Below are 72,089 nucleotides of genomic sequence, written 5' to 3'. Positions count from 1 at the left end.
TATATTAAACATTATCTTATTTTAAAAATTTAAACATTTAAAAAATTAAACAAATTCAAAACTTCAAAAAACTAGTTGATTTTTTTTGGAACAATTATATATATACATATATGTATATATATACATATATACATATATATGTACATATACATATACATATGTATATATGTACATATACATATATACATATATACATATACATATACATATATACATATGTATGAACATATATATACATGTATATATGTACATATACATTTATACATATACATGTATATATGTATATGTACATATATATACATGTATACATATATGTATATATATACATATGTATACATGTATATATAAATAATCATATAATGTTAATGGGTCCTTGGTCTATGGTGAAGCTGAACGACTCACAGAGAGCTCACCAGGGATGAGGTCGAGATTGTGCCCAAGTGATTTTGACAACATACCGCATTCTTAAATCTTCAAATGGTAGTAGCTTGTAGGTCTAAACCCTCCATCAAAAAAACAAAACTATATAATATACTTAAATAAAACCTTGGTTTTGAGTAATCTTTTTTTCATAAACTCCTCAAATTTAAAATCTTTTATTATTTTAAATTGTTTTTAGAAGTGGTCATTTATAAAAATGAGCAATGGGACATAATGCAACGATTTGATGGTCATGGACATACCCAGCCATGTCGAACGAACTGGCTGCGTAGCCATTGCACACATGCCATAACTGGCTGGGTAGCAGTTGCCACTAATGATTGCTCTATAGACAAAGGTTGTAAAAAATGATTGTCCTATAGATTTTCTTGTTGAGTGATACGAGTTAAATTTGTGTTGTCGAGATGTGATATGCTTTAATGAAGGTCTGTGCACTCTGAGTTTTACTCTTCATCTTCTTTGGCACTTGAGTTCATGGCGTCTTCCTCCTCATCGCACCAAGAAAAAAAGAGATGTGGTCCTTTTGGTGAATTTGCAAGGAAAGCATTCCCTGCATCTAGAAAATTGTTTGAAGCATTCATCAATCACCGCGGCCCTAACGTGAAAGAAACAGTGGCTGCAGCACTCCATAAATCTCTCAAGGACAAGGAGTGTCGGGCATTTCTTGATGATCGAGAGTTTGAAATCGGAGATCCAATTATCTCTACGATAGAAAATGCCATATTATCTTCACGAGTTCAAATAGCCATCTTCTCGCCGCGATATGCGGAGTCCTCCTGGTGTTTAGATGAGCTGGTCCTCATGTTAAACACCAAGGCTCGTTCTATTCCTATATTTTGTGATGTGGAGCCTTTTGAACTTCGCTACCCTAACAAGGCAGCTTATGCAAACGCATTCAAAAAGCATGAAGAAAGCGGCAGATTCAGTGAAGAGAGGATTCGCCAGTGGAAAGAGGCACTGAAGTGTTGGTCACTCATCTTAGGCCACAGACACAACACATCTCATGAGTACGTAGGCTATTTGTTTTCCACATGGTATTTCTTTGTTTATTTCGATTGTTTGCTTCGACTGGCTATAACTCAACTGTCATTTTTACCTCTTCACCCTCTTCATATTTATATTGAAGTTAACTTGTAGACCTTGAAATTGCCAGTGATGTCCAGAGGCTGTGTACAAAGATTGTAGACAAAGGAACGCCTAATCTAAGGAATCGAATGGGAAGAGCTGGAAATAGTTTCCTTATTGTTCTCGATGATGTTGATCATCCGAAGCAGCTGGATGCTCTCTTGGTCAGAAGGAAAGATGGTCTTGTCATTGTCACAACGCGCGATGAAAGGGTGTTTGGAACTGCTAGTATTAGTAACTGTTACAGATTAAAAGAGATGGATGAGGCTCACGAAAAATAGCTCTTTTGCTGGAACGCCTTCGATGTGCCAATAGCACCCCAACGGTGTGAAACATTAGTTAATAGCTTCGTGGACCTATGTGGAGGATTACCTCTCTCTATACAGGTCTCTGCTGGGAATCTTTATGGCGTTGAAGACATAGCTTTTTGGCAGTCAGAATTGGAGAAATTTAGGAGCACTCTGCATCTCGACGTAAAAGAGGGACTTAAATTGAGCTTCGACAGACTAGACAGAGAACAAAAACTGATTTTTATGGACATCGCATGTTTTTTTATTGGGACAGTCAACAGTATAGGCGTCAGGATATGGAAGGGATCAGGATTGAACGCGGAGCACACAGTTCAAATTCTCAAAGATAAATGTCTTATTGAAACAGAATGGAAGCGTTCAGAGGAATTATTGTACGATGATCAACTGGTTTTCAAAATGCACAATCACCTTCGTGATTTAGGAAGAGAAATGGCGGATCATCATACGTCTCCAATTAGCCTATGGCGACCACGAGATCTTAATTCTCTGGTTGACTCGTCTCTGCCCCAGCTCGTCATATTTGAAATTATAAGATCTATCCTAATCTTGGTTTTTTAAATCTTTTGTTAAGCTTATTCTCTCTTTTAAAACAATATCAAACTGAAGCAACATTTGATCTGGATCTTTATATGTAGGAAACTGATTCCCTGAAAGACATCATCACCAAAACGCAGAACAAAAGAATTAGATGTTTCTGTTCAATTTTTGACACATCCTTCGGTTGTCACAATAAATACTTCATAGGAGATTCGGATGATCATCGGCAGCCATTTTTTGAACTGTTATGGATTAAGGTTGACCTCATTCGGCATGCAGGTATACGCGTGGTACCTTCCAGAATAATCTGCGGATGTTTTCGGAGATTGTGGCATGAAGATATACAGGTATATTCTTCTTCTTCTTCACCGATAATTAAATCTATTTATACTCATATTGGAGAGCGCGTTCTAGATTATTACTTAATTTTAATATTTCTCGCCAGTGTAAAATAACTGTTCATCACAAATTTATTGTAAATTTCAGGTCCCGTCCCTGTTGAAAGCGCTGCAACTCAATGCAACCCCGTTCTTATATCTTCCAAAAGAATTGAGAATGTTAAATGAATTGGGAATGTTAAATAAGTTGGAGGACCTCGTAATTGTAGGTAATCTGCCGTTAAGAACGCCATATGATGGAGCATTCTTATCTGAATTGCTTACGAAACTCACTAATCTTACAAGATTGGTTCTAAGGAGTTTCAAATTGCGAGGAGAATTGACATTGAGCAGTTGTGGATACTCAGGAGGTAAGAATGTTGCAGTCGGATACATGAATAAGCTTCGAATTGTAGAAATCAACCATGTAAGCTTGGTATCTAAAGTAATAATCAGTGGAGAGTATTGTTCAAGCCTTGAGAAATTGGTTCTTTATAACATGCCAGATTTAATGAAGTCATCCTATTTTTCTAAAAATATCCACACACACACAGATATTGCAAGCAGGGTTCTGTAATGGTAATTATCCTCATGGGGCAACCTACATTTTAGAAGAAGGGTTAATGTCATTAGTCAATGTTTTGTATCTAAAAGAGATATTATTAATTGAAGTATTAATGGTCTATTCTTCTATCAAAATAGACTCATGATTAGGTCAAAATATAGGAAATGTATAGGCATGAGTCATAATGTTTTATCTTAAATAGAAATATAGATAGGAGGAAAAGTTGGTTTACTTTCAAAAGCATTCAATGAAATATTATGAACTTTTCCAATAAAACTGAAAATTGAATTAGCAACATAATATAAAACATCCATTCACAATATGCATAATGATCAAACAAAACACAAGTATAACATGTATCATTTTAAATAAAATAAAAATAACTAAAGATATTGTTTGAATATGAGAAATGAATGCTTCTCATTATAAGAATCTCATTAAAAAATAATTTAAAAAACTAAATTTTAGAGTCTATGCGAATGTAAGAAGAAGAAGTGTAAGTATTTGTGGTGTCTAACTAGTTGTGTAGATACGGTTATAACTACCATGGTATGCCTGGTTATAATTTAAATGGCTAGGTGATATATATTATTGTGTAGATGGTTGAGTTGAGATATGAGTTGACTTAGATTTTTGAATCAAATGTTAAGGCAATGTGATGTAAATGAGAAAGTGCAAAGGTGCGAGTGCGTGTGTTTGAAAAAGTTGTTACAATAGTTTACAAGAAGATATCATATCTTTTTATGTCATCTTATTAGTGAGTTAGCATGAAGACAATATCTCTTTTGCCAACTTGTGCAAACCTGCATTTGGGCTTCAAGAATCCTAACATTGGTGTCTCAACTGACAAGTTCTTTCAGCTGTAGTGCATTCCTTGGTTTGGTATAAAATATATAAAATTAGTTATTTATATTTTGAGTGTGGTTCTCACCTTTCTTTTTATTGATATTATATTTCCATGTAAAAATATTGTATTTACGTGTTTGTGTTTCCTTCTCCTTACCCTTACTCGTTTTCATTGTCTTCAATGCAATTTTCCTGTAATTAGATATATTATCTTGAGTATGAATTTTTATTTTCAATTTTCATTGTCTTCAACATAATTTTATGTAATTAGATATATTATCTTGAGTATGGATTTTTTAATCATTTTTTTAAGACTTTGTCCTTGACTTAAATGAGTTTATTTTAAACGAATCTTTTAGAATAGCCTTTAAATAAATCTAAGAATTTTATTGAAAAATGCACACTTCTTGAAATAAAATACTAAAATAGAAAAAAAATTATTATATTAAGTGAGGAACCAAAGAAAAAAAACTAAAACAAGCCCTCAACCATCTAAAACTATCAATTAAATCAAAAATAAATTAATTAAATAAACTAAAATTAACAGCTCGTAATACTTAAGAAACATTTTTTCACATAAAAACCGAACTAAGCCTCACGTGAAACTACAATGAAATAGAGTTGTACACATGGCAATGATAGAATGAAGGCTTGGAATTTGATGAATGATAATAAATAAGTTAAGCTTCGCTTTAAATATTTAAAATGATATATATGAATATTTCTAAATTTTAAATTTTAAAATAGTTTAGGATGAATTAGAAATTTAATATAATTTATTATTATTAGTGATCATCATTTAATATAAGTATTAATGTATATGTTTCTATTTTTTCATATATTACTAATCCAATGTAATGTTTCTATATTGTTTGTTTGTTATACATTTATATTAATCTAGATTTTTTAAAATAAAAAGTGCGGGTGATCGTCAAAATCTAGGTCCGATAGGATTGTATGATGACGCCATTGTTCTATTCTTACTTGTCGTTTCCTATAATCTTTCAAGAGTTCAAACCTTGTGTTTCAATTCAAGGAGAGTGGAGGGAAAAATAACAGGTTTTATTACATTGTCAATCATAATTAATAATCCACCATCACAGTGAACAAGCTGGTACATCTAGAAAAAAGTATTCAATATTAAAAAACCTCCTTTATAATCAGTTTTTTTTCCCCTTTGGCATAAGTTGTCCCATTTTGGTCTACGACATCGTAAGCTACTGTAAGGATGATGATTTACGTCGTGTAGTGCAATTTTCTATAAGGTCGATATTGATGGCAACAGCTACCCAGGCTAGAGGATCAACATGCCTGGGTATGTCGTGTATGCCCATGGCTATGCCCCTGCCTTGTACTATGCTATGCCATCCAACCGTGGAATACCATGCCTGCATGTCGGCCACGTTCATGCTGCGTTCGAGGATGTCAGATTTCGTTTTGCATTTAACTACCCTTTATTATTATGTTATAAAGCTTTATTATTATTATTATGATGTTATATAAAGGAATAGTAACATAAGAATTTCTTGTACTTAACTTTGTAATTGTCATTTTAAAAAAAAATACATTTAAATTTTGGTAGAGAAATTAGTTCATATAAAAAATTAAAGTTAAATATAAATAAGAAATATATAAATAAACTATATAAATAATTTATTTAATGTATATAGTTAAAATTTAATGTACATCTATATTATAATAATATTATTAATTTTGTTATTAATTTATCTTATCATATTAATTTAAATATTCTAAAATTTCATAACAATTGAAATTGCCATGTTAGTAAAAGATTTTTAAATGTATTTTTTTTTAATCATTTCTTTTTGATATTGTATTATGTTTTTTGTTTTGTATTTTTTTTGGTTAAAAATATAATTTGATTATAATTTATTTTTATATAAATAATAATTTAAAATTACATAAAATTTAGATAACAAAAAATTATTTAAAAAATAATTAAACATAATATTGTATTTATCTTGTTTAATATTTTTATAAAATCTTGTTTAATATTTGTATACAATCTTGTCATAGTAAATGTGTTGGTTGTTCCTCAAACTCGCCTAAACTATCCCCATGCCACCCATGCCCCCATACCCATCTGGGAGAAACTGTTATACATTTTTTGGTGCAAAATACTTGTTAGATTTGATTCGTATACGGATGCATCAGTGGAGCTTTTAATTAAATGGCAAAGGAATGCAACATGTAGCATTTTATCATTTATTTTATATTATATTATTTTATAAAGTGAATATTTTTCCTTATCTATTAAATATTAAAAAGTATTTAACTAAGAAAGAAAATGTTTTAGAATAAATAAAACAACTTATGTATTTCTCTTGATATATATTAGTCTACAAATTAATTTTGATAGAAGAATTATAAAATCAAATGAAAAAATATTATAAAATCAAATATAAAATGTGCTAATAAATGTGTTGGTTGTTCCTCAAACTTATCTAAACAAGAATAACTAAACCAACAAATTTATTAGCACAAAACAAGAATAACTAAACCAACAAATGTATTTCAGATGATAAGATCGGATAAATCTTCTAGAAGTCGGTCGAGAATAAAACAAAATTTGAGAACCAGCAGTATTCCGCGGCAACGGCTACCCATCCAGTTATTTCGACTGGCTGGGTATGCCCTGTCGTTTACCTCTGTTGCCATCTCCATCCGTCTACATTCCTGCTTCCTCTAACATGACCATCCTACGTCCGTTCAGAAATTGTACTCTGACGGATGAGTTCTGGCCCGCTCTGACAGAAATGTGCAGGCATGATAAATATTTAAAACGATTAACATTTTAAATAAAATTTATATTGACAAAGTAATTGTATTTCATTATAACATTAACATCAATGTAATTGTAACATTAAAGTAATTGTATTTCATTATAAATGTTTTTTTAACATAAATTACTTTGTCAATATAAATTTTATTTAAAATGTTAATCTTTTTAAATATTTATCCTATTTTAAATATTTGTAAGTTACTAATAATTAATTAAAATATTACATTGCAATTAGAAATGGATAGATCATAAAATATTTACCTACAACATTTGTAAGAATTTTACTTCTAGTTATTATTATATAAGTAATGTCTTAAACCCACAATCCTTAAGAAATAATAAGGATTATATCAACAAATAGACTGAGTTAGATATAAAATGATTTAAAAAATTTAAATATATTGAAAATGATATATTTTATTTATATTTTCTTTATCTTATTGTTTGATTAATATATACAAAAACGAACTTATATTCTCATCTAATACTCGGTAACAACCACATCTAACGTAGATACAAATTGTTTTTAAACTAAACATTCAAAATGTATTTTTACATTCTAATAAATTTTCGTTTATGTTTTTTTATTGGTAATTTTCATTTAAGATTTTACTATATTATAGTATTCTACCATTTAATTTAAAATTATATTAGAAAAAATAAAAAAAATATAGCAATTAATATAGTTAATGTTATTCTAATGTACAAATTATATATATATATATATATATATTATATACATTATTTGACAATATATATATTTTATATTAGTATAATTTTAAAATATATTTATTTAAAAAAATATTACATTTATACTTATAATTTTATTTTTTTAATCTCTAAGTCAAAGTAATTTTTATTTTATACTTATAATTATATATTTTTAATATATATATAGTTCCGCTTATAAATAGGTTGCCCAGTTAATAGATAGATGGCGTGCATTTGTAACGACGGGCTAAATGTCATGCTGGGCTCCTGATGGTTCCTTAAAGAACAAGAGCTCTTTGCGAGCAGGAGTCCCTGCCTTTTGGAGTTATAGTGGGGGTTGTAGTTATTAGTGACGGGTTTGATGCAACCTTCCCAAAGTTAATTCTAATAATAATTTTATTTTTTGGTGACCACAATAAAGCCAACTAAAGGTACACAATTGTCCTTAGAGTGAACAAATTCAATAATACTAATATAATTAAAACTTGATTAGTTGTATGAAGCCTCCACAACTTTGTTTATTGTATTCAAAAGAAATGTCTTAAACCCACAATCCTTAAGAAATATTAAGGATTATATCAACAAATAGACTGAGTTAGATATAAAATGATTTAATAAATTTAAATATATTGAAAATGATATATTTTATTTATAATTTTCTTTATCTTATTGTTTGATTAATATATACAAAAACGAACTTATATTCTCATCTAATACTCGGTAACATCCACATCTAACGTAGATACAAATTGTTTTTAAACTAAACATTCAAAATGTATTTTTACATTCTAATAAATTTTCGTTTATGTTTTTTTATTGGTAATTTTCATTTAAGATTTTACTATATTATAGTATTCTACCATTTAATTTAAAATTATATTAGAATTTTTTTTTAAAATATAGCAATTAATTTAGTAAATGCTAATCTAAGGTACAAATTAAATATATATATATATATATATATTACATACATTATTTGACAATATATATATTTTATATTAGTATAATTTTAAAATATATTTATTTATAAAAATATTACATTTATACTCATAATTTTATTTTTTTAATCTCTAAGTCAAAGTAATTTTTATTTTATACTTATAATTATATATTTTTAATATATATATATATAGTTCCGCTTATAAATAGGTTGCCTAGTTAATAGATAGCTGGCGTGCATTTGTAACGACGGGCTAAATGTCATGCTGGGCTCCTGATGGTTCCTTAAAGAACAAGAGCTCTTTGCGAGAAGGAGTCCCTGCCTTTTGGAGTTATAGTGGGGGTTGTAGTTATTAGTGACGGGTTTGATGCAACCTTCCCAAAGTTAATTCTAATAATAATTTTATTTTTTTGTGACCACAATAAAGCCAACTAAAGGTACACAATTGTCCTTAGAGTGAACAAATTCAATAATACTAATATAATTAAAACTTGATTAGTTGTATGAAGCCTCCACAACTTTGTTTATTGTATTCAAAAGAAAATAATAATTCAAATCTCTTTGCATAAGACAACAAGGTCATATACAACTAATAATAATAATAAACAAACATCAAATGCACTTAATTTATCAGATACATTTGATATTTATTAAACCTCAATACACTAATCTATAAATAAAATATTATAATTTTTTATTTAGCTATATCAAATTATTTAGAATTTGTCAAATTAATTGGCATTGAAAATGAAATAGGTAGAGGCCAAACATGTATAATGGAATGTAATTTTTTTTATAATAATTCTTGGTTTCTCAACAGTTTAGTTTTAAATGTATTTAGTTTTAAAAGTAATAAAATATATAACACTTTTGAAGCCACCAACTATTAAAAGTCAATAATTTGGAGATCATGTTCTGATACCCACAAGTTTGGGTTTGAGTCCCAGCAGCTTCACCTCCGAGTATCTTGACAGTTAGAAAAGCTGCATAATATGAAATAATAATAATAATAATAATACAAATATTGTTTAACTCAAAAAATTATTTATATATTTTAAAAATCGAAATCATCGAATCCAACCCGGGACAGAGAGTATTCCTTTCCTATTACAGTCAGTAAAGAACAGTAAAGGTAAGCAAAATATGACTACAGAAAGTCCATCTTTTATTCATTTTTATTACAATGAATGCAGAAAAACCATTATGTAAGTGTTGTTCATTAAAAGAGTGGAAATGAGCTAACAGGTGCATTCGCTACAAACAGCTTGCAGTGCCTTCTTTTAAACTATTTTGCATTTTACATATGCAATGAACATCATCAATTTTGAAGAGGCAGGATACAAAAAACACAACTCAGAAGTATATTCCTGTCCAATCCAAGCTGACGTAACACGTGAAGAAAACAAAAAAATAAATAAAGATAAACAAAGCTTTGGTCAGCAGACAAGATAGTTGAAAGGTTGAGTGTGAGCCAAACCACATGTGGCAAAAGTATGTAGAAAATTTTATAAATATTCTGACAACATATTAATTGCATTTATATGAGTACCAGCGCTGCATTGCATTTAATGTTTTGGCAGCCTTTTTTTACCTATTTCCAATCTCCAAAAATCTATTTTCTCCCCAGGAAATTAGCAACTAGCCAATCACAATTAAAAATTTTGTGTAGGAAAAATGAATTAAAAAATACTTGGATTTATGACTTTAGTCTTTTGGTACCTAAAGTCTAAAATGAAATGGCAGGGGGGCAAAAGAAAACATTAGTACCCTGCCTTATAAATAAGGCAGGGACTAATAATAAAAATTCAGACTTACGACACAACTTATTGAGATGTGACGCAATATACAGCTGTATCGTACCAGATTCCATGTTTGGCTTCCACGTTTACTCCCGCTGGTCCGTCATTTGGAAGATGTCAAGATGGAATCATAACAAACGACAAGGTACCTTGAAAAAGGATCTCCTTCACGTGCAGTCATGTCATGTTCATAATTATGACCCGCATGAACTACGCCACAAATGCCGTCCAGTCTGGTCCCACATGATCGAATTTTTCATTATTATCACACTAACTTCCACCGCGGGTCATGTAAATCAAATCACTCAATCAATCCCTGTTGTACTATATTCATTTTGGTAGTACATATAAATAATAAATAAATAATAGAATTTCTTCTCTTCAATAATAAATAAATAATAGAATAGAAAAATGAATTTATCAATTCTCAAATATGAAACATTATCTTATTTTATAAATTTTAACATTTAAAAAATTAAACCAAATTCAAAACTTCAAAAAACTAGTTGATTTCTTTTGGAACAATTATATATATACATATATGTATATATATACATATATACATATATATCTACATATACATATACATATGTATATATGTACATATACATATATACATATATACATATACATATACATATACATATATACATATATGTATATATATAAATATATACATATATATGAACATATATATACATATATGTATATATATACATATATACATATATGTATATATATACATATATGTATATATATACATATATACATATATACATGTATATGAACATATATATACATGTATATATGTACATATATACATGTTTATGTATATATGTATATGTACATTTATACACATATATATGTCGTGTACATTCTAATAAATTTTCGTTTATGGTATTTTATTGGTAATTTTCATTTAAGATTTTACTATATTATAGTATTCTACCATTTAATTTAAAATTATATTATAAATTTTTTTAAAAATATAGCAATTAATTTAGTAAATGCTAATCTAATGTACAAATTATATATATATTACATACATTATTTGACAATATATATATTTTATATTAGTATAATTTTAAAATATATTTATTTATAAAAATATTACATTTATACTCATAATTTTATTTTTTTAATCTCTAAGTCAAAGTAATTTATCAAAAATGACTTCCACCGCGGGTCATGTAAATCAAATCACTCAATCAATCCCTGTTGTACTATATTCGTTTTGGTAGTACATATAAATAATAAATAAATAATAGAATTTCTTCTCTTCAATAATAAATAAATAATAGAATAGCAAAATGAATTTATAAATTCTCATATATTAAACATTATCTTATTTTAAAAATTTAAACATTTAAAAAATTAAACAAATTCAAAACTTCAAAAAACTAGTTGATTTTTTTTGGAACAATTATATATATACATATATGTACATATATACATATATACATATATATGTACATATACATATACATATGTATATATGTACATATACATATATACATATATACATATACATATACATATATACATATATGTATATATATACATATATACATATATATGAACATATATATACATGTATACATTTATACATATACATGTATATATGTACATATATACATGTTTATGTATATATGTATATGTACATATATATACATGTATACATATATGTATATATATACATATATATACATGTATATATAAATAATCATATAATGTTAATGGTTCCTTGGTCTATGGTGAAGCTGAACGACTCACAGAGAGCTAACTAGGGATGAGGTCGAGATTGTGCCCAAGTGATTTTGACAGCATACCGCATTCTTAAATCTTCAAATGGTAGTAGCTTGTAGGTCTAAACCGTCCATCAAGAAAACAAAACTATATAATATACTTAAATAAAACCTTGGTTTTGAGTAATCTTTTTTTCATAAACTCCTCAAATTTAAAATCTTTTATTATTTTAAATTGTTTTTAGAAGTGGTCATTTATAAAAATGAGCAATGGGACATAATACAACGATTTGTATGGTCATGGGCATACCCAGCCATGTCGAAGGAACTGGCTGCGTAGCCATTGCACACATGCCATAACTGGCTGGGTAGCAGTTGCCACTAATGATTGCTCTATAGACAAAGGTTGTAAAAAATGATTGTCCTATAGATTTTCTTGTTGAGTGATACGAGTTAAAATTGTGTTGTCGAGATGTGATATGCTTTAATGAAGGTCTGTGCACTCTGAGTTTTACTCTTCATCTTCTTTGGCGCTTGAGTTCATGGCGTCTTCCTCCTCATCGCACCAAGAAAAAAAGAGATGTGGTCCTTTTGGTGAATTTGAAAGGAAAGCATTCCCTGCATCTAGAAAATTGTTTGAAGCATTCATCAATCGCCGCAACACTAACGTGAAAGAAACAGTGGCTGCAGCACTCCATAAATCTCTCAAGGACAAGGAGTGTCGGGCATTTCTTGATGATCGAGAGTTTGAAATTGGAGATCCAATTATCTCCACGATAGAAAATGCCATATTATCTTCACGAGTTCAAATAGCCATCTTCTCGCCGTGATATGCGGAGTCCTTCTGGTGTTTAGATGAGCTGGTCCTCATGTTAAACACCAAGGCTCGTTTTATTCCTATATTTTGTGATGTGGAGCCTTTTGAACATCGCTACCCTAACAAGGGAGCTTATGCAAACACATTCAAAAAGCATGAAGAAAGCGGCAGATTCAGTGAAGAGAGGATTCGCCAGTGGAAAGAGGCACTGAAGTGTTGGTCACTCATCTTAGGCCACAGACACAACACATCTCATGAGTACGTAGGCTATTTGTTTTCCACATGGTATTTCTTTGTTTATTTCGATTGTTTGCTTCGACTGGCTATAACTCAATTGTCATTTTTACCTCTTCACCCTCTTCATATTTATATTGAAGTTAACTTGTAGACCTTGAAATTGCCAGTGATGTCCAGAGGCTGTGTACAAAGATTGTTGAGGCTGTACAGAAAGAGGTTGAAAATACAAGATGTCTAGAAGTTGCAAAACATCCGGTAGCGCTTGATCAACTAGTACAGGATTTTGAAAGACAGATTGGAGACCAAGGGAATATCGTTGGCATTTTTGCAATGGGGGCCTTCGGCAAAACAACCTTGGCCAAAGAATTCTTTAACTGTAAGAGATCCAATTACGATGCCTCGAGTTTTGTGTTTGACGTAAGGGAAGCATCTTCTAAAGGTGAATTGCCATGTTTGCAAAGTCAGCTCCTCAAAGACTTCTTTAGCGAGGATCGCAAATTTCGGAGTGTAGATGAAGGAACGCCTAATCTGAGGAATCGAATGGGAAGAGCTAGAAATAGTTTCCTTATTGTTCTCGATGATGTTGATCATCCGAAGCAGCTGGATGCTCTCTTGGTCAGAAGGAAAGATGGTCTTGTCATTGTCACAACGCGCGACGAAAGGGTGTTAGGAACTGCTAGTATTACTAACTGTTACAGATTAAAAGAGATGGATGAGGCTCACAGAAAATAGCTCTTTTGCTGGAACGCCTTCGATGTGCCAATAGCACCCCAACGGTATGAAACATTAGTTAATAGCTTCGTGGACCTATGTGGAGGATTACCTCTCTCTATACAGGTCTCTGCTGGGAATCTTTATGGCGTTGAAGACATAGCTTTTTGGCAGTCAAAATTGGAGAAATTTAGGAGCACTCTGCATCTCGACGTAAAAGAGAGACTTAAATTGAGCTTCGACAACCTAGACAGAGAACAAAAACTGATTTTTATGGACATCGCATGTTTTTTTATTGGGACAGTCAAGAGTATAGGCGTCAGGATATGGAAGGGATCAGGATTGAACACGGAGCACACAGTTCAAATTCTCAAAGATAAATGTCTTATTGAAACAGAATGGAAGCGTTCAGAGGAATTATTGTACGATGATCTACTAGTTTTCAAAATGCACAATCACCTTCGAGATTTAGGAAGAGAAATGGCGGATCATCATACGTCTCCAATTCGCCTGTGGCGACCCCGAGATCTTAATTCTCTGGTTGACTCGTCTCTGCCCCAGCTCGTCATATTTGAAATTATAAGATCTATCCTAATCTTGGTTTTTTAAATCTTTTGTTAAGCTTATTCTCTCTTTTAAAACAATATCAAACTGAAGCAACATTTGATCTGGATCTTTATATGTAGGAAACTGATTCCCTGAAAGACATCCTCACCAAAACGCAGAACAAAAGAATTAGATGTTTCAGTTCAATTTTTGACACATCCTTCGGTTGCCGCACTAAATACTTCATAGGAGATTCGGATGATCATTGGCAGCCATTTTTTGAACTGTTATGGATTAAGGTTGACCTCGTTCGGCATGCAGGTATACGCGTGGTACCTTCCAGAATCATCTGCGGATGATTTCAGAGATTGTGGCATGAAGATATACAGGTATATTCTTCTTCTTCTTCACCGATAATTAAATTTATTTATATTCATATTGGAGAGCGCGTTCTAGATTATTACTTAATTTTAATATTTCTCACCAGTGTAAAATAACTGTTCATCACAAATTTATTGTAAATTTCAGGTCCCGTCCCTGTTGAAAGCGCTGCAACTCAATGCAACCCCGTTCTTATATCTTCCAAAAGAATTGAGAATGTTAAATGAATTAGGAATGTTAAATAAGTTGGAGGACCTCGTAATTGTACGTAATCTGCCATTAAGAACGCCATATGATGGAGCATTCTTATCTGAATTGCTTACGAAACTCACTAATCTTACAAGATTGGTTCTAAGGAGTTTCAAATTGCGAGGAGAATTGACATTGAGCAGTTGTGGATACTCAGGAGGTAAGAATGTTGCAGTCGGATACATGAATAAGCTTCGGAGTGTAGAAATCGACCATGTAAGCTTGGTATCTAAAGTAATAATCAGTGGAGAGTATTGTTCAAGCCTTGAGAAATTGGTTCTTTATAACATGCCAGATTTAATGAAGTCATCCTATTTTTCTAAAAATATCCACACACACACAGATATTGCAAGCAAGGTTCTGTAATGGTAATTATCCTCACGGGGCAACGTACATTTTAGAAGAAGGGTTAATGTCATTAGTCAATGTTTTGTACCTAAAAGAGATATTATTAATTGAAGTATTAATGATCTATTCTTTTATCAAAATAGACTCATGATTAGGTCAAAATATAGGAAATGTATAGGCATGAGTCATAATGTTTTATCTTAAATAGAAATATAGATAGGAGGAAAAGTTGGTTTACTTTCAAAAGCATTCAATGAAATATTATGAACTTTTCCAATAAAACTGAAAATTGAATTAGCAACATAATATAAAACATCCATTCACAATATGCATAATGATCAAACAAAACACAAGTATAACATGTATCATTTTAAATAACAAAAAAATAACTAAAGATATTGTTTGAATATGAGAAATGAATGCTTCTCAATATAAGAATCTCATTAAAAAATAATTTAAAAAACTAAATTTTAGAGTCTATGCGAATGTAAGAAGAAGAAGTGTAAGTATCTGTGGTGTCTAACTAGTTGTGTAGATACGGTTATAACTACCATGGTATGCCTGGTGATAATTTAAATGGCTAGGTGATATATATTATTGTGTAGATGGTTGAGTTGAGATATGAGTTGACTTAGATTTTTGAATCAAATGTTAAGGCAATGTGATGTAAATGAGAAAGTGCAAAGGTGCGAGTGCGTGTGTTTGAAAAATTTGTTACAATTGTTTACAAGAAGATATCATATCTTTTTATGTCATCTTATTAGTGAGTTAGCATGAAGACAATATCTCTTTTGCCAACTTGTGCAAACCTGCATTTGGGCTTCAAGAATCCTAACATTAGTGTCTCAACCGACAAGTTCTTTCAACTGTAGTGCATTCCTTGGTTTGGTATAAAATATATAAAATTAGTTATTTATATTTTGAGTGTGGTTCTCACCTTTCTTTTTATTGATATTATATTTCCATGTAAAAATATTGGATTTACGTGTTTGTGTTTCCTTCTCCTTACCCTTACTCATTTTCATTGTCTTCAATGCAATTTTCCTGTAATTAGATATATTATCTTGAGTATGAATTTTTATTTTCAATTTTCATTGTCTTCAACATAATTTTATGTAATTAGATATATTATCTTGAGTATGGATTTTTTAATCATTTTTTTAAGACTTTGTCCTTGACTTAAATGAGTTTATTTTAAACGAATCTTTTAGAATAGCCTTTAAATAAATCTAAGAATTTTATTGAAAAATGCAAACTTCTTGAAATAAAATACTAAAATAGAAAAAAAATTATTATATTAAGTGAGGAACCAAAGAAAAAAAACTAAAACAAGCCCTCAACCATCTAAAACTATCAATTAAATCAAAAATAAATTAATTAAATAAACTAAAATTAACAGCTCGTAATACTTAAGAAACATTTTTTCACATAAAAACCCAACTAAGTCTCACGCGAAACTACAATGAAATAGAGTTGTACACATGGCAATGATAGAATGAAGGCTTGGAATTTGATGAATGATAATAAATAAGTTAAGCTTCGCTTTAAATATTTAAAATCATATATATCAATATTTCTAAATTTTAAATTTTAAAATAGTTTAGAATGAATTAGAAATTTAATATAATTTATTATTATTAGTGATCCTCATTTAATATAAGTATTAATGTATATGTTTCTATTTTTTCATATATTACTAATCCAATGTATTGTTTCTATATTGTTTGTTTGTTATACATTTATATTAATCTAGATTTTTTAAAATAAAAAGTGCGGGTGATCGTCAAAATCTAGGTCCGATAGGATTGTATGATGACACCATTGTTCTATTCTTACTTGTCGTTTCCTATAAGCTTTCAAGAGTTCAAACCTTGTGTTTCAATTCAAGGAGAGTGGAGGGAAAAATAACAGGTTTTATTACATTGTCAATCATAATTAATAATCCACCATCACAGTGAACAAGCTGGTAAATATAGAAAAAAGTATTCAATATTAAAAAACCTCCATTATAATCATTTTTTTTTCCCCTTTGGCATAAGTTGTCCCATTTTGGTCTACGACATCGTAAGCTACTGTAAGGACGATGATTTACGTCATGTAGTACAATTTGCTATAAGGTCGATATTGATAGCAACAGCTACCCAGGCTGGAGGATCAACATGCCTGGGTATGTCATGTATGCCCATGGCTATGCCCCTACCTTGTACTATGCTATGCCATCCAACTGTGGAATACCATGCCTGCATGTCAGCCACGTTCATGCTGTGTTCGAGGATGTCAGATTTCATTTTGCATTTAACTACCCTTTATTATTATGTTATAAAGCTTTATTATTATTATGATGTTATATAAAGGAATAGTAACATAAGAATTTCTTGTACTTAACTTTGTAATTGTCATTTAAAAAAAAATACATTTAAATTTTGGTAGAGAAATTAGTTCATATAAAAAATTAAAGTTAAATATAAATAAGAAATATATAAATAAACTATATAAATAATTTATTTAATGTATATAGTTAAAATTTAATGTACATCTATATTATAATAATATTATTAATTTTTTTATTAATTTATCTTATCTTTTATCTTATCATATTAATTTAAATATTCTAAAATTTCATAACAATTGAAATTGCCATGTTAGTAAAAGATTTTAAAATGTATTTTTTTTTAATCATTACTTTTTGATATTGTATTATGTTTTTTGTTTTGTATTTTTTTTGGTTAAAAATATAATATGATTATAATTTATTTTTATATAAATAATAATTTAAAATTACATAAAATTTAGATAACAAAAAATTATTTAAAAAATAATTAAACATAATATTCTATTTATCTTGTTTAATATTTTTTATAAAATCTTGTTTAATATTTGTATACAATCTTGTCATAATAAATGTGTTGGTTGTTCCTCAAACTCGCCTAAACTATCCCCATGCCACCCATGCCCCCATACCCATCTGGGAGAAACTGTTATACATTTTTTGGTGCAAAATACTTGTCAGATTTGATTCGTATACGGATGCATCAGTGGAGCTTTTAATTAAATGGCAAAAGAATGCAACATGTAGCATTTTATCATTTATTTTATATTATATTATTTTATAAAGTGAATATTTTTCCTTATCTATTAAATATTAAAATGTATTTAACTAAGAAAGAAAATGTTTTAGAATAAATAAAACAACTTATGTATTTCTCTTGATATATATTAGTCTACAAATTAATTTTGATAAAAGAATTATAAAATCAAATGAAAAAATATTATAAAATCAAATATAAAATGTGCTAATAAATGTGTTGGTTGTTCCTCAAACTTATCTAAACAAGAATAACTAAACCAACAAATTTATTAGCACAAAACAAGAATAACTAAACCAACAAATGTATTTCAGATGATAAGATCGGATAAATCTTCTAGAAGTCGATCGAGAATAAAACAAAATTTGAGAACCAGCAGTATTCCGCGGCAACGGCTACCCAGCCAGTTATTTCGACTGGCTGGGTATGCCCTGTTGTTTACCTCTGTCGCCATCTCCGTCCGTCTACATTCTTGCTTCCTCTAACATGACCATCCTACGTCCGTTCAGAAACCGTACTCTGACGGATGAGTTCTGGCCCGCTCTGACAGAAATGTGCAGGCATGATAAATATTTAAAACGATTAACATTTTAAATAAAATTTATATTGACAAAGTAATTGTATCTCATTATAACATTAACATCAATGTAATTGTAACATTAAAGTAATTGTATTTCATTATAAATGTTTTTTTAACATAAATTACTTTGTCAATATAAATTTTATTTAAAATGTTAATCTTTTTAAATATTTATCCTATTTTAAATATTTGTAAGTTACTAATAATTAATTAAAATATTACATTGCAATTAGAAATGGATAGATCATAAAATATTTACCTACAACATTTGTAAGAATTTTACTTCTAGTTATTATTATATAAGTAATGTCTTAAACCCACAATCCTTAAGGAATAATAAGGATTATATCAACAAATAGACTGAGTTAGATATAAAATGATTTAAAAAATTTAAATATATTCAAAATGATATATTTTATTTATAATTTTCTTTATCTTATTGTTTGATCAATATATACAAAAACGAACTTATATTCTCGTCTAATACTCGGTAACATCCACATCTAACGTAGATACAAATTGTTTTTAAACTAAACATTCAAAATGTATTTTTACATTCTAATAAATTTTCGTTTATGTTTTTTTATTGGTAATTTTCATTTAAGATTTTACTATATTATAGTATTCTACCATTTAATTTAAAATTATATTAGAAAAAATTAAAAAAATTATAGCAATTATTTAAGTAAATGTTAATCTAATGTAATATATATATATATATATATATATATATATATATATATATATATATATATATATATATATATATATATATTATATACATTATTTGACAATATATATATTTTATATTAGTATAATTTTAAAATATATTTATTTAAAAAAATATTACATTTATACTTATAATTTTATTTTTTTAATCTCTAAGTCAAAGTAATTTTTATTTTATACTTATAATTATATATTTTTAATATATATATAGTTCCGCTTATAAATAGGTTGCCGAGTTAATAGATAGCTAGCGTGCATTTGTAACGACGCGCTAAATGTCATGCTGGGCTTCTGATGGTTCCTTAAAGAACAAGAGCTCTTTGCGAGTAGGAGTCCCTGCCTTTTGGAGTTATAGTGGGGGTTGTAGTTATTAGTGACGGGTTTGATGCAACCTTCCCAAAGTTAATTCTAATAATAATTTTATTTTTTGGTGACCACAATAAAGCCAACTAAAGGTACACAATTGTCCTTACAGTGAACAAATTCAATAATACTAATATAATTAAAACTTTATTAGTTGTATGAAGCCTCCACAACTTTGTTTATTGTATTCAAAAGAAAATAATAATTCAAATCTCTTTGCATAAGACAACAAGGTCATATACAACTAATAATAATAATAATAAACAAACATCAAATGCACTTAATTTATCAGATACATTTGATATTTATTAAACCTCAATACACTAATTTATAAATAAAATATTATAATTTTTTGTTTAGCTATATCAAATTATTTAGAATTTGTCAAATTAATTGGCATTGAAAATGAAATAGGTAGAGGCCAAACATGTATAATGGAATGTAATTTTTTTTTAAATAATTCTGGGTTTCTCAACAGTTTAGTTTTAATGGTATTTAGTTTTAAAACTAATAAAATATATAACACTTTTGAAGCCACCAACTATTAAAAGTCAATAATTTGGAAATCGTGTTCTAATACCCACAGGTCTGGGTTTGAGTCCCAGCAGCTTCACCTCCGAGTATCTTGACAGTTAGAAAAGCTGCATAATATGAAATAATAATAATAATAATACAAAGATTGTTTAACTCAAAAAATTATTTATATATTTTAAAAATCGAAATCATCAAATCCAACCCGAGATAGAGAGTATTCCTTTCCTATTACAGTCGGTAAAGAACAGTAAAGGTAAGCAAAATATGACTACAGAAAGTCCATCTTTTATTAATTTTTATTACAATGAATGCAGAAAAACCATTATGTAAGTGTTGTTCATTAAAAGAGTGGAAATAAGCTAACAGGTGCATTCGCAACAAATAGCTTGCAGTGCCTTCTTTTAAACTATTTTGGATTTTACATATGCAATGAACATCATCAATTTTGAAGAGGCAGGATACAAAAAACAAAAATCAGAAGTATATTCCCGTCCAATCCAAGCCTACGTAACACGTGAAGACAACAAAAAAATAAATAAAGATAAACAAAGCTTTGGTCAGCAGACAAGATAGTTGAAAGGTTGAGTGTGAGCCAAACGGCATGTGGCAAAAGTATGTAGAAAATTTTATAAATATTCTGACAACATATTAATTGCATTTAAATGAGTACCAGCGCTGCATTGCATTTGATGTTTTGGCAGCCTTTTTTTACCTATTTCCAATCTCCAAAAATCTATTTTCTCCCCAGGAAATTAGCAACTAGCCAATCACAATTAAAAATTTTGTGTAGGAAAAATGAATTAAAAAATACTTGGATTTATGACTTTAGTCTTTTGGTACCTAAAGTCTAAAATGAAATGGCAGGGGGGCAAAAGAAAACATTAGTACCCTGCCTTATAAATAAGGTAGGGACTAATAATAAAAATTCAGACTTACGACACAACTTATTGAGATGTGACGCAATATACAGGTGTATCGTACCAGATTCCATGTTTGGCTTCCACGTTTACTCCCACTGGTCCGTCATTTGGAAGATGTCAAGATGGAATCATAACAAACGACAAGGAACCTTGAAAAAGGACCTCCTTCACGTGCAATCATGTCATGTTCATAATTATGACCCACGTGAACTACACCACAAATGTCGTCCAGTCTGGTCCCACGCGATCGAATTTTTCATTATTATCACACCGACTTCCACCGCGGGTCATGTAAATCAAATCACTCGATCAATCCTTGTTGTACTATATTAATTTTGGTAGTAAATATAAATAATAAATAAATAACACAATTTCTTCTCTTCAATAATAAATAAATAATACAATAGAAAAATGAATTTATCAATTCTCAAATATTAAACATTATCTTATTTAAAAAATTTAAACATTTAAAAAATTAAACAAATTCAAAACTTCAAAAAACTAGTTGATTTCTTTTGGAACAATTATATATATACATATATGTATATATATACATATATACATATATATGTACATATACATATATACATATATACATATACATATAGATATATACATATATGTATATATATAAATATATACATATATATGAACATATATATACATATATGTATATATATACATATATACATATATATATGAACATATATATACATGTATATATGTACATATATACACATATATACATCGTGTACATTCTAATAAATTTTCGTTTATGGTTTTTTATTGGTAATTTTCATTTAAGATTTTACTATATTATAGTATTCTACCATTTAATTTAAAATTATATTAGAAATTTTTTTTAAAATATAGCAATTAATTTAGTAAATGCTAATCTAATGTACAAATTATATATATATATATATATATATATATATATATATATATATATATATATTACATACATTATTTGACAATATATATTTTTTATATTACTATAATTTTAAAATATATTTATTTATAAAAATATTACATTTATACTTATAATTTTATTTTTTTAGTCTCTAAGTCAAAGTAATTTATCAAAAATGACTTCCAGCGTGGGTCATGTAAATCAAATCACTCAATCAATCCCTGTTGTACTATATTCGTTTTGGTAGTACATATAAATAATAAATAAATAATAGAATTTCTTCTCTTCAATAATAAATAAATAATAGAATAGCAAAATGAATTTATCAATTCTCATATATTAAACATTATCTTATTTTAAAAATTTAAACATTTAAAAAATTAAAAAAATTCAAAACTTCAAAAACTAGTTGATTTTTTTTGGAACAATTATATATATACATATATGTATATATATACATATATACATATATATGTACATATACATATACATATGTATATATGTATATATACATATATACATATATACATATACATATACATATATACATATGTATGAACATATATATACATGTATATATGTGCATATACATTTATACATATACATGTATATATGTATATGTACATCTATATACATGTATACATATATGTATATATATACATATGTATACATGTATATATAAATAATCATATAATGTTAATGGGTCCTTGGTCTATGGTGAAGCTGAACGACTCACAGAGAGCTCACCAGGGATGAGGTCGAGATTGTGCCCAAGTGATTTTGACAACATACCGCATTCTTAAATCTTCAAATGGTAGTAGCTTGTAGGTCTAAACCCTCCATCAAAAAAACAAAACGATATAATATACTTAAATAAAACCTTGGTTTTGAGTAATCTTTTTTTCATAAACTCCTCAAATTTAAAATCTTTTATTATTTTAAATTGTTTTTAGAAGTGGTCATTTATAAAAATGAGCAATGGGACATAATGCAACGATTTGATGGTCATGGACATACCCAGCCATGTCGAACGAACTGGCTGCGTAGCCATTGCACACATGCCATAACTGGCTGGGTAGCAGTTGCCACTAATGATTGCTCTATAGACAAAGGTTGTAAAAAATGATTGTCCTATAGATTTTCTTGTTGAGTGATACGAGTTAAATTTGTGTTGTCGAGATGTGATATGCTTTAATGAAGGTCTGTGCACTCTGAGTTTTACTCTTCATCTTCTTTGGCGCTTGAGTTCATGGCGTCTTCCTCCTCATCGCACCAAGAAAAAAAGAGATGTGGTCCTTTTGGTGAATTTGAAAGGAAAGCATTCCCTGCATCTAGAAAATTGTTTGAAGCATTCATCAATCACCGCGGCCCTAACGTGAAAGAAACAGTGGCTGCAGCACTCCATAAATCTCTCAAGGACAAGGAGTGTCGGGCATTTCTTGATGATCGAGAGTTTGAAATTGGAGATCCAATTATCTCTATGATAGAAAATGCCATATTATCTTCATGAGTTCAAATAGCCATCTTCTCGCCGCGATATGCAGAGTCCTCCTAGTGTTTAGATGAGCTGGTCCTCATGTTAAACACCAAGGCTCGTTTTATTCCTATATTTTGTGATGTGGAGCCTTTTGAACTTCGCTACCCTAACAAGGGAGCTTATGCAAACGCATTCAAAAAGCATGAAGAAAGCGGCAGATTCAGTGAAGAGAGGATTCGCCAGTGGAAAGAGGCACTGAAGTGTTGGTCACTCATCTTAGGCCACAGACACAACAAATCTCATGAGTACGTAGGCTATTTGTTTTCCACATGGTATTTCTTTGTTTATTTCGATTGTTTGCTTCGACTGGCTATAACTGAACTGTCATTTTTACCTCTTCACCCTCTTCATATTTATATTGAAGTTAACTTGTAGACCTTGAAATTACCAGTGATGTCCAGAGGCTGTGTTCAAAGATTGCTGAGGCTGTACAGAAAGAGGTTGAAAATACAAGATGTCTGCAAGTTGCAAAACATCCAGTAGCGCTTGATCAACTAGTACAGGATTTTGAAAGACAGATTGGAGACCAAGGGAATATTGTTGGCATTTTTGCAATGGGGGCCTTCGGCAAAACAACCTTGGCCAAAGAATTCTTTAACTGTAAGAGATCCAATTACGAGGCCTCGAGTTTTGTGTTTGACGTAAGGGAAGCATCTTCTAAAGGTGAATTGCCATGTTTGCAAAGTCAGCTCCTCAAAGACTTGTTCAGCGAGGATCGCAAATTTCGGAGTGTAGACAAAGGAACGCCTAATCTGAGGAATCGAATGGGAAGAGTTGGAAATAGTTTCCTTATTGTTCTCGATGATGTTGATCATCCGAAGCAGCTGGATGCTCTCTTGGTCAGAAGGAAAGATGGTCTTGTCATTGTCACAACGCGCGACGAAAGTGTGTTAGGAACTGCTGGTATTACTAACTGTTACAGATTAAAAGAGATGGATGAGGCTCACGGAAATAGCTCTTTTGCTAGAACGCCTTCGATGTGCCAATAGCACCCCAACGGTATGAAACATTAGTTAATAGCTTCGTGGACCTATGTGGAGGATTACCTCTCTCTATACAGGTCTCTGCTGGGAATCTTTATGGCGTTGAAGACATAGCTTTTTGGCAGTCAGAATTGGAGAAATTTAGGAGCACTCTGCATCTCGACGTAAAAGAGAGACTTAAATTGAGCTTCGACAGACTAGACAGAGAACAAAAACTGATTTTTAATGACATCGCATGTTTTTTTATTGGGACAGTCAACAGTATAGGCGTCAGAATATGGAAGGGATCAGGATTGAACGCGGAGCACACAGTTCAAATTCTCAAAGATAAATGTCTTATTGAAACAGAATGGAAGCGTTCAGAGGAATTATTGTACGATGATCTACTAGTTTTCAAAATGCACAATCACCTTCAAGATTTAGGAAGAGAAATGGCGGATCATCATACGTCTCCAATTCGCCTGTGGCGACCCCAAGATCTTAATTCTCTGGTTGACTCGTCTCTGCCCCAGCTCGTCATATTTGAAATTATAAGATCTATCCTAATCTTGGTTTTTTAAATCTTTTGTTAAGCTTATTCTCTCTTTTAAAACAATATCAAACTGAAGCAACATTTGATCTGGATCTTTATATGTAGGAAACTGATTCCCTGAAAGACATCCTCACCAAAACGCAGAACAAAAGAATTAGATGTTTCAGTTCAATTTTTGACACATCCTTGGGTTGCCGCACTAAATACTTCATAGGAGTTTCGGATGATCATCGGCAGCCATTTTCTGAACTGTTATGGATTAAGGTTGACCTCGTTCGGCATGCAAGTATACGCGTGATACCTTCCAAAATCATCTGCGGATGTTTTCGGAGATTGTGGCATGAAGATATACAGGTATATTCTTCTTCTTCTTCACCGATAATTAAATCTATTTATATTCATATTGGAGAGCGCGTTCTAGATTATTACTTAATTTTAATATTTCTCGCCAGTGTAAAATAACTGTTCATCACAAATTTATTGTAAATTTCAGGTCCCGTCCCTGTTGAAAGCGCTGCAACTCAATGCAACCCCGTTCTTATATCTTCCAAAAGAATTGAGAATGTTAAATGAATTAGGAATGTTAAATAAGTTGGAGGACCTCGTAATTGTAGGTAATCTGCCGTTAAGAACGCCATATGATGGAGCATTCTTATCTGAATTGCTTACGAAACTCACTAATCTTACAAGATTGGTTCTAAGGAGTTTCAAATTGCGAGGAGAATTGACATTGAGCAGTTGTGGATACTCAGGAGGTAAGAATGTTGCAGTCAGATACATGAATAAGCTTCGAAGTGTAGAAATCGACCATGTAAGCTTGGTATCTAAAGTAATAATCAGTGGAGAGTATTGTTCAAGCCTTGAGAAATTGGTTCTTTATAACATGCCAGATTTAATGAAGTCATCCTATTTTTCTAAAAATATCCACACACACACAGATATTGCAAGCAGGGTTCTGTAATGGTAATTATCCTCATGGGGCAACCTACATTTTAGAAGAAGGGTTAATGTCATTAGTCAATGTTTTGTACCTAAAAGAGATATTATTAATTGAAGTATTAATGATCTATTCTTTTATCAAAATAGACTCATGATTAGGTCAAAATATAGGAAATGTATAGGCATGAGTCATAATGTTTTATCTTAAATAGAAATATAGATAGGAGGAAAAGTTGGTTTACTTTCGAAAGCATTCAATGAAATATTATGAACTTTTCCAATAAAACTGAAAATTGAATTAGCAACATAATATAAAACATCCATTCACAATATGCATAATGATCAAACAAAACACAAGTATAACATGTATCATTTTAAATAACTAAAAAATAACTAAAGATATTGTTTGAATATGAGAAATGAATGCTTCTCAATATAAGAATCTCATTAAAAAATAATTTAAAAAACTAAATTTTAGATTCTATGCGAATGTAAGAGGAAGAAGTGTAAGTATCTGTGGTGTCTAACTAGTTGTGTAGATACGGTTATAACTACCATGGTAGGCCTGGTTATAATTTAAATGGCTAGGTGATATATATTATTGTGTAGATGGTTGAGTTGAGATATGAGTTGACTTAGATTTTTGAATCAAATGTTAAGGCAATGTGATGTAAATGAGAAAGTGCAAAGGTGCGAGTGCGTGTGTTTGAAAAAGTTGTTACAATAGTTTACAAGAAGATATCATATCTTTTTATGTCATCTTATTAGTGAGTTAGCATGAAGACAATATCTCTTTTGCCAACTTGTGCAAACCTGCATTTGGGCTTCAAGAATCCTAACATTGGTGTCTCAACCGACAAGTTCTTTCAACTGTAGTGCATTCCTTGGTTTGGTATAAAATATATAAAATTAGTTATTTATATTTTGAGAGTGGCTCTCACCTTTCTTTTTATTGATATTATATTTCCATGTAAAAATATTGGATTTATGTGTTTGTGTTTCCTTCTCCTTACCCTTACTCATTTTCATTGTCTTCAATGCAATTTTCCTGTAATTAGATATATTATCTTGAGTATGAATTTTTATTTTCAATTTTCATTGTCTTCAACATAATTTTATGTAATTAGATATATTATCTTGAGTATGGATTTTTTAATCATTTTTTTAAGACTTTGTCCTTGACTTAAATGAGTTTATTTTAAACGAATCTTTTAGAATAGCCTTTAAATAAATCTAAGAATTTTATTGAAAAATGCAAACTTCTTGAAATAAAATACTAAAATAGAAAAAAAATTATTATATTAAGTGAGGAACCAAAGAAAAAAAACTAAAACAAGCCCTCAACCATCTAAAACTATCAATTAAATCAAAAATAAATTAATTAAATAAACTAAAATTAACAGCTCGTAATACTTAAGAAACATTTTTTCACGTAAAAACCCAACTAAGCCTCACGTGAAACTACAATGAAATAGAGTTGTACACATGGCAATGATAGAATGAAGGCTTGGAATTTGATGAATGATAATAAATAAGTTAAGCTTCGCTTTAAATATTTAAAATGATATATATGAATATTTCTAAATTTTAAATTTTAAAATAGTTTAGGATGAATTAGAAATTTAATATAATTTATTATTATTAGTGATCATCATTTAATATAAGTATTAATGTATATGTTTCTATTTTTTCATATATTACTAATCCAATGTAATGTTTCTATATTGTTTGTTTGTTATACATTTATATTAATCTAGATTTTTTAAAATAAAAAGTGCGGGTGATCGTCAAAATCTAGGTCCGATAGGATTGTATGATGACGCCATTGTTCTATTCTTACTTGTCGTTTCCTATAATCTTTCAAGAGTTCAAACCTTGTGTTTCAATTCAAGGAGAGTGGAGGGAAAAATAACAGGTTTTATTACATTGTCAATCATAATTAATAATCCACCATCACAGTGGACAAGCTGGTAAATATAGAAAAAAGTATTCAATATTAAAAAACCTCCTTTATAATCAGTTTTATTTCCCCTTTGGCATAAGTTGTCCCATTTTGGTCTACGACATCGTAAGCTACTGTAAGGACGATGATTTACGTCGTGTAGTGCAATTCGCTATAAGGTCGATATTGATAGCAACAGCTACCCAGGCTGGAGGATCAACATGCCTGGGTATGTCATGTATGCCCATGGCTATGCCCCTACCTTGTACTATGCTATGCCATCCAACCGTGGAATACCATGCCTGCATGTCAACCACGTTCATGCTGCGTTTGAGGATGTCAGATTTCGTTTTGCATTTAACTACCCTTTATTATTATGTTATAAAGCTTTATTATTATTATGATTTTATATAAAGGAATAGTAACATAAGAATTTCTTGTACTTAACTTTGTAATTGTCATTTAAAAAAATATACATTTAAATTTTGGTAGAGAAATTAGTTCATATAAAAAATTAAAGTTAAATATAAATAAGAAATATATAAATAAACTATATAAATAATTTATTTAATGTATATAGTTAAAATTTAATGTACATCTATATTATAATAATATTATTAATTTTGTTATTAATTTATCTTATCCCTGTTGTACTATATTTGTTTTGGTAGTACATATAAATAATAAATAAATAATAGAATTTCTTCTCTTCAATAATAAATAAATAATAGAATAGCAAAATGAATTTATCAATTCTCATATATTAAACATTATCTTATTTTAAAAATTTAAACATTTAAAAAATTAAACAAATTCAAAACTTCAAAAAACTAGTTGATTTTTTTTGGAACAATTATATATATACATATATACATATATATGTACATATAAATATATACATATATACATATACATATATACATATGTATGAACATATATATATATGTATATATGTACATATACATTTATACATATACATGTATATATGTATATGTACATCTATATACATGTATACATATATGTATATATATACATATGTATACATGTATATATAAATAATCATATAATGTTAATGGGTCCTTGGTCTATGGTGAAGCTGAACGACTCACAGAGAGCTCACCAGGGATGAGGTCGAGATTGTGCCCAAGTGATTTTGACAACATACCGCATTCTTAAATCTTCAAATGGTAGTAGCTTGTAGGTCTAAACCCTCCATCAAAAAAACAAAACTATATAATATACTTAAATAAAACCTTGGTTTTGAGTAATCTTTTTTTCATAAACTCCTCAAATTTAAAATCTTTTATTATTTTAAATTGTTTTTAGAAGTGGTCATTTATAAAAATGAGCAATGGGACATAATGCAACGATTTGATGGTCATGGACATACCCAGCCATGTCGAACGAACTGGCTGCGTAGCCATTGCACACATGCCATAACTGGCTGGGTAGCAGTTGCCACTAATGATTGCTCTATAGACAAAGGTTGTAAAAAATGATTGTCCTATAGATTTTCTTGTTGAGTGATACGAGTTAAATTTGTGTTGTCGAGATGTGATATGCTTTAATGAAGGTCTGTGCACTCTGAGTTTTACTCTTCATCTTCTTTGGCACTTGAGTTCATGGCGTCTTCCTCCTCATCGCACCAAGAAAAAAAGAGATGTGGTCCTTTTGGTGAATTTGCAAGGAAAGCATTCCCTGCATCTAGAAAATTGTTTGAAGCATTCATCAATCACCGCGGCCCTAACGTGAAAGAAACAGTGGCTGCAGCACTCCATAAATCTCTCAAGGACAAGGAGTGTCGGGCATTTCTTGATGATCGAGAGTTTGAAATCGGAGATCCAATTATCTCTACAATAGAAAATGCCATATTATCTTCACGAGTTCAAATAGCCATCTTCTCGCCGCGATATGCGGAGTCCTCCTGGTGTTTAGATGAGCTGGTCCTCATGTTAAACACCAAGGCTCGTTCTATTCCTATATTTTGTGATGTGGAGCCTTTTGAACTTCACTACCCTAACAAGGCAGCTTATGCAAACGCATTCAAAAAGCATGAAGAAAGCGGCAGATTCAGTGAAGAGAGGATTCGCCAGTGGAAAGAGGCACTGAAGTGTTGGTCACTCATCTTAGGCCACAGACACAACACATCTCATGAGTACGTAGGCTATTTGTTTTCCACATGGTATTTCTTTGTTTATTTCGATTGTTTGCTTCGACTAGCTATAACTCAACTGTCATTTTTACCTCTTCACCCTCTTCATATTTATATTGAAGTTAACTTGTAGACCTTGAAATTGCCAGTGATATCCAGAGGCTGTGTACAAAGATTGTAGACAAAGGAACGCCTAATCTAAGGAATCGAATGGGAAGAGCTGGAAATAGTTTCCTTATTGTTCTCGATGATGTTGATCATCCGAAGCAGCTGGATGCTCTCTTGGTCAGAAGGAAAGATGGTCTTGTCATTGTCACAACGCGCGATGAAAGGGTGTTTGGAACTGCTAGTATTAGTAACTGTTACAGATTAAAAGAGATGGATGAGGCTCACGAAAAATAGCTCTTTTGCTGGAACGCCTTCGATGTGCCAATAGCACCCCAACGGTGTGAAACATTAGTTAATAGCTTCGTGGACCTATGTGGAGGATTACCTCTCTCGATACAGGTCTCTGCTGGGAATCTTTATGGCGTTGAAGACATAGCTTTTTGGCAGTCAGAATTGGAGAAATTTAGGAGCACTCTGCATCTCGACGTAAAAGAGAGACTTAAATTGAGCTTCGACAGACTAGAGAGAGAACAAAAACTGATTTTTATGGACATCGCATGTTTTTTTATTGGGACAGTCAACAGTATAGGCGTCAGGATATGGAAGGGATCAGGATTGAACGCGGAGCACACAGTTCAAATTCTCAAAGATAAATGTCTTATTGAAACAGAATGGAAGCGTTCAGAGGAATTATTGTACGATGATCAACTGGTTTTCAAAATGCACAATCACCTTCGTGATTTAGGAAGAGAAATGGCGGATCATCATACGTCTCCAATTAGCCTATGGCGACCACGAGATCTTAATTCTCTGGTTGACTCGTCTCTGCCCCAGCTCGTCATATTTGAAATTATAAGATCTATCCTAATCTTGGTTTTTTAAATCTTTTGTTAAGCTTATTCTCTCTTTTAAAACAATATCAAACTGAAGCAACATTTGATCTGGATCTTTATATGTAGGAAACTGATTCCCTGAAAGACATCCTCACCAAAACGCAGAACAAAAGAATTAGATGTTTCTGTTCAATTTTTGACACATCCTTCGGTTGTCACAATAAATACTTCATAGGAGATTCGGATGATCATCGGCAGCCATTTTTTGAACTGTTATGGATTAAGGTTGACCTCATTCGGCATGCAGGTATACGCGTGGTACCTTCCAGAATAATCTGCGTATATTTTCGGAGATTGTGGCATGAAGATATACAGGTATATTCTTCTTCTTCTTCACCGATAATTAAATCTATTTATACTCATATTGGAGAGCGCATTCTAGATTATTACTTAATTTTAATATTTCTCGCCAGTGTAAAATAACTGTTCATCACAAATTTATTGTAAATTTCAGGTCCCGTCCCTGTTGAAAGCGCTGCAACTCAATGCAACCCCGTTCTTATATCTTCCAAAAGAATTGAGAATGTTAAATGAATTGGGAATGTTAAATAAGTTGGAGGACCTCGTAATTGTAGGTAATCTGCCGTTAAGAACGCCATATGATGGAGCATTCTTATCTGAATTGCTTACGAAACTCACTAATCTTACAAGATTGGTTCTAAGGAGTTTCAAATTGCGAGGAGAATTGACATTGAGAAGTTGTGGATACTCAGGAGGTAAGAATGTTGCAGTCGGATACATGAATAAGCTTCGAATTGTAGAAATCAACCATGTAAGCTTGGTATCTAAAGTAATAATCAGTGGAGAGTATTGTTCAAGCCTTGAGAAATTGGTTCTTTATAACATGCCAGATTTAATGAAGTCATCCTATTTTTCTAAAAATATCCACACACACACAGATATTGCAAGCAGGGTTCTGTAATGGTAATTATCCTCATGGGGCAACCTACATTTTAGAAGAAGGGTTAATGTCATTAGTCAATGTTTTGTATCTAAAAGAGATATTATTAATTGAAGTATTAATGGTCTATTCTTCTATCAAAATAGACTCATGATTAGGTCAAAATATAGGAAATGTATAGGCATGAGTCATAATGTTTTATCTTAAATAGAAATATAGATAGGAGGAAAAGTTGGTTTACTTTCAAAAGCATTCAATGAAATATTATGAACTTTTCCAATAAAACTGAAAATTGAATTAGCAACATAATATAAAACATCCATTCACAATATGCATAATGATCAAACAAAACACAAGTATAACATGTATCATTTTAAATAAAATAAAAATAACTAAAGATATTGTTTGAATATGAGAAATGAATGCTTCTCATTATAAGAATCTCATTAAAAAATAATTTAAAAAACTAAATTTTAGAGTCTATGCGAATGTAAGAAGAAGAAGTGTAAGTATTTGTGGTGTCTAACTAGTTGTGTAGATACGGTTATAACTACCATGGTATGCCTGGTTATAATTTAAATGGCTAGGTGATATATATTATTGTGTAGATGGTTGAGTTGAGATATGAGTTGACTTAGATTTTTGAATCAAATGTTAAGGCAATGTGATGTAAATGAGAAAGTGCAAAGGTGCGAGTGCGTGTGTTTGAAAAAGTTGTTACAATAGTTTACAAGAAGATATCATATCTTTTTATGTCATCTTATTAGTGAGTTAGCATGAAGACAATATCTCTTTTGCCAACTTGTGCAAACCTGCATTTGGGCTTCAAGAATCCTAACATTGGTGTCTCAACTGACAAGTTCTTTCAGCTGTAGTGCATTCCTTGGTTTGGTATAAAATATATAAAATTAGTTATTTATATTTTGAGTGTGGTTCTCACCTTTCTTTTTATTGATATTATATTTCCATGTAAAAATATTGTATTTACGTGTTTGTGTTTCCTTCTCCTTACCCTTACTCGTTTTCATTGTCTTCAATGCAATTTTCCTGTAATTAGATATATTATCTTGAGTATGAATTTTTATTTTCAATTTTCATTGTCTTCAACATAATTTTATGTAATTAGATATATTATCTTGAGTATGGATTTTTTAATCATTTTTTTAAGACTTTTTCCTTGACTTAAATGAGTTTATTTTAAACGAATCTTTTAGAATAGCCTTTAAATAAATCTAAGAATTTTATTGAAAAATGCACACTTCTTGAAATAAAATACTAAAATAGAAAAAAAATTATTATATTAAGTGAGGAACCAAAGAAAAAAAACTAAAACAAGCCCTCAACCATCTAAAACTATCAATTAAATCAAAAATAAATTAATTAAATAAACTAAAATTAACAGCTCGTAATACTTAAGAAACATTTTTTCACATAAAAACCCAACTAAGCCTCACGTGAAACTACAATGAAATAGAGTTGTACACATGGCAATGATAGAATGAAGGCTTGGAATTTGATGAATGATAATAAATAAGTTAAGCTTCGCTTTAAATATTTAAAATGATATATATGAATATTTCTAAATTTTAAATTTTAAAATAGTTTAGGATGAATTAGAAATTTAATATAATTTATTATTATTAGTGATCATCATTTAATATATGTATTAATGTATACGTTTCTATTTTTTCATATATTACTAATCCAATGTAATGTTTCTATATTGTTTGTTTGTTATACATTTATATTAATCTAGATTTTTAAAATAAAAAGTGCGGGTGATCGTCAAAATCTAGGTCCGATAGGATTATATGATGATGCCATTGTTCTATTCTTACTTGTCGTTTCCTATAATCTTTCAAGAGTTCAAACCTTGTGTTTCAATTCAAGGAGAGTGGAGGGAAAAATAACAGGTTTTATTACATTGTCAATCATAATTAATAATCCACCATCACAGTGAACAAGCTGGTACATCTAGAAAAAAGTATTCAATATTAAAAAACCTCCTTTATAATCAGTTTTTTTTCCCCTTTGGCATAAGTTGTCCCATTTTGGTCTACGACATCGTAAGCTACTGTAAGGATGATGATTTACGTCGTGTAGTGCAATTTTCTATAAGGTCGATATTGATGGCAACAGCTACCCAGGCTAGAGGATCAACATGCCTGGGTATGTCGTGTATGCCCATGGCTATGCCCCTGCCTTGTACTATGCTATGCCATCCAACCGTGGAATACCATGCCTGCATGTCGGCCACGTTCATGCTGCGTTCGAGGATGTCAGATTTCGTTTTGCATTTAACTACCCTTTATTATTATGTTATAAAGCTTTATTATTATTATTATGATGTTATATAAAGGAATAGTAACATAAGAATTTCTTGTACTTAACTTTGTAATTGTCATTTTAAAAAAAAATACATTTAAATTTTGGTAGAGAAATTAGTTCATATAAAAAATTAAAGTTAAATATAAATAAGAAATATATAAATAAACTATATAAATAATTTATTTAATGTATATAGTTAAAATTTAATGTACATCTATATTATAATAATATTATTAATTTTGTTATTAATTTATCTTATCATATTAATTTAAATATTCTAAAATTTCATAACAATTGAAATTGCCATGTTAGTAAAAGATTTTTAAATGTATTTTTTTTTAATCATTTCTTTTTGATATTGTATTATGTTTTTTGTTTTGTATTTTTTTTGGTTAAAAATATAATTTGATTATAATTTATTTTTATATAAATAATAATTTAAAATTACATAAAATTTAGATAACAAAAAATTATTTAAAAAATAATTAAACATAATATTGTATTTATCTTGTTTAATATTTTTATAAAATCTTGTTTAATATTTGTATACAATCTTGTCATAGTAAATGTGTTGGTTGTTCCTCAAACTCGCCTAAACTATCCCCATGCCACCCATGCCCCCATACCCATCTGGGAGAAACTGTTATACATTTTTTGGTGCAAAATACTTGTTAGATTTGATTCGTATACGGATGCATCAGTGGAGCTTTTAATTAAATGGCAAAGGAATGCAACATGTAGCATTTTATCATTTATTTTATATTATATTATTTTATAAAGTGAATATTTTTCCTTATCTATTAAATATTAAAAAGTATTTAACTAAGAAAGAAAATGTTTTAGAATAAATAAAACAACTTATGTATTTCTCTTGATATATATTAGTCTACAAATTAATTTTGATAGAAGAATTATAAAATCAAATGAAAAAATATTATAAAATCAAATATAAAATGTGCTAATAAATGTGTTGGTTGTTCCTCAAACTTATCTAAACAAGAATAACTAAACCAAAAAATTTATTAGCACAAAACAAGAATAACTAAACCAACAAATGTATTTCAGATGATAAGATTGGATAAATCTTCTAGAAGTCGGTCGAGAATAAAACAAAATTTGAGAACCAGCAGTATTCCGCGGCAACGGCTACCCATCCAGTTATTTCGACTAGCTAGGTATGCCCTGTCGTTTACCTCTGTTGCCATCTCCATCCGTCTACATTCCTGCTTCCTCTAACATGACCATCCTACGTCCGTTCAGAAATCGTACTCTGACGGATGAGTTCTGGCCCGCTCTGACAGAAATGTGCAGGCATGATAAATATTTAAAACGATTAACATTTTAAATAAAATTTATATTGACAAAGTAATTGTATTTCATTATAACATTAACATCAATGTAATTGTAACATTAAAGTAATTGTATTTCATTATAAATGTTTTTTTAACATAAATTACTTTGTCAATATAAATTTTATTTAAAATGTTAATCTTTTTAAATATTTATCCTATTTTAAATATTTGTAAGTTACTAATAATTAATTAAAATATTACATTGCAATTAGAAATGGATAGATCATAAAATATTTACCTACAACATTTGTAAGAATTTTACTTCTAGTTATTATTATATAAGTAATGTCTTAAACCCACAATCCTTAAGAAATAATAAGGATTATATCAACAAATAGACTGAGTTAGATATAAAATGATTTAAAAAATTTAAATATATTGGAAATGATATATTTTATTTATATTTTCTTTATCTTATTGTTTGATTAATATATACAAAAACGAACTTATATTCTCATCTAATACTCGGTAACAACCACATCTAACGTAGATACAAATTGTTTTTAAACTAAACATTCAAAATGTATTTTTACATTCTAATAAATTTTCGTTTATGTTTTTTTATTGGTAATTTTCATTTAAGATTTTACTATATTATAGTATTCTACCATTTAATTTAAAATTATATTAGAAAAAATAAAAAAAATATAGCAATTAATATAGTTAATGTTATTCTAATGTACAAATTATATATATATATATATATATATATTATATACATTATTTGACAATATATATATTTTATATTAGTATAATTTTAAAATATATTTATTTAAAAAAATATTACATTTATACTTATAATTTTATTTTTTTAATCTCTAAGTCAAAGTAATTTTTATTTTATACTTATAATTATATATTTTTAATATATATATAGTTCCGCTTATAAATAGGTTGCCCAGTTAATAGATAGATGGCGTGCATTTGTAACGACGGGCTAAATGTCATGCTGGGCTCCTGATGGTTCCTTAAAGAACAAGAGCTGTTTGCGAGCAGGAGTCCCTGCCTTTTGGAGTTATAGTGGGGGTTGTAGTTATTAGTGACGGGTTTGATGCAACCTTCCCAAAGTTAATTCTAATAATAATTTTATTTTTTGGTGACCACAATAAAGCCAACTAAAGGTACACAATTGTCCTTAGAGTGAACAAATTCAATAATACTAATATAATTAAAACTTGATTAGTTGTATGAAGCCTCCACAACTTTGTTTATTGTATTCAAAAGAAATGTCTTAAACCCACAATCCTTAAGAAATATTAAGGATTATATCAACAAATAGACTGAGTTAGATATAAAATGATTTAATAAATTTAAATATATTGAAAATGATATATTTTATTTATAATTTTCTTTATCTTATTGTTTGATTAATATATACAAAAACGAACTTATATTCTCATCTAATACTCGGTAACATCCACATCTAACGTAGATACAAATTGTTTTTAAACTAAACATTCAAAATGTATTTTTACATTCTAATAAATTTTCGTTTATGTTTTTTTATTGGTAATTTTCATTTAAGATTTTACTATATTATAGTATTCTACCATTTAATTTAAAATTATATTAGAATTTTTTTTTAAAATATAGAAATTAATTTAGTAAATGCTAATCTAAGGTACAAATTATATATATATATATATATATATATATATATATATATATATATATATATATATATATATATATATATATATTACATACATTATTTGACAATATATATATTTTATATTAGTATAATTTTAAAATATATTTATTTATAAAAATATTACATTTATACTCATAATTTTATTTTTTTAATCTCTAAGTCAAAGTAATTTTTATTTTATACTTATAATTATATATTTTTAATATATATATATATAGTTCCGCTTATAAATAGGTTGCCTAGTTAATAGATAGCTGGCGTGCATTTGTAACGACGGGCTAAATGTCATGCTGGGCTCCTGATGGTTCCTTAAAGAACAAGAGCTCTTTGCGAGAAGGAGTCCCTGCCTTTTGGAGTTATAGTGGGGGTTGTAGTTATTAGTGACGGGTTTGATGCAACCTTCCCAAAGTTAATTCTAATAATAATTTTATTTTTTTGTGACCACAATAAAGCCAACTAAAGGTACACAATTGTCCTTAGAGTGAACAAATTCAATAATACTAATATAATTAAAACTTGATTAGTTGTATGAAGCCTCCACAACTTTGTTTATTGTATTCAAAAGAAAATAATAATTCAAATCTCTTTGCATAAGACAACAAGGTCATATACAACTAATAATAATAATAAACAAACATCAAATGCACTTAATTTATCAGATACATTTGATATTTATTAAACCTCAATACACTAATCTATAAATAAAATATTATAATTTTTTATTTAGCTATATCAAATTATTTAGAATTTGTCAAATTAATTGGCATTGAAAATGAAATAGGTAGAGGCCAAACATGTATAATGGAATGTAATTTTTTTTATAATAATTCTTGGTTTCTCAACAGTTTAGTTTTAAATGTATTTAGTTTTAAAAGTAATAAAATATATAACACTTTTGAAGCCACCAACTATTAAAAGTCAATAATTTGGAGATCATGTTCTGATACCCACAAGTTTGGGTTTGAGTCCCAGCAGCTTCACCTCCGAGTATCTTGACAGTTAGAAAAGCTGCATAATATGAAATAATAATAATAATAATAATACAAATATTGTTTAACTCAAAAAATTATTTATATATTTTAAAAATCAAAATCATCGAATCCAACCCGGGACAGAGAGTATTCCTTTCCTATTACAGTCAATAAAGAACAGTAAAGGTAAGCAAAATATGACTACAGAAAGTCCATCTTTTATTCATTTTTATTACAATGAATGCAGAAAAACCATTATGTAAGTGTTGTTCATTAAAAGAGTGGAAATGAGCTAACAGGTGCATTCGCTACAAACAGCTTGCAGTGCCTTCTTTTAAACTATTTTGCATTTTACATATGCAATGAACATCATCAATTTTGAAGAGGCAGGATACAAAAAACACAACTCAGAAGTATATTCCCGTCCAATCCAAGCTGACGTAACACGTGAAGACAACAAAAAAATAAATAAAGATAAACAAAGCTTTGGTCAGCAGACAAGATAGTTGAAAGGTTGAGTGTGAGCCAAACCACATGTGGCAAAAGTATGTAGAAAATTTTATAAATATTCTGACAACATATTAATTGCATTTATATGAGTACCAGTGCTGCATTGCATTTAATGTTTTGGCAGCCTTTTTTTACCTATTTCCAATCTCCAAAAATCTATTTTCTCCCCAGGAAATTAGCAACTAGCCAATCACAATTAAAAATTTTGTGTAGGAAAAATGAATTAAAAAATACTTGGATTTATGACTTTAGTCTTTTGGTACCTAAAGTCTAAAATGAAATGGCAGGGGGGCAAAAGAAAACATTAGTACCCTGCCTTATAAATAAGGCAGGGACTAATAATAAAAATTCAGACTTACGACACAACTTATTGAGATGTGACGCAATATACAGCTATATCGTACCAGATTCCATGTTTGGCTTCCACGTTTACTCCCACTGGTCCGTCATTTGGAAGATGTCAAGATGGAATCATAACAAACGACAAGGTACCTTGAAAAAGGATCTCCTTCACGTGCAGTCATGTCATGTTCATAATTATGACCCGCATGAACTACGCCACAAATGCCGTCCAGTCTGGTCCCACACGATCGAATTTTTCATTATTATCACACTAACTTCCACCGCGGGTCATGTAAATCAAATCACTCGATCAATCCCTGTTGTACTATATTCATTTTGGTAGTACATATAAATAATAAATAAATAATAGAATTTCTTCTCTTCAATAATAAATAAATAATAGAATAGAAAAATGAATTTATCAATTCTCAAATATGAAACATTATCTTATTTTATAAATTTTAACATTTAAAAAATTAAACCAAATTCAAAACTTCAAAAAACTAGTTGATTTCTTTTGGAACAATTATATATATACATATATGTATATATATACATATATACATATATATCTACATATACATATACATATGTATATATGTACATATACATATATACATATATACATATACATATATACATATATGTATATATATAAATATATACATATATATGAACATATATATACATAAAAACCCAACTAAGTCTCACGTGAAACTACAATGAAATAGAGTTGTACACATGGCAATGATAGAATGAAGGCTTGGAATTTGATGAATGATAATAAATAAGTTAAGCTTCGCTTTAAATATTTAAAATCATATATATCAATATTTCTAAATTTTAAATTTTAAAATAGTTTAGAATGAATTAGAAATTTAATATAATTTATTATTATTAGTGATCCTCATTTAATATAAGTATTAATGTATATGTTTCTATTTTTTCATATATTACTAATCCAATGTATTGTTTCTATATTGTTTGTTTGTTATACATTTATATTAATCTAGATTTTTTAAAATAAAAAGTGCGGGTGATCGTCAAAATCTAGGTCCGATAGGATTGTATGATGACACCATTGTTCTATTCTTACTTGTCGTTTCCTATAAGCTTTCAAGAGTTCAAACCTTGTGTTTCAATTCAAGGAGAGTGGAGGGAAAAATAACAGGTTTTATTACATTGTCAATCATAATTAATAATCCACCATCACAGTGAACAAGCTGGTAAATATAGAAAAAAGTATTCAATATTAAAAAACCTCCTTTATAATCATTTTTTTTTCCCCTTTGGCATAAGTTGTCCCATTTTGGTCTACGACATCGTAAGCTACTGTAAGGACGATGATTTACGTCATGTAGTGCAATTTGCTATAAGGTCGATATTGATAGCAACAGCTACCCAGGCTGGAGGATCAACATGCCTGGGTATGTCATGTATGCCCATGGCTATGCCCCTACCTTGTACTATGCTATGCCATCCAACTGTGGAATACCATGCCTGCATGTCAGCCACGTTCATGCTGTGTTCGAGGATGTCAGATTTCATTTTGCATTTAACTACCCTTTATTATTATGTTATAAAGCTTTATTATTATTATGATGTTATATAAAGGAATAGTAACATAAGAATTTCTTGTACTTAACTTTGTAATTGTCATTTAAAAAAAAATACATTTAAATTTTGGTAGAGAAATTAGTTCATATAAAAAATTAAAGTTAAATATAAATAAGAAATATATAAATAAACTATATAAATAATTTATTTAATGTATATAGTTAAAATTTAATGTACATCTATATTATAATAATATTATTAATTTTGTTATTAATTTATCTTATCTTTTATCTTATCATATTAATTTAAATATTCTAAAATTTCATAACAATTGAAATTGCCATGTTAGTAAAAGATTTTAAAATGTATTTTTTTTTAATCATTACTTTTTGATATTGTATTATGTTTTTTGTTTTGTATTTTTTTTGGTTAAAAATATAATATGATTATAATTTATTTTTATATAAATAATAATTTAAAATTACATAAAATTTAGATAACAAAAAATTATTTAAAAAATAATTAAACATAATATTCTATTTATCTTGTTTAATATTTTTTATAAAATCTTGTTTAATATTTGTATACAATCTTGTCATAATAAATGTGTTGGTTGTTCCTCAAACTCGCCTAAACTATCCCCATGCCACCCATGCCCCCATACCCGTCTGGGAGAAACTGTTATACATTTTTTGGTGCAAAATACTTGTCAGATTTGATTCGTATACGGATGCATCAGTGGAGCTTTTAATTAAATGGCAAAAGAATGCAACATGTAGCATTTTATCATTTATTTTATATTATATTATTTTATAAAGTGAATATTTTTCCTTATCTATTAAATATTAAAATGTATTTAACTAAGAAAGAAAATGTTTTAGAATAAATAAAACAACTTATGTATTTCTCTTGATATATATTAGTCTACAAATTAATTTTGATAAAAGAATTATAAAATCAAATGAAAAAATATTATAAAATCAAATATAAAATGTGCTAATAAATGTGTTGGTTGTTCCTCAAACTTATCTAAACAAGAATAACTAAACCAACAAATTTATTAGCACAAAACAAGAATAACTAAACCAACAAATGTATTTCAGATGATAAGATCGGATAAATCTTCTAGAAGTCGATCGAGAATAAAACAAAATTTGAGAACCAGCAGTATTCCACGGCAACGGCTACCCAGCCAGTTATTTCGACTGGCTGGGTCCTGTTGTTTACCTCTGTCGCCATCTCCGTCCGTCTACATTCTTGCTTCCTCTAACATGACCATCCTACGTCCGTTCAGAAACCGTACTCTGACGGATGAGTTCTGGCCCGCTCTGACAGAAATGTGCAGGCATGATAAATATTTAAAACGATTAACATTTTAAATAAAATTTATATTGACAAAGTAATTGTATCTCATTATAACATTAACATCAATGTAATTGTAACATTAAAGTAATTGTATTTCATTATAAATGTTTTTTTAACATAAATTACTTTGTCAATATAAATTTTATTTAAAATGTTAATCTTTTTAAATATTTATCCTATTTTAAATATTTGTAAGTTACTAATAATTAATTAAAATATTACATTGCAATTAGAAATGGATAGATCATAAAATATTTACCTACAACATTTGTAAGAATTTTACTTCTAGTTATTATTATATAAGTAATGTCTTAAACCCACAATCCTTAAGGAATAATAAGGATTATATCAACAAATAGACTGAGTTAGATATAAAATGATTTAAAAAATTTAAATATATTGAAAATGATATATTTTATTTATAATTTTCTTTATCTTATTGTTTGATCAATATATACAAAAACGAACTTATATTCTCATCTAATACTCGGTAACATCCACATCTAACGTAGATACAAATTGTTTTTAAACTAAACATTCAAAATGTATTTTTACATTCTAATAAATTTTCGTTTATGTTTTTTTATTGGTAATTTTCATTTAAGATTTTACTATATTATAGTATTCTACCATTTAATTTAAAATTATATTAGAAAAAATTAAAAAAATTATAGCAATTAATTAAGTAAATGTTAATCTAATGTAATATATATATATATATATATATATATATATATATATATTATATACATTATTTGACAATATATATATTTTATATTAGTATAATTTTAAAATATATTTATTTAAAAAAATATTACATTTATACTTATAATTTTATTTTTTTAATCTCTAAGTCAAAGTAATTTTTATTTTATACTTATAATTATATATTTTTAATATATATATAGTTCCGCTTATAAATAGGTTGCCGAGTTAATAGATAGCTAGCGTGCATTTGTAACGACGCGCTAAATGTCATGCTGGGCTTCTGATTGTTCCTTAAAGAACAAGAGCTCTTTGCGAGCAGGAGTCCCTGCCTTTTGGAGTTATAGTGGGGGTTGTAGTTATTAGTGACGGGTTTGATGCAACCTTCCCAAAGTTAATTCTAATAATAATTTTATTTTTTGGTGACCACAATAAAGCCAACTAAAGGTACACAATTGTCCTTACAGTGAACAAATTCAATAATACTAATATAATTAAAACTTTATTAGTTGTATGAAGCCTCCACAACTTTGTTTATTATATTCAAAAGAAAATAATAATTCAAATCTCTTTGCATAAGACAACAAGGTCATATACAACTAATAATAATAATAATAAACAAACATCAAATGCACTTAATTTATCAGATACATTTGATATTTATTAAACCTCAATACACTAATTTATAAATAAAATATTATAATTTTTTGTTTAGCTATATCAAATTATTTAGAATTTGTCAAATTAATTGGCATTGAAAATGAAATAGGTAGAGGCCAAACATGTATAATGGAATGTAATTTTTTTTTTAATAATTCTGGGTTTCTCAACAGTTTAGTTTTAATGGTATTTAGTTTTAAAACTAATAAAATATATAACACTTTTGAAGCCACCAACTATTAAAAGTCAATAATTTGGAAATCGTGTTCTAATACCCACAGGTCTGGGTTTGAGTCCCAGCAGCTTCACCTCCGAGTATCTTGACAGTTAGAAAAGCTGCATAATATGAAATAATAATAATAATAATACAAAGATTGTTTAACTCAAAAAATTATTTATATATTTTAAAAATCGAAATCATCAAATCCAACCCGAGATAGAGAGTATTCCTTTCCTATTACAGTCGGTAAAGAATAGTAAAGGTAAGCAAAATATGACTACAGAAAGTCCATCTTTTATTAATTTTTATTACAATGAATGCAGAAAAACCATTATGTAAGTGTTGTTCATTAAAAGAGTGGAAATGAGCTAACAGGTGCATTCGCAACAAATAGCTTGCAGTGCCTTCTTTTAAACTATTTTGGATTTTACATATGCAATGAACATCATCAATTTTGAAGAGGCAGGATACAAAAAACACAACTCAGAAGTATATTCCCGTCCAATCCAAGCCGACGTAACACGTGAAGACAACAAAAAAATAAATAAAGATAAACAAAGCTTTGGTCAGCAGACAAGATAGTTGAAAGGTTGAGTGTGAGCCAAACGGCATGTGGCAAAAGTATGTAGAAAATTTTATAAATATTCTGACAACATATTAATTGCATTTAAATGAGTACCAGCGCTGCATTGCATTTGATATTTTGGCAGCCTTTTTTTACCTATTTCCAATCTCCAAAAATCTATTTTCTCCCCAGGAAATTAGCAACTAGCCAATCACAATTAAAAATTTTGTGTAGGAAAAATGAATTAAAAAATACTTGGATTTATGACTTTAGTCTTTTGGTACCTAAAGTCTAAAATGAAATGGCAGGGGGGCAAAAGAAAACATTAGTACCCTGCCTTATAAATAAGGTAGGGACTAATAATAAAAATTCAGACTTACGACACAACTTATTGAGATGTGACGCAATATATAGGTGTATCGTACCAGATTCCATGTTTGGCTTCCACGTTTACTCCCACTGGTCCGTCATTTGGAAGATGTCAAGATGGAATCATAACAAACGACAAGGAACCTTGAAAAAGGACCTCCTTCACGTGCAATCATGTCATGTTCATAATTATGACCCACGTGAACTACACCACAAATGTCATCCAGTCTGGTCCCACGCGATCGAATTTTTCATTATTATCACACCGACTTCCACCGCGGGTCATGTAAATCAAATCACTCGATCAATCCTTGTTGTACTATATTCATTTTGGTAGTAAATATAAATAATAAATAAATAACACAATTTCTTCTCTTCAATAATAAATAAATAATACAATAGAAAAATGAATTTATCAATTCTCAAATATTAAACATTATCTTATTTAAAAAATTTAAACATTTAAAAAATTAAACAAATTCAAAACTTCAAAAAACTAGTTGATTTCTTTTGGAACAATTATATATATACATATATGTATATATATACATATATACATATATATGTACATATACATATATACATATATACATATACATATAGATATATACATATATGTATATATATAAATATATACATATATATGAACATATATATACATATATGTATATATATACATATATACATATATATATGAACATATATATACATGTATATATGTACATATATACACATATATACATCGTGTACATTCTAATAAATTTTCGTTTATGGTTTTTTATTGGTAATTTTCATTTAAGATTTTACTGTATTATAGTATTCTACCATTTAATTTAAAATTATATTAGAAATTTTTTTAAAAATATAGCAATTAATTTAGTAAATGCTAATCTAATGTACAAATTATATATATATATATATATATATATATATATATATATATATATATATATATATATATATATATATATATATATATATATATATATATTACATACATTATTTGACAATATATATTTTTTATATTAGTATAATTTTAAAATATATTTATTTATAAAAATATTACATTTATACTTATAATTTTATTTTTTTAGTCTCTAAGTCAAAGTAATTTATCAAAAATGACTTCCACCGTGGGTCATGTAAATCAAATCACTCAATCAATCCCTGTTGTACTATATTCGTTTTGGTAGTACATATAAATAATAAATAAATAATAGAATTTCTTCTCTTCAATAATAAATAAATAATAGAATAGCAAAATGAATTTATCAATTCTCATATATTAAACATTATCTTATTTTAAAAATTAAAACATTTAAAAAATTAAAAAAATTCAAAACTTCAAAAACTAGTTGATTTTTTTTGGAACAATTATATATATACATATATGTATATATATACATATATACATATATATGTAGATATACATATACATATGTATATATGTACATATACATATATACATATATACATATACATATACATATATACATATGTATGAACATATATATACATGTATATATGTGCATATACATTTATACATATACATGTATATATGTATATGTACATCTATATACATGTATACATATATGTATATATATACATATGTATACATGTATATATAAATAATCATATAATGTTAATGGGTCCTTGGTCTATGGTGAAGCTGAACGACTCACAGAGAGCTCACCAGGGATGAGGTCGAGATTGTGCCCAAGTGATTTTGACAACATACCGCATTCTTAAATCTTCAAATGGTAGTAGCTTGTAGGTCTAAACCCTCCATCAAAAAAACAAAACGATATAATATACTTAAATAAAACCTTGGTTTTGAGTAATCTTTTTTTCATAAACTCCTCAAATTTAAAATCTTTTATTATTTTAAATTGTTTTTAGAAGTGGTCATTTATAAAAATGAGCAATGGGACATAATGCAACGATTTGATGGTCATGGACATACCCAGCCACGTCGAACGAACTGGCTACGTAGCCATTGCACACATGCCATAACTGGCTGGGTAGCAGTTGCCACTAATGATTGCTCTATAGACAAAGGTTGTAAAAAATGATTTTCCTATAGATTTTCTTGTTGAGTGATACGAGTTAAATTTGTGTTGTCGAGATGTGATATGCTTTAATGAAGGTCTGTGCACTCTGAGTTTTACTCTTCATCTTCTTTGGCGCTTGAGTTCATGGCGTCTTCCTCCTCATCGCACCAAGAAAAAAAGAGATGTGGTCCTTTTGGTGAATTTGAAAGGAAAGCATTCCCTGCATCTAGAAAATTGTTTGAAGCATTCATCAATCACCGCGGCCCTAACGTGAAAGAAACAGTGGCTGCAGCACTCCATAAATCTCTCAAGGACAAGGAGTGTCGGGCATTTCTTGATGATCGAGAGTTTGAAATTGGAGATCCAATTATCTCTACGATAGAAAATGCCATATTATCTTCATGAGTTCAAATAGCCATCTTCTCGCCGCGATATGCAGAGTCCTCCTAGTGTTTAGATGAGCTGGTCCTCATGTTAAACACCAAGGCTCGTTTTATTCCTATATTTTGTGATGTGGAGCCTTTTGAACTTCGCTACCCTAACAAGGGAGCTTATGCAAACGCATTCAAAAAGCATGAAGAAAGCGGCAGATTCAGTGAAGAGAGGATTCGCCAGTGGAAAGAGGCACTGAAGTGTTGGTCACTCATCTTAGGCCACAGACACAACAAATCTCATGAGTACGTAGGCTATTTGTTTTCCACATGGTATTTCTTTGTTTATTTCGATTGTTTGCTTCGACTGGCTATAACTGAACTGTCATTTTTACCTCTTCACCCTCTTCATATTTATATTGAAGTTAACTTGTAGACCTTGAAATTACCAGTGATGTCCAGAGGCTGTGTACAAAGATTGCTGAGGCTGTACAGAAAGAGGTTGAAAATACAAGATGTCTGCAAGTTGCAAAACATCCGGTAGCGCTTGATCAACTAGTACAGGATTTTGAAAGACAGATTGGAGACCAAGGGAATATTGTTGGCATTTTTGCAATGGGGGCCTTCGGCAAAACAACCTTGGCCAAAGAATTCTTTAACTGTAAGAGATCCAATTACGAGGCCTCGAGTTTTGTGTTTGACGTAAGGGAAGCATCTTCTAAAGGTGAATTGCCATGTTTGCAAAGTCAGCTCCTCAAAGACTTGTTCAGCGAGGATCGCAAATTTCGGAGTGTAGACAAAGGAACGCCTAATCTGAGGAATCGAATGGGAAGAGTTGGAAATAGTTTCCTTATTGTTCTCGATGATGTTGATCATCCGAAGCAGCTGGATGCTCTCTTGGTCAGAAGGAAAGATGGTCTTGTCATTGTCACAACGCGCGACGAAAGTGTGTTAGGAACTGCTGGTATTACTAACTGTTACAGATTAAAAGAGATGGATGAGGCTCACGGAAATAGCTCTTTTGCTAGAACGCCTTCGATGTGCCAATAGCACCCCAACGGTATGAAACATTAGTTAATAGCTTCGTGGACCTATGTGGAGGATTACCTCTCTCTATACAGGTCTCTGCTGGGAATCTTTATGGCGTTGAAGACATAGCTTTTTGGCAGTCAGAATTGGAGAAATTTAGGAGCACTCTGCATCTCGACGTAAAAGAGAGACTTAAATTGAGCTTCGACAGACTAGACAGAGAACAAAAACTGATTTTTAATGACATCGCATGTTTTTTTATTGGGACAGTCAACAGTATAGGCGTCAGAATATGGAAGGGATCAGGATTGAACGCGGAGCACACAGTTCAAATTCTCAAAGATAAATGTCTTATTGAAACAGAATGGAAGCGTTCAGAGGAATTATTGTACGATGATCTACTAGTTTTCAAAATGCACAATCACCTTCAAGATTTAGGAAGAGAAATGGCGGATCATCATACGTCTCCAATTCGCCTGTGGCGACCCCAAGATCTTAATTCTCTGGTTGACTCGTCTCTGCCCCAGCTCGTCATATTTGAAATTATAAGATCTATCCTAATCTTGGTTTTTTAAATCTTTTGTTAAGCTTATTCTCTCTTTTAAAACAATATCAAACTGAAGCAACATTTGATCTGGATCTTTATATGTAGGAAACTGATTCCCTGAAAGACATCCTCACCAAAACGCAGAACAAAAGAATTAGATGTTTCAGTTCAATTTTTGACACATCCTTGGGTTGCCGCACTAAATACTTCATAGGAGTTTCGGATGATCATCGGCAGCCATTTTCTGAACTGTTATGGATTAAGGTTGACCTCGTTCGGCATGCAAGTATACGCGTGATACCTTCCAAAATCATCTGCGGATGTTTTCGGAGATTGTGGCATGAAGATATACAGGTATATTCTTCTTCTTCTTCACCGATAATTAAATCTATTTATATTCATATTGGAGAGCGCATTCTAGATTATTACTTAATTTTAATATTTCTCGCCAGTGTAAAATAACTGTTCATCACAAATTTATTGTAAATTTCAGGTCCCGTCCCTGTTGAAAGCGCTGCAACTCAATGCAACCCCGTTCTTATATCTTCCAAAAGAATTGAGAATGTTAAATGAATTAGGAATGTTAAATAAGTTGGAGGACCTCGTAATTGTAGGTAATCTGCCGTTAAGAACGCCATATGATGGAGCATTCTTATCTGAATTGCTTACGAAACTCACTAATCTTACAAGATTGGTTCTAAGGAGTTTCAAATTGCGAGGAGAATTGACATTGAGCAGTTGTGGATACTCAGGAGGTAAGAATGTTGCAGTCGGATACATGAATAAGCTTCGAAGTGTAGAAATCGACCATTTAAGTTTGGTATCTTAAGTAATAATCAGTGGAGAGTATTGTTCAAGCCTTGAGAAATTGGTTCTTTATAACATGCCAGATTTAATGAAGTCATCCTATTTTTCTAAAAATATCCACACACACACAGATATTGCAAGCAGGGTTCTGTAATGGTAATTATCCTCATGGGGCAACCTACATTTTAGAAGAAGGGTTAATGTCATTAGTCAATGTTTTGTACCTAAAAGAGATATTATTAATTGAAGTATTAATGATCTATTCTTTTATCAAAATAGACTCATGATTAGGTCAAAATATAGGAAATGTATAGGCATGAGTCATAATGTTTTATCTTAAATAGAAATATAGATAGGAGGAAAAGTTGGTTTACTTTCAAAAGCATTCAATGAAATATTATGAACTTTTCCAATAAAACTGAAAATTGAATTAGCAACATAATATAAAACATCCATTCACAATATGCATAATGATCAAACAAAACACAAGTATAACATGTATCATTTTAAATAACAAAAAAATAACTAAAGATATTGTTTGAATATGAGAAATGAATGCTTCTCAATATAAGAATCTCATTAAAAAATAATTTAAAAAACTAAATTTTAGATTCTATGCGAATGTAAGAGGAAGAAGTGTAAGTATCTGTGGTGTCTAACTAGTTGTGTAGATACAGTTATAACTACCATGGTAGGCCTGGTTATAATTTAAATGGCTAGGTGATATATATTATTGTGTAGATGGTTGAGTTGAGATATGAGTTGACTTAGATTTTTGAATCAAATGTTAAGGCAATGTGATGTAAATGAGAAAGTGCAAAGGTGCGAGTGCGTGTGTTTGAAAAAGTTGTTACAATAGTTTACAAGAAGATATCATATCTTTTTATGTCATCTTATTAGTGAGTTAGCATGAAGACAATATCTCTTTTGCCAACTTGTGCAAACCTGCATTTGGGCTTCAAGAATCCTAACATTGGTGTCTCAACCGACAAGTTCTTTCAACTGTAGTGCATTCCTTGGTTTGGTATAAAATATATAAAATTAGTTATTTATATTTTGAGAGTGGCTCTCACCTTTCTTTTTATTGATATTATATTTCCATGTAAAAATATTGGATTTATGTGTTTGTGTTTCCTTCTCCTTACCCTTACTCATTTTCATTGTCTTCAATGCAATTTTCCTGTAATTAGATATATTATCTTGAGTATGAATTTTTATTTTCAATTTTCATTGTCTTCAACATAATTTTATGTAATTAGATATATTATCTTGAGTATGGATTTTTTAATCATTTTTTTAAGACTTTGTCCTTGACTTAAATGAGTTTATTTTAAACGAATCTTTTAGAATAGCCTTTAAATAAATCTAAGAATTTTATTGAAAAATGCAAACTTCTTGAAATAAAATACTAAAATAGAAAAAAAATTATTATATTAAGTGAGGAACCAAAGAAAAAAAACTAAAACAAGCCCTCAACCATCTAAAACTATCAATTAAATCAAAAATAAATTAATTAAATAAACTAAAATTAACAGCTCGTAATACTTAAGAAACATTTTTTCACGTAAAAACCCAACTAAGCCTCACGTGAAACTACAATGAAATAGAGTTGTACACATGGCAATGATAGAATGAAGGCTTGGAATTTGATGAATGATAATAAATAAGTTAAGCTTCGCTTTAAATATTTAAAATGATATATATGAATATTTCTAAATTTTAAATTTTAAAATAGTTTAGGATGAATTAGAAATTTAATATAATTTATTATTATTAGTGATCATCATTTAATATAAGTATTAATGTATATGTTTCTATTTTTTCATATATTACTAATCCAATGTAATGTTTCTATATTGTTTGTTTGTTATACATTTATATTAATCTAGATTTTTTAAAATAAAAAGTGCGGGTGATCGTCAAAATCTAGGTCCGATAGGATTGTATGATGACGCCATTGTTCTATTCTTACTTTTCGTTTCCTATAATCTTTCAAGAGTTCAAACCTTGTGTTTCAATTCAAGGAGAGTGGAGGGAAAAATAACAGGTTTTATTACATTGTCAATCATAATTAATAATCCACCATCACAGTGGACAAGCTGGTAAATATAGAAAAAAGTATTCAATATTAAAAAACCTCCTTTATAATCAGTTTTATTTCCCCTTTGGCATAAGTTGTCCCATTTTGGTCTACGACATCGTAAGCTACTGTAAGGACGATGATTTACGTCGTGTAGTGCAATTTGCTATAAGGTCGATATTGATAGCAACAGCTACCCAGGCTGGAGGATCAACATGCCTGGGTATGTCATGTATGCCCATGGCTATGCCCCTACCTTGTACTATGCTATGCCATCCAACCGTGGAATACCATGCCTGCATGTCAACCACGTTCATGCTGCGTTTGAGGATGTCAGATTTTGTTTTGCATTTAACTACCCTTTATTATTATGTTATAAAGCTTTATTATTATTATGATGTTATATAAAGGAATAGTAACATAAGAATTTCTTGTACTTAACTTTGTAATTGTCATTTAAAAAAAAATACATTTAAATTTTGGTAGAGAAATTAGTTCATATAAAAAATTAAAGTTAAATATAAATAAGAAATATATAAATAAACTATATAAATAATTTATTTAATGTATATAGTTAAAATTTAATGTACATCTATATTATAATAATATTATTAATTTTTTTATTAATTTATCTTATCCCTGTTGTACTATATTCGTTTTGGTAGTACATATAAATAATAAATAAATAATAGAATTTCTTCTCTTCAATAATAAATAAATAATAGAATAGCAAAATGAATTTATCAATTCTCATATATTAAACATTATCTTATTTTAAAAATTTAAACATTTAAAAAATTAAACAAATTCAAAACTTCAAAAAACTAGTTGATTTTTTTTGGAACAATTATATATATACATATATACATATATATGTACATATACATATACATATGTATATATGTACATATACATATATACATATATACATATACATATATACATATGTATGAACATATATATATATATGTATATATGTACATATACATTTATACATATACATGTATATATGTATATGTACATCTATATACATGTATACATATATGTATATATATACATATGTATACATGTATATATAAATAATCATATAATGTTAATGGGTCCTTGGTCTATGGTGAAGCTGAACGACTCACAGAGAGCTCACCAGGGATGAGGTCGAGATTGTGCCCAAGTGATTTTGACAACATACCGCATTCTTAAATCTTCAAATGGTAGTAGCTTGTAGGTCTAAACCCTCCATCCAAAAAACAAAACTATATAATATACTTAAATAAAACCTTGGTTTTGAGTAATCTTTTTTTCATAAACTCCTCAAATTTAAAATCTTTTATTATTTTAAATTGTTTTTAGAAGTGGTCATTTATAAAAATGAGCAATGGGACATAATGCAACGATTTGATGGTCATGGACATACCCAGCCATGTCGAACGAACTGGCTGCGTAGCCATTGCACACATGCCATAACTGGCTAGGTCATGTAAATCAAATCACTATATTTAGTATATTATTTGACAATATATATCAAAAATATATATTTGACAATATTTGACATACATTAAAATATACATTAGTATAACATACATTAAATCAATCCATTTGACAATATATATTAGTATAATTTTAAAATATATTTATTTATAAAAATATTACATTTATACTTATAATTTTATTTTTTTAGTCTCTAAGTCAAAGTAATTTATCAAAAATGACTTCCACCGCGGGTCATGTAAATCAAATCACTCAATCAATCCCTGTTGTACTATATTCGTTTTGGTAGTACATATAAATAATAAATAAATAATAGAATTTCTTCTCTTCAATAATAAATAAATAATAGAATAGAAAAATGAATTTATCAATTCTCATATATTAAACATTATCTTATTTTAAAAATTTAAACATTTAAAAAATTAAACAAATTCAAAACTTCAAAAAACTAGTTGATTTTTTTTGGAACAATTATATATATACATATATGTATATATATACATATATACATATATATGTACATATACATATACATATGTATATATGTACATATACATATATACATATATACATTTACATATACATATATACATATGTATGAACATATATATACATGTATATATGTACATATACATTTATACATATACATGTATATATGTATATGTACATATATATACATGTATACATATATGTATATATATACATATGTATAGATGTATATATAAATAATCATATAATGTTAATGGGTCCTTGGTCTATGGTGAAGCTGAACGACTCACAGAGAGCTCACCAGGGATGAGGTCGAGATTGTGCCCAAGTGATTTTGACAACATACCGCATTCTTAAATCTTCAAATGGTAGTAGCTTGTAGGTCTAAACCCTCCATCAAAAAAACAAAACTATATAATATACTTAAATAAAACCTTGGTTTTGAGTAATCTTTTTTTCATAAACTCCTCAAATTTAAAATCTTTTATTATTTTAAATTGTTTTTAGAAGTGGTCATTTATAAAAATGAGCAATGGGACATAATGCAACGATTTGATGGTAATGGACATACCCAGCCATGTCGAACGAACTGGCTGCGTAGCCATTGCACACATGCCATAACTGGCTGGGTAGCAGTTGCCACTAATGATTTCTCTATAGTCAAAGGTTGTAAAAAATGATTGTCCTATAGATTTTCTTGTTGAGTGATACGAGTTAAATTTGTGTTGTCGAGATGTGATATGCTTTAATGAAGGTCTGTGCACTCTGAGTTTTACTCTTCATCTTCTTTGGCACTTGAGTTCATGGCGTCTTCCTCCTCATCGCACCAAGAAAAAAAGAGATGTGGTCCTTTTGGTGAATTTGCAAGGAAAGCATTCCCTGCATCTAGAAAATTGTTTGAAGCATTCATCAATCACCGCGGCCCTAACGTGAAAGAAACAGTGGCTGCAGCACTCCATAAATCTCTCAAGGACAAGGAGTGTCGGGCATTTCTTGATGATCGAGAGTTTGAAATCGGAGATCCAATTATCTCTACGATAGAAAATGTCATATTATCTTCACGAGTTCAAATAGCCATCTTCTCGCCGCGATATGCGGAGTCCTCCTGGTGTTTAGATGAGCTGGTCCTCATGTTAAACACCAAGGCTCGTTCTATTCCTATATTTTGTGATGTGGAGCCTTTTGAACTTCGCTACCCTAACAAGGCAGCTTATGCAAACGCATTCAAAAAGCATGAAGAAAGCGGCAGATTCAGTGAAGAGAGGATTCGCCAGTGGAAAGAGGCACTGAAGTGTTGGTCACTCATCTTAGGCCACAGACACAACACATCTCATGAGTACGTAGGCTATTTGTTTTCCACATGGTATTTCTTTGTTTATTTCGATTGTTTGCTTTGACTGGCTATAACTCAACTGTCATTTTTACCTCTTCACCCTCTTCATATTTATATTGAAGTTAACTTGTAGACCTTGAAATTGCCAGTGATGTCCAGAGGCTGTGTACAAAGATTGTAGACAAAGGAACGCCTAATCTAAGGAATCGAATGGGAAGAGCTGGAAATAGTTTCCTTATTGTTCTCGATGATGTTGATCATCCGAAGCAGCTGGATGCTCTCTTGGTCAGAAGGAAAGATGGTCTTGTCATTGTCACAACGCGCGATGAAAGGGTGTTTGGAACTGCTAGTATTAGTAACTGTTACAGATTAAAAGAGATGGATGAGGCTCACGAAAAATAGCTCTTTTGCTGGAACGCCTTCGATGTGCCAATAGCACCCCAACGGTGTGAAACATTAGTTAATAGCTTCGTGGACCTATGTGGAGGATTACCTCTCTCTATACAGGTCTCTACTGGGAATCTTTATGGCGTTGAAGACATAGCTTTTTGGCAGTCAGAATTGGAGAAATTTAGGAGCACTCTGCATCTCGACGTAAAAGAGAGACTTAAATTGAGCTTCGACAGACTAGACAGAGAACAAAAACTGATTTTTATGGACATCGCATGTTTTTTTATTGGGACAGTCAACAGTATAGGCGTCAGGATATGGAAGGGATCAGGATTGAACGCGGAGCACACAGTTCAAATTCTCAAAGATAAATGTCTTATTGAAACAGAATGGAAGCGTTCAGAGGAATTATTGTACGATGATCAACTGGTTTTCAAAATGCACAATCACCTTCGTGATTTAGGAAGAGAAATGGCGGATCATCATACGTCTCCAATTAGCCTATGGCGACCACGAGATCTTAATTCTCTGGTTGACTCGTCTCTGCCCCAGCTCGTCATATTTGAAATTATAAGATCTATCCTAATCTTGGTTTTTTAAATCTTTTGTTAAGCTTATTCTCTCTTTTAAAACAATATCAAACTGAAGCAACATTTGATCTGGATCTTTATATGTAGGAAACTGATTCCCTGAAAGACATCCTCACCAAAACGCAGAACAAAAGAATTAGATGTTTCTGTTCAATTTTTGACACATCCTTCGGTTGTCACAATAAATACTTCATAGGAGATTCAGATGATCATCGGCAGCCATTTTTTGAACTGTTATGGATTAAGGTTGACCTCATTCGGCATGCAGGTATACGCGTGGTACCTTCCAGAATAATCTGCGGATGTTTTCGGAGATTGTGGCATGAAGATATACAGGTATATTCTTCTTCTTCTTCACCGATAATTAAATCTATTTATACTCATATTGGAGAGCGCGTTCTAGATTATTACTTAATTTTAATATTTCTCGCCAGTGTAAAATAACTGTTCATCACAAATTTATTGTAAATTTCAGGTCCCGTCCCTGTTGAAAGCGCTGCAACTCAATGCAACCCCGTTCTTATATCTTCCAAAAGAATTGAGAATGTTAAATGAATTGGGAATGTTAAATAAGTTGGAGGACCTCGTAATTATAGGTAATCTGCCGTTAAGAACGCCATATGATGGAGCATTCTTATCTGAATTGCTTACGAAACTCACTAATCTTACAAGATTGGTTCTAAGGAGTTTCAAATTGCGAGGAGAATTGACATTGAGCAGTTGTGGATACTCAGGAGGTAAGAATGTTGCAGTCGGATACATGAATAAGCTTCGAATTGTAGAAATCCACCATGTAAGCTTGGTATCTAAAGTAATAATCAGTGGAGAGTATTGTTCAAGCCTTGAGAAATTGGTTCTTTATAACATGCCAGATTTAATGAAGTCATCCTATTTTTCTAAAAATATCCACACACACACAGATATTGCAAGCAGGGTTCTGTAATGGTAATTATCCTCATGGGGCAACCTACATTTTAGAAGAAGGGTTAATGTCATTAGTCAATGTTTTGTATCTAAAAGAGATATTATTAATTGAAGTATTAATGGTCTATTCTTCTATCAAAATAGACTCATGATTAGGTCAAAATATAGGAAATGTATAGGCATGAGTCATAATGTTTTATCTTAAATAGAAATATAGATAGGAGGAAAAGTTGGTTTACTTTCAAAAGCATTCAATGAAATATTATGAACTTTTCCAATAAAACTGAAAATTGAATTAGCAACATAATATAAAACATCCATTCACAATATGCATAATGATCAAACAAAACACAAGTATAACATGTATCATTTTAAATAAAATAAAAATAACTAAAGATATTGTTTGAATATGAGAAATGAATGCTTCTCATTATAAGAATCTCATTAAAAAATAATTTAAAAAACTAAATTTTAGAGTCTATGCGAATGTAAGAAGAAGAAGTGTAAGTATTTGTGGTGTCTAACTAGTTGTGTAGATACGGTTATAACTACCATGGTATGCCTGGTTATAATTTAAATGGCTAGGTGATATATATTATTGTGTAGATGGTTGAGTTGAGATATGAGTTGACTTAGATTTTTGAATCAAATGTTAAGGCAATGTGATGTAAATGAGAAAGTGCAAAGGTGCGAGTGCGTGTGTTTGAAAAAGTTTTTACAATAGTTTACAAGAAGATATCATATCTTTTTATGTCATCTTATTAGTGAGTTAGCATGAAGACAATATCTCTTTTGCCAACTTGTGCAAACCTGCATTTGGGCTTCAAGAATCCTAACATTGGTGTCTCAACCGACAAGTTCTTTCAGCTGTAGTGCATTCCTTGGTTTGGTATAAAATATATAAAATTAGTTATTTATATTTTGAGTGTGGTTCTCACCTTTCTTTTTATTGATATTATATTTCCATGTAAAAATATTGTATTTACGTGTTTGTGTTTCCTTCTCCTTACCCTTACTCGTTTTCATTGTCTTCAATGCAATTTTCCTGTAATTAGATATATTATCTTGAGTATGAATTTTTATTTTCAATTTTCATTGTCTTCAACATAATTTTATGTAATTAGATATATTATCTTGAGTATGGATTTTTTAATCATTTTTTTAAGACTTTGTCCTTGACTTAAATGAGTTTATTTTAAACGAATCTTTTAGAATAGCCTTTAAATAAATCTAAGAATTTTATTGAAAAATGCACACTTCTTGAAATAAAATACTAAAATAGAAAAAAAATTATTATATTAAGTGAGGAACCAAAGAAAAAAAACTAAAACAAGCCCTCAACCATCTAAAACTATCAATTAAATCAAAAATAAATTAATTAAATAAACTAAAATTAACAGCTCGTAATACTTAAGAAACATTTTTTCACATAAAAACCCAACTAAGCCTCACGTGAAACTACAATGAAATAGAGTTGTACACATGGCAATGATAGAATGAAGGCTTGGAATTTGATGAATGATAATAAATAAGTTAAGCTTCGCTTTAAATATTTAAAATGATATATATGAATATTTCTAAATTTTAAATTTTAAAATAGTTTAGGATGAATTAGAAATTTAATATAATTTATTATTATTAGTGATCATCATTTAATATAAGTATTAATGTATATGTTTCTATTTTTTCATATATTACTAATCCAATGTAATGTTTCTATATTGTTTGTTTGTTATACATTTATATTAATCTAGATTTTTAAAATAAAAAGTGCGGGTGATCGTCAAAATCTAGGTCCGATAGGATTATATGATGATGCCATTGTTCTATTCTTACTTGTCGTTTCCTATAATCTTTCAAGAGTTCAAACCTTGTGTTTCAATTCAAGGAGAGTGGAGGGAAAAATAACAGGTTTTATTACATTGTCAATCATAATTAATAATCCACCATCACAGTGAACAAGCTGGTACATCTAGAAAAAAGTATTCAATATTAAAAAACCTCCTTTATAATCAGTTTTTTTTCCCCTTTGGCATAAGTTGTCCCATTTTGGTCTACGACATCGTAAGCTACTGTAAGGATGATGATTTACGTCGTGTAGTGCAATTTTCTATAAGGTCGATATTGATGGCAACAGCTACCCAGGCTAGAGGATCAACATGCCTGGGTATGTCGTGTATGCCCATGGCTATGCCCCTGCCTTGTACTATGCTATGCCATCCAACCATGGAATACCATGCCTGCATGTCGGCCACGTTCATGCTGCGTTCGAGGATGTCAGATTTCGTTTTGCATTTAACTACCCTTTATTATTATGTTATAAAGCTTTATTATTATTATTATGATGTTATATAAAGGAATAGTAACATAAGAATTTCTTGTACTTAACTTTGTAATTGTCATTTTAAAAAAAAATACATTTAAATTTTGGTAGAGAAATTAGTTCATATAAAAAATTAAAGTTAAATATAAATAAGAAATATATAAATAAACTATATAAATAATTTATTTAATGTATATAGTTAAAATTTAATGTACATCTATATTATAATAATATTATTAATTTTGTTATTAATTTATCTTATCATATTAATTTAAATATTCTAAAATTTCATAACAATTGAAATTGCCATGTTAGTAAAAGATTTTTAAATGTATTTTTTTTTAATCATTTCTTTTTGATATTGTATTATGTTTTTTGTTTTGTATTTTTTTTGGTTAAAAATATAATTTGATTATAATTTATTTTTATATAAATAATAATTTAAAATTACATAAAATTTAGATAACAAAAAATTATTTAAAAAATAATTAAACATAATATTGTATTTATCTTGTTTAATATTTTTATAAAATCTTGTTTAATATTTGTATACAATCTTGTCATAGTAAATGTGTTGGTTGTTCCTCAAACTCGCCTAAACTATCCCCATGCCACCCATGCCCCCATACCCATCTGGGAGAAACTGTTATACATTTTTTGGTGCAAAATACTTGTTAGATTTGATTCGTATACGGATGCATCAGTGGAGCTTTTAATTAAATGGCAAAGGAATGCAACATGTAGCATTTTATCATTTATTTTATATTATATTATTTTATAAAGTGAATATTTTTCCTTATCTATTAAATATTAAAAAGTATTTAACTAAGAAAGAAAATGTTTTAGAATAAATAAAACAACTTATGTATTTCTCTTGATATATATTAGTCTACAAATTAATTTTGATAGAAGAATTATAAAATCAAATGAAAAAATATTATAAAATCAAATATAAAATGTGCTAATAAATGTGTTGGTTGTTCCTCAAACTTATCTAAACAAGAATAACTAAACCAACAAATTTATTAGCACAAAACAAGAATAACTAAACCAACAAATGTATTTCAGATGATAAGATCAGATAAATCTTCTAGAAGTCGGTCGAGAATAAAACAAAATTTGAGAACCAGCAGTATTCCGCGGCAACGGCTACCCATCCAGTTATTTCGACTGGCTGGGTATGCCCTGTCGTTTACCTCTCTTGCCATCTCCATCCGTCTACATTCCTGCTTCCTCTAACATGACCATCCTACGTCCGTTCAGAAATCGTACTCTGACGGATGAGTCCTGGCCCGCTCTGACAGAAATGTGCAGGCATGATAAATATTTAAAACGATTAACATTTTAAATAAAATTTATATTGACAAAGTAATTGTATTTCATTATAACATTAACATCAATGTAATTGTAACATTAAAGTAATTGTATTTCATTATTAATGTTTTTTTAACATAAATTACTTTGTCAATATAAATTTTATTTAAAATGTTAATCTTTTTAAATATTTATCCTATTTTAAATATTTGTAAGTTACTAATAATTAATTAAAATATTACATTGCAATTAGAAATGGATAGATCATAAAATATTTACCTACAACATTTGTAAGAATTTTACTTCTAGTTATTATTATATAAGTAATGTCTTAAACCCACAATCCTTAAGAAATAATAAGGATTATATCAACAAATAGACTGAGTTAGATATAAAATGATTTAAAAAATTTAAATATATTGAGAATAATATATTTTATTTATATTTTCTTTATCTTATTGTTTGATTAATATATACAAAAACGAACTTATATTCTCATCTAATACTCGGTAACAACCACATCTAACGTAGATACAAATTGTTTTTAAACTAAACATTCAAAATGTATTTTTACATTCTAATAAATTTTCGTTTATGTTTTTTTATTGGTAATTTTCATTTAAGATTTTACTATATTATAGTATTCTACCATTTAATTTAAAATTATATTAGAAAAAATAGAAAAAATATAGCAATTAATATAGTTAATGTTATTCTAATGTACAAATTATATATATATATATATATATATATATATATATATATATATATATATATATATTATATACATTATTTGACAATATATATATTTTATATTAGTATAATTTTAAAATATATTTATTTAAAAAAATATTACATTTATACTTATAATTTTATTTTTTTAATCTCTAAGTCAAAGTAATTTTTATTTTATACTTATAATTATATATTTTTAATATATATATAGTTCCGCTTATAAATAGGTTGCCCAGTTAATAGATAGATGGCGTGCATTTGTAACGACGGGCTAAATGTCATGCTGGGCTCCTGATGGTTCCTTAAAGAACAAGAGCTGTTTGCGAGCAGGAGTCCCTGCCTTTTGGAGTTATAGTGGGGGTTGTAGTTATTAGTGACGGGTTTGATGCAACCTTCCCAAAGTTAATTCTAATAATAATTTTATTTTTTGGTGACCACAATAAAGCCAACTAAAGGTACACAATTGTCCTTAGAGTGAACAAATTCAATAATACTAATATAATTAAAACCTGATTAGTTGTATGAAGCCTCCACAACTTTGTTTATTGTATTCAAAAGAAATGTCTTAAACCCACAATCCTTAAGAAATATTAAGGATTATATCAACAAATAGACTGAGTTAGATATAAAATGATTTAATAAATTTAAATATATTGAAAATGATATATTTTATTTATAATTTTCTTTATCTTATTGTTTGATTAATATATACAAAAACGAACTTATATTCTCATCTAATACTCGGTAACATCCACATCTAACGTAGATACAAATTGTTTTTAAACTAAACATTCAAAATGTATTTTTACATTCTAATAAATTTTCGTTTATGTTTTTTTATTGGTAATTTTCATTTAAGATTTTACTATATTATAGTATTCTACCATTTAATTTAAAATTATATTAGAATTTTTTTTTAAAATATAGAAATTAATTTAGTAAATGCTAATCTAAGGTACAAATTATATATATATATATATATATATATATATATATATATATATATATATATATATATATATTACATACATTATTTGACAATATATATATTTTATATTAGTATAATTTTAAAATATATTTATTTATAAAAATATTACATTTATACTTATAATTTTATTTTTTTAATCTCTAAGTCAAAGTAATTTTTATTTTATACTTATAATTATATATTTTTAATATATATATATATAGTTCCGCTTATAAATAGGTTGCCTAGTTAATAGATAGCTGGCGTGCATTTGTAACGACGGGCTAAATGTCATGCTGGGCTCCTGATGGTTCCTTAAAGAACAAGAGCTCTTTGCGAGAAGGAGTCCCTGCCTTTTGGAGTTATAGTGGGTCCCTGCCTTTTGGAGTTATAGTGGGGGTTGTAGTTATTAGTGACGGGTTTGATGCAACCTTCCCAAAGTTAATTCTAATAATAATTTTATTTTTTTGTGACCACAATAAAGCCAACTAAAGGTACACAATTGTCCTTAGAGTGAACAAATTCAATAATACTAATATAATTAAAACTTGATTAGTTGTATGAAGCCTCCACAACTTTGTTTATTGTATTCAAAAGAAAATAATAATTCAAATCTCTTTGCATAAGACAACAAGGTCATATACAACTAATAATAATAATAAACAAACATCAAATGCACTTAATTTATCAGATACATTTGATATTTATTAAACCTCAATACACTAATCTATAAATAAAATATTATAATTTTTTATTTAGCTATATCAAATTATTTAGAATTTGTCAAATTAATTGGCATTGAAAATGAAATAGGTAGAGGCCAAACATGTATAATGGAATGTAATTTTTTTTATAATAATTCTTGGTTTCTCAACAGTTTAGTTTTAAATGTATTTAGTTTTAAAAGTAATAAAATATATAACACTTTTGAAGCCACCAACTATTAAAAGTCAATAATTTGGAGATCATGTTCTGATACCCACAAGTTTGGGTTTGAGTCCCAGCAGCTTCACCTCCGAGTATCTTGACAGTTAGAAAAGCTGCATAATATGAAATAATAATAATAATAATAATACAAATATTGTTTAACTCAAAAAATTATTTATATATTTTAAAAATCGAAATCATCGAATCCAACCCGGGACAGAGAGTATTCCTTTCCTATTACAGTCAGTAAAGAACAGTAAAGGTAAGCAAAATATGACTACAAAAAGTCCATCTTTTATTCATTTTTATTACAATGAATGCAGAAAAACCATTATGTAAGTGTTGTTCATTAAAAGAGTGGAAATGAGCTAACAGGTGCATTCGCTACAAACAGCTTGCAGTGCCTTCTTTTAAACTATTTTTCATTTTACATATGCAATGAACATCATCAATTTTGAAGAGGCAGGATACAAAAAACACAACTCAAAAGTATATTCCCGTCCAATCCAAGCTGACGTAACACGTGAAGACAACAAAAAAATAAATAAAGATAAACAAAGCTTTGGTCAGCAGACAAGATAGTTGAAAGGTTGAGTGTGAGCCAAACCACATGTGGCAAAAGTATGTAGAAAATTTTATAAATATTTTGACAACATATTAATTGCATTTATATGAGTACCAGCGCTGCATTGCATTTAATGTTTTGGCAGCCTTTTTTTACCTATTTCCAATCTCCAAAAATCTATTTTCTCCCCAGGAAAATAGCAACTAGCCAATCACAATTAAAAATTTTGTGTAGGAAAAATGAATTAAAAAATACTTGGATTTATGACTTTAGTCTTTTGGTACCTAAAGTCTAAAATGAAATGGCAGGGGGGCAAAAGAAAACATTAGTACCCTGCCTTATAAATAAGGCAGGGACTAATAATAAAAATTCAGACTTACGACACAACTTATTGAGATGTGACGCAATATACAGCTGTATCGTACCAGATTCCATGTTTGGCTTCCACGTTTACTCCCGCTGGTCCGTCATTTGGAAGATGTCAAGATGGAATCATAACAAACGACAAGGTACCTTGAAAAAGGATCTCCTTCACGTGCAGTCATGTCATGTTCATAATTATGACCCGCATGAACTACGCCACAAATGCCGTCCAGTCTGGTCCCACACGATCGAATTTTTCATTATTATCACACTAACTTCCACCGCGGGTCATGTAAATCAAATCACTCGATCAATCCCTGTTGTACTATATTCATTTTGTTAGTACATATAAATAATAAATAAATAATAGAATTTCTTCTCTTCAATAATAAATAAATAATAGAATAGAAAAATGAATTTATCAATTCTCAAATATGAAACATTATCTTATTTTATAAATTTTAACATTTAAAAAATTAAACCAAATTCAAAACTTCAAAAAACTAGTTGATTTCTTTTGGAACAATTATATATATACATATATGTATATATATACATATATACATATATATCTACATATACATATACATATGTATATATGTACATATACATATATACATATATACATATACATATACATATACATATATACATATATGTATATATATAAATATATACATATATATGAACATATATATACATATATGTATATATATACATATATACATATATGTATATATATACATATATACATGTATATGAACATATATATACATGTATATATGTACATATACATTTATACATATACATGTATATATGTATATGTACATTTATACACATATATATGTCGTGTACATTCTAATATATTTTCGTTTATGGTATTTTATTGGTAATTTTCATTTAAGATTTTACTATATTATAGTATTCTACCATTTAATTTAAAATTATATTAGAAATTTTTTTAAAAATATAGCAATTAATTTAGTAAATGCTAATCTAATGTACAAATTATATATATATATATATATATATATATATATATATATATATATATATTACATACATTATTTGACAATATATATATTTTATATTAGTATAATTTTAAAATATATTTATTTATAAAAATATTACATATATACTCATAATTTTATTTTTTTAATCTCTAAGTCAAAGTAATTTATCAAAAATGACTTCCACCGCGGGTCATGTAAATCAAATCACTCAATCAATCCCTGTTGTACTATATTCGTTTTGGTAGTACATATAAATAATAAATAAATAATAGAATTTCTTCTCTTCAATAATAAATAAATAATAGAATAGAAAAATGAATTTATAAATTCTCATATATTAAACATTATCTTATTTTAAAAATTTAAACATTTAAAAAATTAAACAAATTCAAAACTTCAAAAAACTAGTTGATTTTTTTTGGAACAATTATATATATACATATATGTACATATATACATATATACATATATATGTACATATACATATACATATGTATATATGTACATATACATATATACATATATACATATACATATACATATACATATATACATATATGTATATATATACATATATACATATATATGAACATATATATACATGTATACATTTATACATATACATGTATATATGTACATATATACATGTTTATGTATATATGTATATGTACATATATATACATGTATACATATATGTATATATATACATATATATACATGTATATATAAATAATCATATAATGTTAATGGTTCCTTGGTCTATGGTGAAGCTGAACGACTCACAGAGAGCTAACTAGGGATGAGGTCGAGATTGTGCCCAAGTGATTTTGACAGCATACCGCATTCTTAAATCTTCAAATGGTAGTAGCTTGTAGGTCTAAACCGTCCATCAAGAAAACAAAACTATATAATATACTTAAATAAAACCTTGGTTTTGAGTAATCTTTTTTTCATAAACTCCTCAAATTTAAAATCTTTTATTATTTTAAATTGTTTTTAGAAGTGGTCATTTATAAAAATGAGCAATGGGACATAATACAACGATTTGTATGGTCATGGGCATACCCAGCCATGTCGAAGGAACTGGCTGCGTAGCCATTGCACACATGCCATAACTGGCTGGGTAGCAGTTGCCACTAATGATTGCTCTATAGACAAAGGTTGTAAAAAATGATTGTCCTATAGATTTTCTTGTTGAGTGATACGAGTTAAAATTGTGTTGTCGAGATGTGATATGCTTTAATGAAGGTCTGTGCACTCTGAGTTTTACTCTTCATCTTCTTTGGCGCTTGAGTTCATGGCGTCTTCCTCCTCATCGCACCAAGAAAAAAAGAGATGTGGTCCTTTTGGTGAATTTGAAAGGAAAGCATTCCCTGCATCTAGAAAATTGTTTGAAGCATTCATCAATCGCCGCAACACTAACGTGAAAGAAACAGTGGCTGCAGCACTCCATAAATCTCTCAAGGACAAGGAGTGTCGGGCATTTCTTGATGATCGAGAGTTTGAAATTGGAGATCCAATTATCTCCATGATAGAAAATGCCATATTATCTTCACGAGTTCAAATAGCCATCTTCTCGCCGTGATATGCGGAGTCCTCCTGGTGTTTAGATGAGCTGGTCCTCATGTTAAACACCAAGGCTCGTTTTATTCCTATATTTTGTGATGTGGAGCCTTTTGAACATCGCTACCCTAGCAAGGGAGCTTATGCAAACGCATTCAAAAAGCATGAAGAAAGCGGCAGATTCAGTGAAGAGAGGATTCGAAAGTGGAAAGAGGCACTGAAGTGTTGGTCACTCATCTTAGGCCACAGACACAACACATCTCATGAGTACGTAGGCTATTTGTTTTCCACATGGTATTTCTTTGTTTATTTCGATTGTTTGCTTCGACTGGCTATAACTCAATTGTCATTTTTACCTCTTCACCCTCTTCATATTTATATTGAAGTTAACTTGTAGACCTTGAAATTGCCAGTGATGTCCAGAGGCTGTGTACAAAGATTGTTGAGGCTGTACAGAAAGAGGTTGAAAATACAAGATGTCTAGAAGTTGCAAAACATCCGGTAGCGCTTGATCAACTAGTACAGGATTTTGAAAGACAGATTGGAGACCAAGGGAATATCGTTGGCATTTTTGCAATGGGGGCCTTCGGCAAAACAACCTTGGCCAAAGAATTCTTTAACTGTAAGAGATCCAATTACGATGCCTCGAGTTTTGTGTTTGACGTAAGGGAAGCATCTTCTAAAGGTGAATTGCCATGTTTGCAAAGTCAGCTCCTCAAAGACTTCTTTAGCGAGGATCGCAAATTTCGGAGTGTAGATGAAGGAACGCCTAATCTGAGGAATCGAATGGGAAGAGCTAGAAATAGTTTCCTTATTGTTCTCGATGATGTTGATCATCCGAAGCAGCTGGATGCTCTCTTGGTCAGAAGGAAAGATGGTCTTGTCATTGTCACAACGCGCGACGAAAGGGTGTTAGGAACTGCTAGTATTACTAACTGTTACAGATTAAAAGAGATGGATGAGGCTCATAGAAAATAGCTCTTTTGCTGGAACGCCTTCGATGTGCCAATAGCACCCCAACGGTATGAAACATTAGTTAATAGCTTCGTGCACCTATGTGGAGGATTACCTCTCTCTATACAGGTCTCTGCTGGGAATCTTTATGGCGTTGAAGACATAGCTTTTTGGCAGTCAAAATTGGAGAAATTTAGGAGCACTCTGCATCTCGACGTAAAAGAGAGACTTAAATTGAGCTTCGACAACCTAGACAGAGAACAAAAACTGATTTTTATGGACATCGCATGTTTTTTTATTGGGACAGTCAAGAGTATAGGCGTCAGGATATGGAAGGGATCAGGATTGAACACGGAGCACACAGTTCAAATTCTCAAAGATAAATGTCTTATTGAAACAGAATGGAAGCGTTCAGAGGAATTATTGTACGATGATCTACTAGTTTTCAAAATGCACAATCACCTTCGAGATTTAGGAAGAGAAATGGCGGATCATCATACGTCTCCAATTCGCCTGTGGCGACCCCGAGATCTTAATTCTCTGGTTGACTCGTCTCTGCCCCAGCTCGTCATATTTGAAATTATAAGATCTATCCTAATCTTGGTTTTTTAAATCTTTTGTTAAGCTTATTCTCTCTTTTAAAACAATATCAAACTGAAGCAACATTTGATCTGGATCTTTAAATGTAGGAAACTGATTCCCTGAAACACATCCTCACCAAAACGCAGAACAAAAGAATTAGATGTTTCAGTTCAATTTTTGACACATCCTTCGGTTGCCGCACTAAATACTTCATAGGAGATTCGGATGATCATCGGCAGCCATTTTTTGAACTGTTATGGATTAAGGTTGACCTCGTTCGGCATGCAGGTATACGCGTGGTACCTTCCAGAATCATCTGCGGATGATTTCGGAGATTGTGGCATGAAGATATACAGGTATATTCTTCTTCTTCTTCACCGATAATTAAATTTATTTATATTCATATTGGAGAGCGCGTTCTAGATTATTACTTAATTTTAATATTTCTCACCAGTGTAAAATAACTGTTCATCACAAATTTATTGTAAATTTCAGGTCCCGTCCCTATTGAAAGCGCTGCAACTCAATGCAACCCCGTTCTTATATCTTCCAAAAGAATTGAGAATGTTAAATGAATTAGGAATGTTAAATAAGTTGGAGGACCTCGTAATTGTACGTAATCTGCCGTTAAGAACGCCATATGATGGAGCATTCTTATCTGAATTGCTTACGAAACTCACTAATCTTACAAGATTGGTTCTAAGGAGTTTCAAATTGCGAGGAGAATTGACATTGAGCAGTTGTGGATACTCAGGAGGTAAGAATGTTGCAGTCGGATACATGAATAAGCTTCGAAGTGTAGAAATCGACCATGTAAGCTTGGTATCTAAAGTAATAATCAGTGGAGAGTATTGTTCAAGCCTTGAGAAATTGGTTCTTTATAACATGCCAGATTTAATGAAGTCATCCTATTTTTCTAAAAATATCCACACACACACAGATATTGCAAGCAAGGTTCTGTAATGGTAATTATCCTCACGGGGCAACGTACATTTTAGAAGAAGGGTTAATGTCATTAGTCAATGTTTTGTACCTAAAAGAGATATTATTAATTGAAGTATTAATGATCTATTCTTCTATCAAAATAGACTCATGATTAGGTCAAAATATAGGAAATGTATAGGCATGAGTCATAATGTTTTATCTTAAATAGAAATATAGATAGGAGGAAACGTTGGTTTACTTTCAAAAGCATTCAATGAAATATTATGAACTTTTCCAATAAAACTGAAAATTGAATTAGCAACATAATATAAAACATCCATTCACAATATGCATAATGATCAAACAAAACACAAGTATAACATGTATCATTTTAAATAACAAAAAAATAACTAAAGATATTGTTTGAATATGAGAAATGAATGCTTCTCAATATAAGAATCTCATTAAAAAATAATTTAAAAAACTAAATTTTAGAGTCTATGCGAATGTAAGAAGAAGAAGTGTAAGTATCTGTGGTGTCTAACTAGTTGTGTAGATACGGTTATAACTACCATGGTATGCCTGGTGATAATTTAAATGGCTAGGCGATATATATTATTGTGTAGATGGTTGAGTTGAGATATGAGTTGACTTAGATTTTTGAATCAAATGTTAAGGCAATGTGATGTAAATGAGAAAGTGCAAAGGTGCGAGTGCGTGTGTTTGAAAAATTTGTTACAATTGTTTACAAGAAGATATCATATCTTTTTATGTCATCTTATTAGTGAGTTAGCATGAAGACAATATCTCTTTTGCCAACTTGTGCAAACCTGCATTTGGGCTTCAAGAATCCTAACATTGGTGTCTCAACCGACAAGTTCTTTCAACTGTAGTGCATTCCTTGGTTTGGTATAAAATATATAAAATTAGTTATTTATATTTTGAGTGTGGTTCTCACCTTTCTTTTTATTGATATTATATTTCCATGTAAAAATATTGGATTTACGTGTTTGTGTTTCCTTCTCCTTACCCTTACTCATTTTCATTGTCTTCAATGCAATTTTCCTGTAATTAGATATATTATCTTGAGTATGAATTTTCATTTTCAATTTTCATTGTCTTCAACATAATTTTATGTAATTAGATATATTATCTTGAGTATGGATTTTTTAATCATTTTTTTAAGACTTTGTCCTTGACTTAAATGAGTTTATTTTAAACGAATCTTTAAGAATAGCCTTTAAATAAATCTAAGAATTTTATTGAAAAATGCAAACTTCTTGAAATAAAATACTAAAATAGAAAAAAAATTATTATATTAAGTGAGGAACCAAAGAAAAAAAACTAAAACAAGCCCTCAACCATCTAAAACTATCAATTAAATCAAAAATAAATTAATTAAATAAACTAAAATTAACAGCTCGTAATACTTAAGAAACATTTTTTCACATAAAAACCCAACTAAGTCTCACGTGAAACTACAATGAAATAGAGTTGTACACATGGCAATGATAGAATGAAGGCTTGGAATTTGATGAATGATAATAAATAAGTTAAGCTTCGCTTTAAATATTTAAAATCATATATATCAATATTTCTAAATTTTAAATTTTAAAATAGTTTAGAATGAATTAGAAATTTAATATAATTTATTATTATTAGTGATCCTCATTTAATATAAGTATTAATGTATATGTTTCTATTTTTTCATATATTACTAATCCAATGTATTGTTTCTATATTGTTTGTTTGTTATACATTTATATTAATCTAGATTTTTAAAAATAAAAAGTGCGGGTGATCGTCAAAATCTAGGTCCGATAGGATTGTATGATGACACCATTGTTCTATTCTTACTTGTCGTTTCCTATAAGCTTTCAAGAGTTCAAACCTTGTGTTTCAATTCAAGGAGAGTGGAGGGAAAAATAACAGGTTTTATTACATTGTCAATCATAATTAATAATCCACCATCACAGTGAACAAGCTGGTAAATATAGAAAAAAGTATTCAATATTAAAAAACCTCCTTTATAATCATTTTTTTTTCCCCTTTGGCATAAGTTGTCCCATTTTGGTCTACGACATCGTAAGCTACTGTAAGGACGATGATTTACGTCATGTAGTGCAATTTGCTATAAGGTCGATATTGATAGCAACAGCTACCCAGGCTGGAGGATCAACATGCCTGGGTATGTCATGTATGCCCATGGCTATGCCCCTACCTTGTACTATGCTATGCCATCCAACTGTGGAATACCATGCCTGCATGTCAGCCACGTTCATGCTGTGTTCGAGGATGTCAGATTTCATTTTGCATTTAACTACCCTTTATTATTATGTTATAAAGCTTTATTATTATTATGATGTTATATAAAGGAATAGTAACATAAGAATTTCTTGTACTTAACTTTGTAATTGTCATTTAAAAAAAAATACATTTAAATTTTGGTAGAGAAATTAGTTCATATAAAAAATTAAAGTTAAATATAAATAAGAAATATATAAATAAACTATATAAATAATTTATTTAATGTATATAGTTAAAATTTAATGTACATCTATATT

This window comes from Cupressus sempervirens, chromosome 7 (genome assembly GCF_028749045.1).
Source record: "Cupressus sempervirens isolate cs-2001-9-10 chromosome 7, ASM2874904v1, whole genome shotgun sequence".
In the NCBI taxonomy this organism is placed as follows: Eukaryota; Viridiplantae; Streptophyta; class Pinopsida; order Cupressales; family Cupressaceae; genus Cupressus; species Cupressus sempervirens.
Note: the sequence above shows the minus strand (reverse complement) of the source record.